At 39.3% G+C, this 72,089-nt stretch overlaps 1 long non-coding RNA gene across 1 annotated transcript; it reads right to left on the bottom strand.

Moving 5' to 3' along the window:
• Nucleotides 1-44,052: 44,052 nt before the first annotated feature.
• Nucleotides 44,053-48,797, bottom strand: LOC123329405. The gene is made up of 2 exons (XR_006544794.2): nucleotides 48,514-48,797; nucleotides 44,053-44,347 (listed from the first exon to the last, which is right to left on the bottom strand). It is a non-coding gene; the product is annotated as an uncharacterized LOC123329405 (long non-coding RNA).
• Nucleotides 48,798-72,089: the final 23,292 nt, after the last annotated feature.

Below are 72,089 nucleotides of genomic sequence, written 5' to 3'. Positions count from 1 at the left end.
CATGTTTTATATAGTTTTGCTTTGTATTTCAAAGAAGGCAATGGTAACCCACTCCAGTACTCTTGCCTGGAGAGTCCCATGGACGGAGGAGGCTGGTGGGCTGCAGTCCATGGCGTTGCAGAGTCGGACACAACTGAGCGATTTCACTTTCACTTTCACGCATTGGAGAAGGAAATGGCAACCCACTCCAGTGTTCTTGCCTGGAGAATCCCAGGGACGGCGGAGCCTGGTGGGCTGCCGTCTATGGGGTCGCCCAGAGTCAGACACGACTGAAGCCACTTAGCAGCAGCAGCAGCAGCTTTGTATTTTGTGTGTCCCTTAACTACTTATTGTGAAAATAAATGATTTTAACCTTTTTATTTATGGTCTTCAGCTTATCCTCATAGACGATAAATGGTCTGTAAAAAGTTTTTTTGATAGCAATTTTGCTGTGCCCATAGGACAAAATGAGCTGTGGGTCTTTCTACTCTGCCATCTTAGACATGCTGTGCTGTGCTGTGCTTAGTCACTCAGTGATGTCCAGCTTTTTGCAATTCCATGGACTATGGCCTGCCAGGCTCCTCTGTCCATGGGGATTCTTGAGGCAAGAATACTGGAGTGGGTTGCCATGCCCCTCTCCAGGGAATCTTCCCAACCCAGTTATTGAACCCAGGTCTCCTGCACTGCAGGTGGATTCTTTACTGTCTGAGCCACCGGGGAAGCCCAAGAATACTGGAGTGAGTAGCCTATCCCTTCTCCAGTGGAACTTCCCAACCCAGGGATCAATCCAGGGTCTTCTGCATTGCAGGAGGATTCTTTACCAGCTGAGCTATTTAGAAAGCCCATCTTGGACATACTGCCCAGAAAATCTCAACTGTATGATGACATATGTTACTATATTATCTCATGTATATTTAAAAATTTAATTTACAAAAAAAGACCCAAGACATATCCATTATCCCTGTTTTACAGCGATAATAACCAAGTCATGTATGTCCTTGCAGATTATTTAGCTAAGTGCTTCTCAATCAAGGTCCGTCACACTTAATAATGTGGTTTTGGGCATTTATCAAGCAAATCTAGGTAAAATGTTCATCATAAAGCTACAGAAGCTACTAGTTAAAGCTCTTTGACTGGCACATAGGAGCTGCAGAACACTGACTCTGAAACAAATAGAAACAAATATATAACATATATACATAGAAACATAGAAACAAATATATACTCTTACAATTTTTAAATGAGGAAAAGACTAGGAACTAACCTAATTTATAACTACCCCTGGGGAAGAGAAATTCAGATGCAAAGAGGAAAAATTATTTTTATGAGTGGCAGAATAAGGAGAGTAAGTTTATTCTGTAATCTAGGGATCACTGTCCTGGCGATTAATCTATGAAGGGATTTGCATCATGCTTTTGTTACAGCTGTACAATTTCCTCATTATTTATTTTCTTTGGCAAGTGTAGCTGCAGCCAGAGATCACAGGAGGAGTTGTGGTATATTCTCCTTGTGTACTACAGATTGTTTTTGGCTAATTTACTAGTAATTCATACAACACTTTAGACTTCTGAAGAAGTTAGCTGAGCTTGGGGAAAAGCTTGAAGATGACAAGTTTAATGCTGTTTTTAAAATGATATAATTCCAAAGATGACCTAGTGATTTTATTAACTCATATTTAAAAATATGGAGGTAGGAGTTAGAACCAGTGATGTCCACTTATTTTTAATTAGATTTCTGAAAGTTATGGGCCTCGATCACTGAATGGGCTGTTATCTGTAAGTCATGGTCTTAAATAAGGGGCTTTTAGTATCTCATTTTATATTATTAGAAGAAAGCTTGAAAATTTTTCTACAGCAGTAATTGCATAAATATATATTTTATCTGGCATTAAAAAGACATTATTGATGCAGAACTCTCTATTAAGGAGAATGGACTACTTTTAGATGAGAAGAAGTTCAAAGGTACCATCACATTCATCATCTAAATGTAATTAGTTATATAATGTAATATAATCTGAATTATATTAATGTAGTAAGACTGAAAAACACAAGTCTGAAAAAAATAGCTATGGGAAATTTTGGCTGATGCAATCTGAGTTACATATATATTAAACTCCAGAAGTTAAGAAAGGCCCAAAGAGTAGAGCAAAACCCAGTGGCATTTCTTCAACAAGCAATAAGGGCTCACTTGCTATGTTCTGGGTAATATGCTAGGCACAGATAATAAAACACAGACATGGTCTTTATTCTGAATTTACAAACTAGTACTGGAGACATGCAGCAATAAGACTATATCACATATATGTTGTCAAAGCAGGGGACTTGGCTATGGAAACTCCCCAACCGTTTCATTAAGAAATTACTACTAGAATGAATAAAGTGAAGTTGTTGTTTTCTCTATTTGCATCATTCCTCTCATAACTGAAATCCCTGTGATGCTAAGAGTAGCAATTTCCAATAATGACCCTGTGCTCACTCTGGATTGCTCGGACAACCTCATTCTCTCAGCCAGGGCACTGTGCTCAGGCAGTTTCCCTTAGCATGGTGTTTCCTCCTCGCTGCATAAAATCCTATTGGTCTCAAGACTTCCAGATACTGGGCATCAGCATCCACAGGCAATTCCTGTAGCTAGATTGTGGGGGTGTGCCTTCACTGATAAAGGTGCCGTCATATCTGCTTGTAAGGAGTGCTGCTGCGTTATAGGAAGTTGGGGGTCACTACTCCTTAAAGAAAGAAAACTCATACAGAATGTTCAGCAGATCAACCCAGTCCAAGCACACTTTGCAGATAAAACGGGACATTAGACGTGTCTTCTCTACTCATCTGACCCTTGTCATAGATAGATGTATCCCCAACAATTCTTTTCCATAACTTGCTGAGTGGAAGTTGCATTCCAGGGCTGAATTCAGGGCTATATTCTATTTATATAGAACCCAAGAGGTGAAGAATGGTGTCGTAAATTTCATAGGTATTTAAAAAAGTTATTCATTTAATTCATTCATTTGCATGAATTAACTGCAAAAAATCAAAATGAGTGAGTGATCAAATAAATGCTATCAAATAAATACTTGCCTTCCTATAAGATGGGCTTCCCTGGTAGCTCAGCTGGTAAAGAATCCACCTGCAATGCAGGAGACCCCAGTTTGATTCCTGGGTTGGGAAGATCCCATGGAGAAGGGAATGGCTACTCAGGCCAGTATTCTGGCCTGGAGAATTCCACGGACTGTATGGAATGTAGTCCATGGGGTCCCAAAGAGTTGGACACGATGGAGTGATTTTCACTTTCACTTTCCTATAAGACAGGCAGAGGGACAGACAGAGATATCGTATCCTACTCTGAAGCCAGATTTTGGACTGAAGAAATCAGAGACCAGAAGACTACATATGTGGAGTCTGAAATGAGGAAGAAAGAGGGCAGTGGGAGACAATGTGGGTTATAAAATGAGCCCTGAGTGAATTCTTAAGTACTCCAAAAAAAACTTTGAAAAATGGAGAATCAAATTCCTCAAGAATCAGATGGGACCACAGATAAAGGTATCCTTTTCAACCAGGGAACTCTGGAAAATTGATTCTTGATTTTGAAAATAAAGCAATTTTTATTTGATTCAAAGGTATCTTCAGAGGGCAAGAGAAGTTTAATGTGTATATAGTGTATCTGAAGACTTGTCTAGGGTCCAAGAAACTCCCCTTTGGGTACCATAAACTGGTTTATTATCCATTATCTATAACACAAAAATAATGAAAGTGGTACAATTCTCTGTTCAGAAAGCCCACAGGAATACCAGAATTTGACAGCCATGATATATCTCAGTTAGTTTTTCCTGTGTAAAACCATCACAAATCATAGAGCAGACAGTGTGTTGGTTAAAGAGACTACACATTGAGATGATGAAGTTATTCATTTATCTTCATTGAAAGAACTCAGACTGCACTATGGCTGATAACATAAATCTCATCCTATACGAGATCCTCTCCCCTAATAACTTCTCTTAGCAGTTTGATTAAAATTGCTTTTGTTTTCCTGTACATAACAGTGATCCAAGTTTCCTGACTAGTCACTGAAACTTGCAACCCAATTTGTGGTGCTAAAATCTGGTGAATGATTAGATTTTAATAAAATGAAGAGTTTAAAAATGGCCTTGTAAAAGGGATTTGGTGATTAAAATATGTAAGCATAAAAAATTTAAGTCCACTTGTAATTCACCTTCCTGGTTCTGATACTTCATTCAAGTGACATATCATTTCTTTAGAAACTATTTCTACATGCACAGATACTCTGATGGATTTGATAACTTAATGTTAGTTAGCAGAAAAAAAGTCAAACGGTGAAGAGAGAGAAATGTGCACAGTAAGATCAAAAACATGATCACAGTTTTTAAAAATGTAATTATGGTACAAACCATCAAAATATTGAAAATGTAACTATAATATAAATATTTTTGAGTATAGATACAGGAAGAGATGATGAAAAAAAGTGAATTTAGAAAAAGAATGTGGGAAGGAAGGAAGGGAAATGGAGTGAAGATGAGTAGAAGAAAGAAAAAAAAGAAAGAGAAGAAAATAAATTAGCTCCCTAACATTATGTATTTAATTCATTCTTTAATATCCAGGGTCTTTCATGTACATTAGACCAGATACAGCTCCAGAAAATTAGAAACTGAAAATAAAGTTTTTTCCCTCTACACACTCAGATTAAAAGGTGTATCAGAGACAGGGTAACTGCAATTATCATTTCCCTTCAAAAATGAGAACAGGGGCACAGTAGACCAGTCAGGAGAAAGTTCAAAATCCACACTGGCAAATGATAGAAAGCTGTCTGTTTCGGGGGTGGAAAGTTATGTGACCCGGCCTTAATTACACATTCTATGTGCTTTCTGGTATGTTCCTCAAGATCTAGGACTCCACCTTCTGGAAAATCTTTCCTTATTTCTTGTCTTCCACATTCACTTTTCAAGGAGACACTGGAAATATGCTAACTGAGCAAACTCTAGCTTTTGCTTAGTTTTGTTTTGTTAGAACACTCCTTTTTTGGGTACTAATTTGATATCAATGAGCTATTTGCTATGTAACAAAGCACACTGAATTAAAATCTCTATCATTTCTCTTGAGACTATAGGCTGGCTGGGTGCTTCTGCTGATTAACCCCAAATTCAGCTGACCTCAGCTTGGCTATTCATGTATCTGCTGTTAAACAGGCTGTTCAGTTGGAGGCTGACTATTCTAGGGTAGCTTTGAATTATACAACTGGGCTTTCCTCCACATAACTATATTTTTCTACATAATGAATCATCCTAGAACTTATCAGCCTATAACAACATCCATCTATGTTACCCTGATTTTGTGGATCAGCAGTATGGGCTATGCTCAGCCAGTTTTATTCTAGTGCATGCAGTGTTTGAGCTAGGACCAGACAGTCTAAGATGGACTCATTCACATGTCCTGCAGTTGGTGCTGGCTGTAATGAGTCCTTCTCTCTCCCCAAATGTACTCTCAACTTCAGAGAAGCTGGTATGGGTTATATCAGACATAAGCCATTGCGTTCATTTCAAGAGAGTGAGAGTGAAAACTCTCAGGTCTCCTGAGGTCTAGATTCGGAAAGCTCAGATACTGCATTCTATCCATGAAAGCAAGTCACAAGACCCAGTCATAGTCAAGGGACAGCGAAACACACTCTATCTTTTGATTCGAGGAGCAACAAAGAAACGTGAAGTCATTTTGAATTTTTCCAGAACATGTCTTTCAAATCCCTTCTGAAGGATGGCAATTGCAGAGATGCAAAAGAGAGCAAACCCAATGATACAGGATGGAAGCAGAGATGCACTCATCTGTTTCAAGACTCTGCTTATGTCCCATTTGCTACCATCCCACTGGCAAAGTGACCTGATAGAGCCTTGCATCAGGACGGGAGAAGACTATAAGCTCACAGGGAGAACCACAGGGAAATAAGAAAACTATTAAATAGAACAATTAATACAGTCAACCAGCTAGTGACTGGTAGAGATAAAAATTAGATGTAGTCTTAACTTTACTACAAAGCTGAAATCATAGATTTACTTTAAATTATTTAAGAACGTTTGCCTTAAAAATAGCTTCTTTAATTTAAAATGCCCTCCATGGTTGGAAGAATTTAAACTATATATAGTTTTCTAAGACAGATAAAGATATAAAGAAGCAAATCCCAGATCTACAGTAACTGGTTGATCGTAGGTATGCTAATTTAACTCTCCTAAGACTCAGTTTTCTCATCTATAGGAAGTTTTATCAATACCAACCTCAATAATGTTAAAATTAAATATTGATGGATCATGAGATCAAACATTTTAATATCCTTTGTTTCAATATCCTACCCCAGGACCTAGGGGATTCTTGAAGCACTGTTGTTCCTATGCCACTTAGATAATTCTTCTCTAATTATCCTGCAGCCATATTGCTCTATAATACATTTACCTCATTAAATGTCTCAGGCTTTTTGCAAAGCCTCCCTTTGTCTCTCTCTCAAAGGACTGATTCTCTTACCCTTCTCAGTGCTCACTCTTAAGGGGCACATCAAAGTCCAGCTGAACCATTTTTCCTAGTTGAATCCATTCTTTCCGTTTCATTAGATTCCAGAGGTTTCTAGCACAACTCTTCTTAAACTGTGCAGTGCTTATTTATTCCTAACTTCTTTCCTCATCTAGACTCTGAATTTCACTAGGGTAGACACTGAGAGTCTCAGTGTAACCAGTTTTTTGAAGAGCTAAAACTTGGCAATATTCCATTATGAAATTATTTTATTTTAAGCTTTAAAAAGGTGCCTGCTTCTTGGAAGAAAAGCTATGACCAACCTAGACAGAATATTAAAAAGCAGAGGTATTACTTTGCTGGCAAAAGTCCATCTAGTCAAAGCTATGGTTTTTCCGGTAGTCATATATGGACGTAAGAGTTGGATCATAAAGAAAGCTGAGTGCCAAAGAACTGATGCTTTTGAACTGTGGTGTTGGAGAAGACTCTTGAGAGTCCCTTGGACTGCAAGGGGATCAAACTAGTCAATCCTCAAGGAAGTCAGTCCTGATTATTCACTGGAAGGACTGATGCTGAAGCTCCAATCCTTTGGCTACCTGATGTGAAGAACTGACTCATTGGAAAAGACCCTGATACTGGAAAGATTGAAAGCAGGAGAAGAAGGGGACGACAGAGGATGAGATGGTTGGATAGCATCACTGACTCAATGGACATGAGTTTGAGCAAGCTCCAGCAGTTGGTGATGGACAGGGAAGTCTGGTGTGCTGTGGTCCACGGGGTTGCAAAGAGTCGGACATGACTGAGCGACTGAACTGAACGGGACTGAACTAAAACTTGGCAATATTCCATTATGAAATTATCTTATTTTCAGCTACTACCTTCAACTATGCCCTTTAGAATTTCTCATTCCTATAACATTGCATTCTAGTCCAAGCCTGTTGGATGGTTTTCAGTAATTAATAAAATTCACCTGAGTTTTACTATTTTGGAGCTCTGAACTAAATTCCAGTTTCAATGTGTGGATATGAGTATGTGTGTGTGTGTGTGTGAGAGAGAGAGAGAGGTTTCCCTAAACCAACAAACAATTGTTGGAACATCTGCTGACTGTCATGTGTGTGTGTGTGTGTCTATAATTCAACTTAATTCTAACATTATCTACTCAAAGATAACAACAGATCCCACAGGTTACAGGTTCAGTCCTAGAAGACTGCACCCCAACCCCACTTCAAACGCCAGCTGAAAGCCTAGGTTGTTACCTGTATTTCTGTCCTCCCAGCTACAGACTGGAGGTTCCAACAACCTCCTTCAAGGGTTTGATTAATTTGCTAGAGCAGTTCACATAACTCAGAAAACCATTTTACTTACTGTCACCAGCTTATTATAAAAAGGGCATAACTCAGGAACAGCCAGAAGAAAGAGACACATAGGTATGGGGAAGAGTGAGAAGCTTCCCATGCTGTCTCCAGGGGCAACGCTCTCTCAGCGTCTCCACCTGTTCATCAACCTGCAAACTCTCCAAGCCTCATCCTTTTGGACTTTTATAGAGGCTCTGTCACACAGCCATGACTCCTTAAATCATTGGCCACTGCTGACTGAATTCCATCTCCAGCCCCTTTCCCCTCCCCCAGGGAGAAGCAAGGGGGGATGGGAGACTGAAAGTTTTAATCCTTTTCTTCATAAGATTGGTTCTGGGTTCTCCTGGCAACCAGCCCCTTCTTTAGGAAACTTCCAAAATCGCCTCATTAACATAACAAAAGGCACCATTTACCTCTTCAACAGTTAGGGAATCCCAAGTGTTTTAGGACCTGAGACCCAGGAACTTCTGTGGACAAAGACCAAATATACATGAGGAATAAATTTTGGTCATCCAAATGACTAACGTGCATTTTTCTTACAAATCACAATATTACAACCTTCCTATCCAACCCTCGGCTCCCTTCTTCCTTTTGCTGGGGCTGTTGGGAGTGCAGTAGGCCCCTTCCCTCTGGGTCCTGCTTCCTCCAGGGTGGAAGAGAACAGGACACAGGGTTCTCTGAAAGTGGTTCTCCCATGTGGGGAAGATGTGGTCATAAAACAATGAGGAAAGAGCCAGGAACTCCACCCAAGCAAAGAACTGTTCTCTGCCTCACCCTGATTGTGATGACAAGGGACTTCCGGGCAAGCAGAACATCAGAGGGCTGAACTGAAGCCAGACTAGGGAACATGTCCTTAGCTTTGGAGGTTATTATGTGATCACAGTCAATTGCTGGCTGTTTTAGGGTAACAGTTCTCAACTCTGCCAGCACGTTAGAATCATCTGGGGAATATTAAAAAGCACCCCAGATGTTGTTGTTCAGTCGCTCAGTCATGTCCAGCTCTTTTCAACCCCATGGACTGCAGCACAGCAGGTTTCCCTGTCCTTCACCATCTCCAGGAGCTTGCTCAAACTCATGTCCTTTCATACCCAGATTTAATTCATCTGTAGTGAAGCCTGGGCTTTAGGAGTTTTAAGCGTTTCTCATTTTACTCCAGGCGGAGAGATACTGGTGAGGAATGCAATGCCTGGCTTCACTTCTCTTTTGACTTGGTGTGCCCTTGCAGTCAATGGCGGGGAACACAGATGTTCGCCAACACATCCCATTATATATCTGTCCCCTAAATCTACCCCGTACCTGCCCCCAAGTAAAATCTTTCTTATTGAAGGAAGCTTCTACTACCTGTGAGTTTCAGAAAGAGCTTTTCTTGGTTGACTTGTTTAAATTCTGAATCTCCTATAGTACTCACTACGGGGGTTTGCACATAGAATGGACTTAATAAACATTTATAGAATTGAAACAAAATGTGGACATAGTTACTGCTTTTATTTCATCAGCACTATTCAAACTGGAGAAGAAAAAAAAATCACCTTGATCATTTATGTGGATAGCTCTTTACAATTTGCAAAGCTTTTTTCCATTTCAGTGTTTCTTCTGATCTTCACATCATTCTATGTGAGTTTTATTCTTCCTTTTAAAACATAAGAGGGAATTGAGGAGAAAAATTTAATGACTAGTCACCCGGTGGTTCAGAGTTAGAAGGTATAAAACATATACTTGAACCTTGACCTTTGGCTTCCATTACATGTAACTCTCAGGATGCTGAGCCATTAATTCCAGCAGCTTCTACAAATGTTAACTTATTTTTTCTTTCTTTCTTTTTTTTTTAACTAAAATTCCATAAAGGCTCCACAGGGAAATTTGATAAATAATACTAGAAGCACTCACTTCCTCTGCTGAGATTGTGTCCCGTTTTGCAAACAGAATGAGCAGAAACCAATATCTCACAAATAGAAATAATAATTTTAAAAAAAGACACTTATATGATAACTACCCACAAGGTGTTACTATCAAGCAAGTATGGTTAATATGGGCCCTTTGCAAATGTAACTTATTGTCTCATTAGAAAAGCCCAAAGGAAGAAAGAGGAAATCCATCCCAAATTAGATGTTAATTAGAAATGTATGATGAATTACATCTTGCAAATATATAGATATTAAAAAGGAAATGTAGATGTTACACAAGATATTGAGGAAAGTAAATGTCTTATATTTGGGAGAAGGAAGAAAAGAATTGCATTAATTATACCTCACTGAAGAGTTTATTGTCAATGAAAGCTAAAATAGGCACAACGCACAAGTTTATTCAAACCAGTTCTGTTCATCAAGCCAAGAAGCGATGAGTTGTGTTTTTTTTTGAAATGTGAAGTAACTAGTGAACTAGGCCCCAAGTTAATGTTTGTCAGTGGCCTTGGGAAGTCAGATTTACATCCTGCGCTGCGCCTGGTAAACTTACTGTGGGGTCAAGGACAAGGAACTCCTTTTCTGGGCGCTCAGAGGTCGCCCCTCACACACCAGGGCCAGGCATCAGATGACTCAGGAGAGTTCTTAGGCTCGTCGATCCCATTCAGCCTCGGCAGCCCCACCTGCTCAGCCCGGCCTGAGCATTCTTCATCGTGGAGACCACACGAAGGCTCTTGCCCACAGTCACCAGCCTCTTCTTTGCCTCCTAACTGACTGGGACACGTGCGTTGTGCCTCCTGTTGCCAGGAATCTGTAAGTGTAAAAATGCCTTCCTCCCGGACAGTCACTCCTGAGTCTGTGTGTCTTCTCTCTCCTGATTATAGCAAAGTCTCCACACATTTTAAAACAACCATATCACTATGAGAAAGCTAAAATTCTCTTAAAAAAGGTTAACTCAGAAAGAACATGTCTTATTATTCATTCAGAGAAGGATTGCATGTGTATTTATATTCTGAAGAAAAATGTGGGAGGCCTAACATCAGGCTTTGGCTCTATTATAGTCAGTGGGCTTTTATCAAGGCACACTTCTCTGTATCCACAATTTGGAGGAAGCATGACTCAAAGCAAGTGAACATTAAACATCATTAAACAAAGCACACCACCCATATAGAAAGTACAGAAAGATACGTCGTCTCCCACTTTTGTAGTTCTTAGCCCCTGGGGTCACTCTGCCTGGAATAATCATTCCCCTCTTTCTATGATTACGACTACCATCCACATCCATCCTTCATAGTTAAGTGTTGTCTGACTCCTCACTCCCATGTTAGATTCTCTTTCAATATGTTCTCTTAAAGTATGGGATTCATCCATCATTATCTTAACTGTGGCTGTTACAATTACATCCTAAGCAATATGTTTTTCACAAACATTAATGGAATTAAAAGCACTTTTATTCCCCTTCTCTGTTCCCTTAAAATTCATTCAGAGAGGAAAGCTTTTTGTCTTCATTTAATTGAAAAAAAATTAATGGACAGATTTATGATTCTTCTACTCACTCTCAGCTAATTGTCTTAAACTCACTTTAAAGATAAAACATTCCTATTCTAGTAATTAGAATGATCAACCTTTGTAAGAAACAAAACTTTAGGTTGGTTTTAAACAACAATATTCTCCACATCCCAGCTCTTGGTCTGACAGCCTTGCCCTGTACAGCTGACAGTGGGAGGTGGAGACCACCTTTCTTTCTTCTCTCTCTCTCGATCTCTCTCTCTCGCTCACTTCTCTAACTGATGCTTGTGAGGTTGAAGCATGGACAAAGGGAGGGAGAGACAGAGCAAGTTCTCTTCTGTAAATTCCTCTCCCTGTAAATTAGTCTTTGACATAAAGCTCCTTTGCCTTGGGTAGATGCATCACCAGCCCAAGGGGTCTTGCGTGAATCTCTCCAGAGCCTGTAGGAGACTGACACTGGCCTTTAACTTCTCTGATCTACTCAGCAGCTCCATTGGCAGGACACAGATGCCCCTGTTGGATCTCTAATGGATAGTCCGTGGTGAACCCCTGAAAGCCCATCAGGAACACACTCTGGGAATGAAGGTGCATCTCCAGACAGAGACAGCCCTGCTGGCTGATCCAACAAGGCAGTCGGTGCCTCTTCTGCACCGAACATTTCATAAGCTGTAGCTTTATTCCCATGCACTAAGCCTCCCAACTGCAGGATCAGATTTTTCTCTCTCTACAAAGTCCTTTTGAGCTTGAGGCGAGCAGCCGGGCCTCTCTAAAAGCTGGGAATTGGAACATTTGTTTGGCTCAGTCCACTGTTTTATCTGCACACTGCCTGTATATTTCGCATAATGCTGTGAAGACAGGTGAAGGGGGCTTCCCTGGTAGTTTAGCAGTAAAGAATCCACCTGCAATGCATTATACACAGGTGATATGGGTTCAATCACCGGCTCAGGAAGAGTCCCTGGAGGAGGGCAGGGCAACCCACTCCAGTATGTGTGCCTGGAGAATCCCATTGCCAGAGGAACCTGGCGGGGTACAGTCCATGGGGTTGCAAAGAGTCAGACACGACTGAAGCAACTTAGCACGCCTGCTCATGAAGACATTAGTTCAGACTCCACAGCTTTCCTACTCATTATAGAGGACTGGTGTGTCTATATGTCAACATGTACTGCGTAAATGTCTGCTACACTTTTTTTAATTAATTTATTTTTTAATTGAAGGATAATTGCTTTACAGGATTTTGTTGTTTTCTGTCAAACCTCAACATGAATCAGCCATAGGTACACGTATATCCCCTCCCTTGTGAACCTCCCTCCCATCTCCCTCCCCATCCCACCCCTCTAGGCCAGCTACACTTTTAAAAAATTTATTAACAAAACATTTTTGTTTCTGTAACAATTCATTAAAGCTTGATAACTATCCAAACAAATACAAATATGCATAAAAACAGTTTGACACAAAGCATCAAAGTCAGCTGCTTTTGCCTATCTAAAAACCTATAATTTATTTTTAGGGGTAAAAATTGGGTATTACAAAGATTTTACTTAGTTCAGTTATCAAGGTATCAGAAAGATCACTATGAAAATTAGATCAAAGAACATTAAAAAATTCAATCAATAAAGTACATGAAAGATTACACTTAAAGATTCAAGCTTCTGAGTGATCACACTAATTATTTCTATTAAAAAAAGAGTTGATTTTTGGACAATTATCTTAAGGCAGCACTGGTATTCTTTCTTAGTGAAAAAGTAGGCCCTACAGACTTGTCTGGAAACCGTATTAGCTAGATTAATAGCCTTCTATCTTTAGTTTCATAACTCTGTTTCTCAGAATCCAACCCAAAGAATTCAGTAAAAGCATTTTTAAAACAAAGATTGATGTATAAGTATCTTGATTGCAGCCTAATGCATAATAGATAGGATTGAAAAACAACAATCAAATATTATGCTGAATACAGACAATCAAATATTATACAAATTTTAAAAATGCTGACCTTACCAGCACTAGAATCCTGCTACTATTACTCCCAATTTATACTTTATTTTCATGTGTGCATGGATGTATGTTTATGTACGGTTTTAAGGGGCGTTTGATTATGGAAGGAGCCACTGACAGAGCCTACCCATGTATTATACGCTGGTGTTTTCTCCTTATTGTGTTGTATGGGACTATGTTATGTTTTGCCATGCTGTGCTGCATTTCATAATCATAACAATGTTCTATATGTCAGGTATTAAACTCATCATATAAAATAAAGAATCACATAACAATTAAGCTGTAGAAATCAGCCTATTACTTAAGTCTCAATTTCCAAGTAAATTTATCCATGCTATTATTCTATGAGTTGTAGAATCAAATTAATGCCTGCTGACTCCCACTTTTGCTAAGGTTCTAAGTAATTAATGGAGAAATAAAACACAGCCTCTGTACTCAGAAAGTTCTATTAAGGAACAAAGGTGTATGACCGATGATGGCAGTGGAGTGAATGGAAGAAAATATTAAACATATGCAATAAAGTAGAATGCTATATCAAAGAAAGAAGTCATAAAATATGTATGTCCTTCCCCTTAGAGCTGTAATAATTTGAGGCTAGTTGCTGAATGCTGTGAGTTTATGATTTTTCTTAAACTCAAATAATACCAACCTCATTAGACGTTATGATGATTAACAGTAGTCATTCCTGTAATTAAACCAGCATCAAGCATGATCATAAGTGGACAGTAAATGCAAGTCATTTCCCCCTTTGCCCTGGACTACAGATGCATCTACCAATCCTGGGACCCAGAAGACAGCTGAAGGATGTGAAGGAACAGAGGTCAAAATGAACCATATCAGTCAAAGAAAATGGCAGAAAGAATTACAAGATATTATTCCAGAGCAATTTAGTCTCCATTTATTTGACAGATTGACACCTTGTAAATATGTCACTTGTCGTAATTGGGCTGTCAGGAACACAACTTGGCCTCCCATAAATGGCTGCTCTAACATGGTTACCTGCTGGCACTTTCCTTCTGCATGGATATCTGTTGGCTTTGTATCCAATACTTTAGCATGCCCTCGTGGATATTGGGGGAGCCTGTGTAGTCCAGTAGAGAAGCTCCATTTCTTGGATTCACTTTGTACTGACTTTTCTGAACCTTCACTAGTTTGATAATGAGCTTTCATGTTAATGCAGAGAATGCCAAGTTTACATTTTGTAAAGCTCCTTTCACTTCCCAGGTAAGATGGCAATGAGCCCAGCTCTCTGTGTTTCCTTTTCCCATTCTAATTTCAATTATGATGGCATTAAAAAGGATATAAAGATAGGCATAAAGTGTGTGTGGGTGTGGTCACATCTCTATTTACATCTTGGGAAAGTTAACAAAGCAGTGAACTCTACCTCTGATTTCTAAAGGAAGCGACTGATCACATTGTTTGGGAGGAAGCTTTAACATTCCAACCTACTACCTTTTCTCAGAAACGACAGTATGCCAAAGAGGTAAGTGGAGGTGCCCTAGGACACACCATTCTACAACTCTCACTTAGAGGAAATGTGGGAGGTAAAACACTCTGAGAACAAATCTGCCCCTCCCTGCCCAGGGCAAGGTCCAGCCATCACCCTTGGTGTGCGGTGGGGGAGAGAGGAAGGAAATGGGATGAGACTGAAGAACAACAAATAGAAAACAAGGAAAGTGAGTACTCAGAAGAAAGCAGACTTTGTTTGACTCATCTTGGGCACAGATGACTCAGATCAGATCAGATCAGATCAGTCGCTCAGTCGTGTCCGACTCTTTGCGACCCCATGAATCGCAGCACACCAGGTCTCCCTGTCCATCACCAACTTCCGGAGTTCACTCAGACTCATGTCCATCGAGTCAGTGATGCCATCCAGCCATCTCATCCTCTGTTGTCCCCTTCTCCTCCTGCCCCCAATCCCTCCCAGCATCAGAGTCTTTTCCAATGAGTCAACTCTTTGCATGAGGTGGCCAAAGTACTCGAGTTTCAGCTTTAGCATCATTCCTTCCAAAGAAATCCCAGGGCTGATCTCCTTCAGAATGCACTGGTTGGATCTCCTTGCAGTCCAAGGGACTCTCAAGAGTCTTCTCCAACACCACAGTTCAAAAGCATCAATTCTTCAGCGCTCAGCCTTCTTCACAGTCCAACTCTCACATCCATACATGACCACAGGAAAAACCATAGCCTTGACTAGATGAACCTTTGTTGACAAAGTAATGTCTCTGCTTTTGAATATGCTATCTAGGTTGGTCATAACTTTCCTTCCAAGGAGTAAGCATCTTTTAATTTCATGGCTGCAGTCACCATCTGTAGTGATTTTGGAGCCCAGAAAAATAAAGCCTGACATTGTTTCCACTGTCTCCCCGTCTATTTCCCATGATGTGATGGGACCCGATGCCATGATCTTCATTTTCTGAATGTTGGGCTTTAAGCCAACTTTTCACTCTCCACTTTCACTTTCATCAAGAGGCTCTTTAGTTCTTCTTCACTTTCTGCCATAAGGGTGGTGTCATCTGCATATCTGAGGTTATTGATATTTCTCCCCGCAATCTTGATTCCAGCTTGTGTTTCTTCCAGTCCAATGTTTCTCATGATGTACTCTTCATAGAAGTTAAATAAGCAGGGTGGCAGTATTCAGCCTTGACGTACTCCTTTCCCTATTTGGAACCAGTCTATTGTTCCATGTCCAGTTCTAACTGTTGCTTCCTGACCTGCATACAAATTTCTCAGGAGGCAGATCAGGTGGTCTGGTATTTTCATCTCTTTCAGAATTTTCCACAGTTTCTTGTGATCCACATAGTCAAAGGCTTTGGCATAGTCAATAAAGCAGAAATAGATGTTTTTCTGGAACTCTCTTGTTTTTTCCATGATCCAGTGGATGTTGGCAATTTGATCTCTGGTTCCTCTGCCTTTTCTAAAACCAGCTTGAACATCAGGAAGTTCACAGTTCACATATTGCTGAAGCCTGGCTTGAAGAATTTTGAGCATTACTTTACTAGCGTGTGAGATGAGTGCAATTGTGCAGTAGTTTGAGCATTCTTTGGCATTGCCTTTCCTGGGGATTGGAATGAAAACTGACCTTTTCCAGTCCTGTGGCCACTGCTGAGTTTTCCAAATTTGCTGGCATATTGAGTGCAGCACTTTCACAGCATCATCTTCTAGGATTTGGAATAGCTCAACTGGAATTCCATCACCTCCACTAGCTTTGTTCGTAGTGATGCTTTCTAAGGCCCACTTGACTTCACATTCCAGGATGTCTGGCTCTAGGTCAGTGATCACACCATCGTGATTATCTAGGTCGTTAAGATCTTTTTTGTACAGTTCTTCTGTGTATTCTTGCCACCTCTTCTTAATATCTTCTGCTTCTGTTAGGTCCATACCATTTCTTTCCTTTATCGAGCCCATCTTTGCATGAAATGTTCCTTTGGTATCTCTGATTTTCTTGAAGAGATCCCTAGTCTTTCCCATTCTGTTGTTTTCCTCTATTTCTTTGCACTGATCGCTGAAGAAGGCTTTCTTATCTCTTCTTGCTATTCTCTGGAACTCTGCATTCAGATGTTTATATCTTTCCTTTTCTCCTTTGCTTTTTACTTCTCTTCTTTTCATAGCTATTTGTAAGGTCTCCCCAGACAGCCATTTTGCTTTTTTGCATTTCTTTTCCATGGGGATGGTCTTGATCCCTGTCTCCTGTACAATGTCACAAACCTCCATCCATAGTTCATCAGGTATTCTATCTATCAGATCTAGTCCCTTAAATCTATTTCTCACTTCCACTGTATAATCATAAGGGATTTAATTTAGGTCATACCTGAATGGGCTAGTGGTTTTCCCTACTTTCTTCAATTTCAGTCTGAATTTGGCAATAAGGAGTTCATGATCTGAGCCACAGTCAGCTCTTGGTCTTGTTTTTGCTGACTCTATAGAGCTTCTCCATCTTTGGCTGCAAAGAATATAATTAATCTGATTTCAGTGTTGACCAGCACAGATGACTGGACTTCCCATGTCTGGACTTCCCTAAATACAGCAAAGGAAAAGCAGAAGCATGGACTGAAGAGATTATCTGTGGCTCCAAGTATCTCTCAGCTTTCATCTGCTGATGCAATTCTAAACTTCTGTTTCATATGAACAACATGCCTATTCAATCATAAAAAGAATAGTGCCTAACCCCATATTAATAGTTGGAAAACCTACTTGAAAGGTTTCTAAGTACCAAATTTGGAAAATAAAGAAAAATCACCAAATCTAGGAAAATATACTTCTTTAGAACTTTAGTTGTGTAGAAGAGAAGCTCTTTGAAAAGTCAAAGTGTCGTTTTATCCCCCCAGAGATTCACATATATACAGAAACTGATTTCAAAAGCTAAGAGGAGTTCTCAATAGACAGGAGGAGGACATTGTTTTGATAAAAACACAGAAAACAGTTATTAAAATAAAATTATTTAACATCAGGAAAGACAAATAAGCTTCATAACCAGGTGAAACTTTATGAATTGTAAGACAGTGGTAGAAAAAATTGTATGCTGAAACCTATAGAAAACTTAACAAAATATGAAGTCAAACTTCATGGTTTTTTTCCTAACCATAAAAGTAAAAACTGCTAAAGAACTGAAATCTATATGAGATATTAATAAATAAAATCAGGATCTATTTTCATATGACATAAAGATAGTAAAAAACAAAAATGTTGACTGAAACTCTTAGAATACAACTTTACCAGGTTTTGATAGAGACTGTCTCTTCCACTGTAAACAGCTGTAAAACGGGAGGGAAATATATGAGGCAATAGTTTATAGGCACTGGAGGACAGCTGTGGCTTTTAAGAGTAGGAAATCTCATGAGGTGTTGCCATGACAGTCCAGCCCTCCCTCTACCTAGAATGACTTCTCAATCACGACACTACGAGCTTCCGTCCCAGAGAAGCATGAGAGCCCCCCCTGAGCTGAGGAGGCAGCAGCACAGCTGTGGTGGCTGGAACTTGCAAGGCAGGACACTTGAGGAAAAGGAGTTCTTGCAGAAAGACCAAAGTGCATGTTTGACTCCCCGTGAGTCTTTCTCGAGGGCTGGTTGAAGATACACTGGGCAAGAATACACAACCCCTCTAGAGAGAAGCGGTAGGGTTGAGAGCAGAGCAGTGACACTAAGGTTTAAGTGGAACTGGAAGATGTTCAGGTTCTGACGACACAGAGTCTAAGACCTCTTTAATGACTGCTGCTAAGTCACTTCAGTCGTGTCCGACTCTGTGTGACCCCATAGACGGCAGCTCGCCAGGCTCCCCCGTCCCTGGGATTCTCCAGGCAAGAACACTGGAGTGGGTTGCCATTTCCTTCTCCAATGCATGAAAGTGAAAAGTGAAAGTGAAGTCGCTCAGTCGTGTCCGACTCCTAACAACCCCATGGACTGCAGCCCACCAGGCTCTTCCGTCCATGGCATTTGTCAGGCAAGAGTACTGGAGTGGGGTGCCATTGCCTTCTCCATCTTTAATGACTACTGCTACCCTTAAACATTCAACTGAGATGCCAGAAATTCCATGCCTTAAAAGCAAAGGCAAGACTCTAAAGCCAAACATTCTCTCAATGTGTACTAATAGAGATGACAACTAAGCCATGAGAAGGTCTGTAGGAAAGACAGCATAAAGGTGAAGCTTCACTAAGTTGTACAGCTTGGGGAACTTCCACAGATCTGCGCTAACTAAACATCAAATTCAAGCTTCACAAGTGTGAGGGGGTCATTCAATAACTAAACTGCTCTTAGAACAAAATAGCAAATCCTGCAGAGCATAATAAAACTCCAGAGCACCTATAGTATAATAATCATTGTATCTTCATACAATCAAATATTGCTGAACAGCCAAAAACAAGTGAAAGTGTAACCATAAACTAGAAAAAGCATGGCATAGGAACGTCCAGGTGTTGAATTTAGCATAAACTTTAAAGAAGCTCTTCTGAATATGCTTGAAGAACAAAAAAATTACTCGTATTAGTTATATATTTGTGTGTAACAAATTAATCCCAAACTTAGAAGCTGAAAAATAAACTTTTATTGTGGAGCAGTTCTTTGGGCATAGTTGAACTTGTTCCTCTGCTCCAGGTAGTCTTGCAAAATTGCAAAGTACTGGCCAGGCTTAATCTCAAAACTCAGATGGGGAAAGACAGTCCTCCAAGATAAAAGTGTTATGGCTGCATTCATTTCTTTGTGGGCTTCCCAAATGACGCAGTGGTAAAGAATTCACCTGCCAATGCAGGAGCCACGGAAAACTCAGGTTCAATTCCTCGGTTGGGAAGATCCCCTGGAGAAGGAAATGGCAACCCAATCGAATATTCTTGCCTGGGAAATCCTATGGACAGAAGAGCCTGGCAGGCTACTGTCTATGGGGTGGCAAAGAGTTGGACATGACTGAGTGTGAGCACGAGTGAGCGAGTGAGCTCCTTGTGGGCTATGGGGCTGGGCTCCTGCTGGCCCCTAAGCCCTTTGGTGTGTGCATCCCTCCATCAAGGATGCTTGCTTCATCAGAGCCAGTACGAGAGAGTGTCTGCTAGCAAGATGTAAATCAGAAGCTTTTGTAACCTACTCTCAGAAATGGCCTCATAGTGCACTTACTATATTCTATCAATTAGAAACAAGTCATAAAGCAAGCCCACACTCGAAGGGAGGGCACTATAGCGAGGGCTTTAACGGTGACTAACAAGAGATGAGCATCTTTAGGTACCATCATAGAGGTCTGGATGTAACATTAGCCGCCATGGAATACAAATTAAAATCACAGTGAGATACCAGTTCACAACCACTGAATAAGTAAAACTAAAATGCCTGTAAACACCAAGAGTTGACGTTTTGTGGACCAGCTGTAACTCTCGTACATCGTTGGTGCGTGTGGGATACGGTGCCCTTTAGCAAAACAGTTTAGCAGTTTCTTATAAGGTCAAACAAACATTTATATCATCATCCAGCAACTGGACTTTATGTACTTAACTAAGATAACTGAATATGCATGTCCACACAAAGACTTGTGTGTAGATATGTATACTGGTTTTATTCATAATATTAGAAAGTGGAAACAATTCAAATGTCCATCAGTGAGCAAAGTACAAATATAGTACTGCTCATCAAAGTATTGATACATGCAATAGCATAAGTAAGCCACAGAGGACAAAGTATTGAGACAAGTGATAGCATAGGTAAGCCACAAAAGCAGTATGGTGAGTGAAAGAAGCCAGACATGAAAGAATGTGTATGTGATGATTTCATATGTATGAAGCTCAAGAAGAGAAAGTAAAGGAGCCAGATTTTTGTATAATTTGACTAGAAAAAGAATGACATGACTTTTGAACTCATGGAAATGTTTTGTAATTTAATTGCAGTGGTCTTAAATGGGTATTTATATCTGTTAAACTCAGAAAACTGTATATACTTAAGTGAATTATTTTTAACATAAATGTATAAATGATATCTCCATAAACTTAAAACTAGATATATGATTATAAAGCCCTAAAACTGAAAGAGTAAAAATATCTTAAACAAATGATCACAACCTTAAATATGATTACATAAAATGTTTGAATTAAAAATTAGTATCTCCCTAGAAATGATACACAGGTTAACAAAGGGGAGGACAAAACGGAGGCAGTGTGCCCGCCTTTAACGCTCAGCATCAGAAGACAATGAAGTACACCTGGAAATGTGTGAGTCTCCTAGACACGTCCTTAGGCGAGTAGCCATGCATGTGCCCATGAGATGTTTTCAAAAAGGGCTCTAGAATGCCCTACCAGTGTCTGCAGCTCACATCCCTAACTCTAGGCACAGCCAGTGATGCATGGATAGAACTCACAATCGGCCAACAGTACACACATCCACATGCCTTTCCTCAAAAGAAGCATGTTTGTGGTGTGTGTATTCAATGTAGACATATGTATTATATGCATACATGTGTATGTGTATATTCGTATATGCATATACATATTCTAGTTAGTAAAATGTTATATTCTTCACAAAAGGGGAAACAACCTATAAAAGCAGTATAAAATACGCAGCGAAATAATTTTACATAAACTTATTCGTCTATGGATATATATTGTATATTTTACTCATGCTGATATAGAAAATAGCTTTGAAACATAAATAAACCATAATGTAATAGAAAAACTTTATTAATAAAAACAAACAGCTGAAAAGCTTGGCTATTTAAAACAAAGCAAACAAAAAACCATGGAAGAAAGAAAAATTAATAAAAGTATAATTTTAGATAAATTCATTGTGTTACTCAAAACATTCTCTTTCTTTCTGAGACTAATAATCAGAAACCAGTGGATCAAATATATTAGAAAATATAAAGTCGATGTCAGTCAAATTAATATAATGGTGTATTTTACTTTTCAGTCATTAGGTCCAAAGCAAATAACACTTAAATGGTGAGGCAAAACCAATGATTATGAAAACAACAATAACAGTACAAAGGATTTAGAAAATAATTTGAAGGAAAAAACTCAGAATGAGAGTTATGGAAACAAATACAATAATTTAACTAATAAAAAGATTTATGCCAAAATTTAAATATATACATTGGTAATCATAGTCAACAAAAGAGTCCAAAATGCAGTACTTGGATGCAATCTCAAAAACGACAGAATGATCTCTGTTCATTTCCAAGGCAAACCATTCAATATCATGGTAATCCAAGTCTATACCCCGAACAGCAATGCTGAAGAAGCTGAAATTGAATCGGAGAAGGCAATGGCACCCCACTCCAATACTCTTGCCTGGAAGATCCCATGGACGGAGAAGCCTGGTGGGCTGCAGTCCATGGGGTCACTAAGAGTTGGACGCGACTAAGCGACTTCACTTCACTGTTCACTTTCATGCATCGGAGAAGGAAATGGCAACCCACTCCAGTGTTCTTGCCTGGAGAACCCCAGGGACGGGCGAGCCTGGTGGGCTGCCATTGCTGGGGTCGCACAGAGTCGGACACAACTGAAGCAACTTAGCAGCATAAAGACCTACAAGACCTTCGAGAACTAACCCAAAAAAGATGGCCTTTTCATTATAGGTGACTGGAATGCAAAAGTAGGAAATAAAAAACACCTGGAGTAACAGGCAAATTTGGCCTTGGAGTACAGAATGAAGCAGGGCAAAGGCTAATTGAGTTCTGCCAAGAGAATGCACTGGTCATAGCAAACACCCACTTCCAATAACATAAGAGAAGCCTCTACACATGGACATCAGATGGTGGACACTGAAATCAGATTGATTATATTCTTTGCAGCCAAAGATGGAGAACTCTACATAGTCAGCAAAAACAAGACTGGGAGCTGACTGTGGCTCAGATCATGAACTCCTTATTGCCAAATTCAGACTGAAATTGAAGAAAGTGGCGAAAACCACTAGACCATTCAGATATGACCTAAATCAAATCCCTTATGACTATACAGTAGAAGTGAGAAATAGCTTTAAGGGACTAGATCTGATAAACAGAGTGCCTGATGAACTATGGATGGAGGTTCAAGACATAGTACAGGAGACAGGAATTAAGACCATCCCCAAGAAAAAGAAATGCAAAAAAGCAAAATGGCTGTCTGACAATGCCTTACAAACAGCTGTGAAAAGAAGAGAAGTGAAAAGCAAAGGAGAAAAGGAAAGATATACCCATTTGAATGCAGAGTTCCAAAGAATAGCAAGGACAGATAAGAAATCCTTCCTCAGCGATCAATACAAATAGAGGAAACCAATAGAATGGGAAAGACTAGAGATCTCTTCAAGAAAATTAGAGATATCAAGGGAACATTTCATGCAAAGATGGGCTCAATAAAGGACAGAAATGTATGGACCTAACAGAAGCAGAAGATATTAAGAAGAGGTGGCAAGAATACACAGAAGAACTATACAAAAAAAGATCTTCATGACCCAGATAATCATGATGGTGTGATCGATCACCTAGAGCCAGACATCCTGGAATGTGAAGTTAAGTGGGCCTTAGGAAGCATCACTACAAACAAAGCTAGTGGAGGTGATGGAATTCCAGTTGAGCTATTCCAAATCCTAGAAGATGATGCTATGAAAGTGCTGTACTCAATATGTCAGCAAATTTGGAAAACTCAGCAGTGGCCACAGGACTGGAAAAGGTCAGTTTTCATTCCAATCCCCAGGAAAGGCAATGCCAAAGAATGCTCAAACTACCACACAACATCTCACACGCTAGTAAAGTAATGCTCAAAATTCTCCAAGCCAGGCTTCAGCAATACGTAAACTGTGAATGTCAAGATGTTCAAGCTGGTTTTAGAAAAGGCAGAGGAACCAGAAATCAAATGGCCAACATCCGCTGGATCATGGAAAAAGCAAGAGAGTTCCAGAAAAACATCTATTTCTGCTTTATTGACTATGCCAAAGCCTTTGACTGTGTGGATCACAGTAAACTGGAAAATTCTGAAAGAGATGGAAATATCACACCACCTGACGTGTCTCTTGAGAAACCTGTATGCAGCTCAGGAAGCAACAGTTAGGACTGGACATGGCTCAACAGACTGGTTCCAAATAGGGAAAGGAGCACATCAAGGCTGTCTATTGTCACCCTACTTATTTAACTTATATGCAGAGTACATGAGAAAAGCTGGGCTGGAGGAAGCACAAGCTGGTATCAAGATTGCCAGGAGAAAGATCAATAATCTCAGATATGCAGGTGACACCACCCTAATGGCAGAAAGTGAAGAAGAACTAAAGAGCCTCTTGATGAAAATGAAAGAAGAGAGTGAAAAAATTGGCTTACAGCTCAACATTCAGAAAACTAAGATCATGGCATCTGGTCCCATCACTCCATGACAAATAGATGGGGAAACAGTGGAAACAGTGGTTGACTTTATTTTTCTGGGCTCCAGAGTCACTGCAGATGGTAATTGCAGCCATGAAATTAAAAGACTCTTACTCCTTGGAAGGAAAGTTATGACCACCCTCAATTCAGTTCAGTTCAGTCGCTCAGTGGTGTGCGACTCTTCACGACCCCATGAATTGCAGCACGCCCGGCTTCCCTGTCCATCACCAACACCCGGAGTTCACTCAGACTCACGTCCATCAAGTCAGTGATGCCATCCAGCCATCTCCTCCTCTGTCGTCCCCTTCTCCTCCTGCCCCCAATCCCTCCCAGCATCAGAGTCTTTTCCAATGAGTCAACTCTTCACATGACGTGGCCAAAGTACTGGAGTTTCAGCTTTAGCCTCAGTCCTTCCAAAGAAATCCCAGGGCTGATCTCCTTCAGAATGGACTGGTTGGATCTCCTTGCAGTCCAAGGGACTCTCAAGAGTCTCCTCCAACACCACAGTTCAAAAGCATCAATTCTTCGGCACTCAGCTTTCTTCACAGTCCAACTCTCACATCCATACATGACCACTGGAAAAACCATTGCCTTCACTAGACGGACCTTTGATGGCAAAGTCATGTCTCTGCTTTTCAATATGCTATGTAACTTTCCTTCCAAGGAGTAAGCGTCTTTTAATTTGATGGCTGCAGTCACCATCTGCAGTGATATTGGAGGCCCCCAAAATAAAGTGTGACACTGTTTCTACTGTTTTCCCATCTATTTCCCATGAAGTGTTGTGACCAGATGCCATGATCTTAGTTTTCTGAATGTTGAGCTTTAAGCCAACTTTTTCACTCTCCACTTTCACTTTCATCAAGAGGCTTTTGAGTTCCTCTTCACTTTCTGCCATAAGGGTGGTGTCACCTGCATATCTGAGGTTATTGATATTTCTCCCAGCAATCTTGATTCCAATTTGTGTTTCTTCCAGTCCAGCGTTTCTCATTATGTACTCTGCATATAAGTTAAATAAACAGGGTGACAATATACAGCCTTGACGTACTCCTTTTCCTATTTGGAACCAGTCTGTTGTTCCATGTCCAGTCCTAACTGTTGTTGTTCCTGACCTGCATACAAATTTCTCAAGAGGCAGATCAGGTGGTCTGGTATTCCCATCTCTTTCAGAATTTTCCACAGTTTATTGTGATTCACACAGTCAAAGGCTTTGGCATAGTCAATAAAGCAAAAATAGATGTTTTTATGGAACTCTCTTGCTTTTTCCATGATCCAGCAGATGTTGGCAATTTGGTCTCTGGTTCGTCTGCCTTTTCTAAAACCAGCTTGAACATCTGGAAGTTCACGGTTCTAGACAGCATATTAATCAACAAAGGTCCATCTAGTCAAGGCTTATGTTTTTCCAGTGGTCATTTATGGATGTGAGAGTTGGACTATAAAGAAAGCTGAGCACTGAAGAATTGATGTTTTTGAACTGTGATGTTGGAGAAGACTCTTGAGAGTCCCTTGAACTGCAAGAAGATCCAACCAGTGCATCCTAAAGGAGATCAGTCCTGGGTGTTCATTGGAGGGTCTGATGTTGAAGATGAAACTCCAACACTTGGACACCTGATGTGAAGAGCTGACTCATTTGAAAAGACCCTGATGCTGGGAGGGATTGGGGGCAGGAGGAGAAGGGGACGACAGAGGATGAGATGGTTGGATGGCATCACCTGCTCAATGGACATGGGCTTGGGTGGACTCCAGGAGTTGGTGATGGACAGGGAGGCCTGGCATGCTGTGGTTCATGGGGTCGCAAAGAGTCGGACACGAACTGATATGAACTGAAACACTCCTGATAAATCATAAATGAAAACATAATGACAAATTTTTAGCATGTTTGTATACATGTGGAATTTTATTGATATGAAAATAAAATTTAAAATAAAAATATGGACAAGGACTTTAATATTTTGAAAAGATTTGTAATGCACAATGAATGCACAAATGCCCTAAACTGCAAAAACTCAATAAAGAGTATTGCAAAGTTGAAATATTTAAATTATGTCCGATGTTTCTAAAAGAGTCAGCAAGTCATAGCTGTCATATGAGATTTTAAGTCATTTTCATTGTAAGGAGCAAAGAATATTTAATTCTAAAAATATTATATTCAGAAAAGAACATAGATAAGTAGTTAAAAGACATTAACCATGTTTCTATTATTGGTAGTCAAACATAAATAATGAAAATATCCAAAATTATAGTGTGGTCTATAAAAATTATTAAGTTAGTATGTAAAATGCATTTAAGGAAAAACACATATGGCTTGCTTATAATAGTAAAAAAAAAAAAAATCAATTAAATTAAACTTCCCTGGTGGCTCGGAGGTTAAAGTGTCTGCAATGCAGGAGACCTGGGTTTGATCCCTGGGTTGGGAAGATCCCTTGGAGAAGGAAATGGCAACCCACTCCAGTACTCTTGCCTGGAGAATCCCATGGACAGAGGAGCCTGGTGGGCTACAGTCCACGGAGTCACAAAGAGTCGGATATGACTGAGCAACTTCACTCACTCATGGTAAAAAACATATACCTTGAAAAGCTTTTTTGATTTAGTGAGTCAAACAGAGTAGCTAATTGATTTCTTTGTACTTTTATAAGCACTGATAATGCATTTCTATGTAACATTGCCATTCCATTCATTCTTATATTTGATTCATCTGTTTTTATTTTTTGCCGGCTTTATACAATTATTAATTTATGAGTTACTATACATTGTTGTTAATGTTTATTTTTGGAATAAATTGAATACTCACATAAGGACTCTATTGATCTCAAAGTAATCATAAATACATGTAAAAAGAAAACCAAAGTAATACCATCATAAATCAATACCACCAGAAGCCAAAAGGAATTTTGGCATTATGTATAAAGACACTTTATTGAATTTCATGCTACATTACCCGAAGTTCCTCTTTTAAGAATTTATCTTAGGAAAAATCAGAAAAGTGGAATCAGATAGTACATGATCAATGGAAACTTCTTTACATAATTTTTAACATTATGGGAAATACTTGTGATACAATGGGAATAGACAAAGTGCAGGATGAAATAATAACCATAAAATATGAACTCCATTCAGTAAAGAGAATGTTTTGGAAGAAACTCTGAAAGTGAAATAGTTTCATTCATTGTCTCAATGATCTGATCATAGGTGATCGTGTGTCTCTTTTGTCAGTTTTGGTAATTTCTATACATGCTACGTATCAGTTTGACATACAACATAATAAAGTAAAATTGTTAAAACTTACTGAGAGTGATTTGGCTTGTAAATATACTATAACTTGAGATGCTTCTTAAATGACAACAAAAAATATGTGATTTTTAAGTAGGAACTTAAATGGAGCAAGAAGAGAAGTTCCTGTGTAGAGAAACTGCTTATTCCTCTGTGTAGTCACAGAGTTATTATGAGTTACTACCTTCTTGGGGAGGAGAAATCAAATGCAACCTAGATAGTGATGTTTAATTACAAGCTTTCCAGATAACTATCTGGTTATCACTGCGGAACATGTACTGTGAGCTCAATAAAAACCCTGCTGTGAGGTCCATACAGTGGGAAGAAGGCTCAGGGGAAGAGTTTTTCTAAAAGTGGATCTCGTCCTGGTTGAACAGCTAACCCGTAGTCAGGATTTGGGTACGACATGAGCAGGGTCTCTTAAAGTTAATACTGCCTTCTAAAAAGAATACATTTGAATCAGTTCTAATGAGGTGGATGAAACTGGAGCCTATTATACAGAGTGAAGTAAGCCAGAAAGAAAAACACCAATACAGTATACTAACGCATATATATGGAATTTAGAAAGATGGTAACAATAACCCTGTGTACGAGACAGCAAAAGAGACACTGATGTATAGAACAGTCTTATGGACTCTGTGAGAGGGGGAGAGGGTGGGAAGATTTGGGAGAATGGCATTGAAACATGTGTAATATCATGTATGAAACGAGTTGCCAGTCCAGGTTCGATGCACGATACTGGATGCTTGGGGCTGGTGCACTGGGACGACCCAGAGGGATGGAATGGGGAGGGAGGAGGGAGGAGGGTTCAGGATGGGGAACACATGTATACCTGTGGTGGATTCATTTTGATATTTGGCAAAACTAATACAATTATGTAAAGTTTAAAAATAAAATTAAATTAAATTAAAAAAAAAATACTGCCTTCGGATGGCTGACTTCTTCGGCTTAGTACATACCACATCAGTACTGTTCAAAAGCCACAACTGCCTGGCTTGTGTAGGTCGAGTCCTCAGTGTTCTCTTTACCCCAAGCTGCTCTGACAGACCCCTCCTTTCCTACTTCTGTACAACACACTTTAGGCTTAGAACCTTCAGAGTTCCCACCGTTTCCTAAAAACACCCCACATCTTCCCATTATCTTCCTTTGCTAGTTCCTGCTATCAAAATCATTTAAAAAGAAATTAAACAGGGTCTGATTCAATTCCCATTTTCTCCATGTGTACTTTTCAAATTCTTTCCAGCTGCATTTAATATTTCCTTTCAGTGTGCTATTGTATAACTTTACTTTTATCAGAGCAGTAATCACAGAGAGTGTCATACTAGGATTCATTTTAGGTAAGCAATTTTGTTTCTAACTATAAGCTGTTGGAAGAAAGAAGCTCTCTCATTAATTTTCGCATCCCTTGCAATGCCTAAATCTAATGCCTTGAACATCAAAAATGCTCAATAATGAGTTTTTGGATTTCAAGTTCAAAAAAATCTGTGTAAAAATATTCCATTCAGGCGTTTTTTATATTTAATTCAATAAACATCTGTTGTGTCCAATTATATGTCAAACTCTGCTTTGGATATAAAACATATAAAGATAAATTAGGAGAGAAGTTACATTTAAAGAGCTTAATAACTATTTATCATTTTGTAGGAAAGCAGAAACACAGTCTCCTTTACTGATTAATAGGCAAAAATATTTCTTTAATTTTAGAAGTTTTTTGGTGCAACATGGATCTTGGTTGCCAATGATGCAATTAAACTTGACCATTCCTGAACTTCAGAAAGAGTCAGGAAGATCCGACTTTGAATGGTTTATCTTGAGAGACTCTTTGAGCTCTTTGTCCTCCAATCAGAAAAAAAAAGAAAATAACATATGTGGTTCCCTGTCTTGTGAACACGTTGTTACAGAGAAGGTCAGAAGGGAAGAAATCAATAGAATTTTGTCATCTCTAAACCAGAAGGGATTATTTCTCAGACTATCTCCCTTGTGTGTAAGTATGTGTATTTTGTTAGATTGTATCACTTGTGACAAGGGCATCTGTTGAACAGGCACTCAGTTTAGATGCAAGTCAATGGAAAGAAAAGGAGAGACGAACACACCATCAATTATTAAGCATCAGTTTTCAGGAACAGTGTTAGACATGCTCACATTTTAAGTTTTATCAATGACATTTTGCAAAGAAACTACAGCTCAGAAAAATAAAGTAAGTGTGTCACTAATTTTAAATCATTTGACAACTATTCATTTATGGAGCTTCTTAACAGATCTTTTTCCTTCACTCTCCTCTCATTCTTCTCTCCAATGTCTTACCAAATGATTACTAATAAGAATCACTGCAGCAGTTAGATAGCTGTTCTATATTAAAATATATGAAAATATTCCACCTTGCTCAGGTAACCTGAAACTTACTTCTCTGACCCTCCCATCACTTCCTGATCACAGGAAAACATATTGCAGTAGGAAAAAAAAAACAAACAACTTTACATCTCCTTTTCCTAGTAGCAGATTATCATCTTTCATGGTATTTTACAGATGGCACAGAAGGCTTTCCACAGTCCAGCACTTGGAAGGCTTCTACATTCAACTGATTCTACACCCATAGAAAACACCACATGCTCTCCTATCTAAACTACACAACAACCCAATAATTGGGGCTTATCATCTATCCATCTTTAAGTTCAGAACCCTGAGGCAAGGTGAGGCATATGCTCAGTCATGTCTGACTCTTTGCGACTGTATGGACTATATCCCTCCAGGCTACTCTGTCTATGGAATCTTCCAGGCAAGAATACTGGAATGGGTTGCCATTTCCTCCTCCAGGGGATCTTCCCAACCCAGGGATTGAACCCAAGTCTCCTGCATGGCAGGTAAATTCTTTACCACTGGTGCTACCTGAGTCTCAGGGTAATTAGTAAGCTTGAGCTTTATCAGTTTTTTAACAATTATTCACTGTGTATCTAATATCTAGTGAGCTGCCATAAATTAACATTTATTACAGGGAGCAGATGGAAAATGGGTGAGTGTTTGAAAATTCTCACCATGTGATTTTAAATTATGATTTAATCGTACATTTGGGGTGTCAAGGATTATTTAGTTCATGTATTTCACATTTAAATGAAGAAACTGAGAATAATCATTTATTCCATTCATGCATTCAGTGATTCAACTGATAAAAATATTGATACAAATAACATTAATGGCTGACATTTACTTATTTTAAGTGTGTTGGGCACTGGTCTTGGAATTTTATAGACATTAATTCATTGAAATATTTATTGAATCCTATCAGGTGCTCATATCCTGAAGATAAAATGGTTAATACAGAGATGACCCTCTGTTCACAGAGCTGGCATTTTAGTGGAACAGACAACAAACATGCAAGCAGTAAGATCATTTGAGTTTTTCCAAGTGTAATTAATGGCAGAAGTAAATGGTTAGAATTTAGAAACTAATGGAGGTTGGCTACTTTAACTAGGGTTGTCAATACAGTCCCATCTGAGCTGCCATATGTTAATAAATTAGTCATTTCTATGCAAAGAGACTTGAGGGCAGCCCTGAGATAAGCTGTGAGGGGCCAGATCATTCATCCTTATTGTCCATTGTTCTACATTTGAGTTTTAGTCCAGATTTAATTCGGAGATATTGATGAGTTTTAAGCAGGAGAATACAATCTGCATTTTAAATGACCACTGTTACCACTCTGTGGAGAATGGTCTGGGGAGAAAAAAGTGTGAATTCCAAAGAGGCTAACTGAAGGTATATAATGATCTGGGCTAAGGATCTGCCTTGGGCCAGGGTAAAAGCTGTGAAGAGAAAAATAAACAATGGATGGACAATATTTTGAAGCTGAATTATTGGATTTGGAAACAAAATGTCTGGGGGTGATAAGGAGGAAAAGAAACATTAAGATGACTCCTAAGATTTTTGTTTAGGAAACTGAATAGCTGATGCTGAAACTTATACAAGCAGGTAAGACTAGGAGAAAATCAGGTATAATGAATGGGCAATCAAGAGCTCTCTTTTGAATATGTTCATTCTGAAGTCCCTTTAGTTATGCAAATAGAAAAACTGAATAAGAATATAGATCCCTGGGCTGGGGATTCAGGGAAGAGTAGGAAGTCTAACCTAATGGTCTGAAGGCCTTAATGCATTGAGGACAAGACCATGGGGTTGATGAAGTCACCTAATGAAAGAATACAGCAAAGGGGGAAAGTGGGGTAGGCTCCAGGACAAAATCCAAAGACATATCAACACTTAGAGGTCAGGTTGAAAGGACGCCTGAGTAAAGAGACCAAGGAGCGATCAGCAAGGAGAAAACACCCTTCCAAGGTTAGAGTGAGGCTGCAGAATCCCTGCTGGGAGAGATTCTCAAGGATAGAGTGGTCAAGGGTAGAAGGCAGAGAAGTGACTGCTAGGCTTAGAAGCATGATATGTTTATCATGAAAAACTGGAGGAGTTTTGGATTTAAAAACAGATTGGAATTGATTGGAAAGAGAACTGGAGTTGAGAAAGTATACATAGGGCATATAAAAACTCATTGGAGAGATTTTATTGTAAAAGGAAATAGAGAGACAGAGTCAGATATGGGGTAACATAATATATAAGCATGCATTATATATTTATGTATATGTGTGTGTTAGTTGCTCAGTTGCATTCAACTCTTTGCGGCCCCATGGACTGTGGCCTACCAGACTCCCACTGTCCATGGGATTCTCCAGGGAAGAATACTGGAGTGAGCTGCCATTTCCTTCTCCATATCGTCCCTACCCTGGGATTGAACTCTGATCTCCTGCACTGCAGGTGGAGTCTTTACCATCTGAGCCACCAGAAAGTAAAAGCGAAAGTCGCTCAGTCATGTCTGACTCTTTGTGACCCCATGGACTATACAGTCCATGCGATTCTCCAGGCCAGAACACTGGAGTGGGTAGCCTTTCCCTTCTCCAGGGGATCTTCCTGACCCAGGGATCAAACCCAGGTCTCCTGCATTGCAGGCAGATTCTTTACCAGCTGAGCCACAAGGATAGCCCATTTATGTATACATACAAAGCATTGTCACTTCCCAGGTGGCACAGTGGTAAAGAACCCACCTGTCAGTGCAGGAGACACAGGAGTTGTGGGTTCGATCCTTGGATCAGGAAGACCCCTTGGAGAAGGAAATGGCAACCCACTCCAGTATTTTTGCCTAGAAAATTCCATGGATGGAGGAGCCTGGTGCCCTACAGTCCACGGGTTTGCAAAGAGTCAGACATCACTGAATGACTAACACACACACATGCCACTTTATGCATTTGTCAAATCTCCCAGAACTGTATGATCAAAAGTGTCAAATATCATAGAACTCTACAATAAAAGGGTAAAGTTTATAGCACGTAAATTACACCTACTGAGCGACTAAACACACACACACAAAGCATTATTGTTGTCATTACTTATATATAATAGACTTGAACATGTTCACACAGGGTTGGGATGTGTTAATTGTTTAGAAACTGGGAGACCTGTGCTATGAATGAGAGAGGAGTTAAATAACGTAGCATAAATAAAGTAGCACCTTCTTGAAAGAGCAACAGAGGACTTAGGAATGAGAGTATGTGTTTCAAGTTATAAAGCTAAAGAGGGAATATAAGTGAGACAAGAGTATAAGCTTCTTGATTTGTAGGAGAAAATATACTGGAAAGAACATGAGCCTTGAGGTCAGTTAAAGCCTTCCTTGCCATTTACTGTCTCTGACACTCAGGAAGTTATTTGATTTCTCTTAGTGTCCATTTCATTAGTGTACAAGAGAGGGTAATAATGTGACCTAATAGTCAAAAAAGGAAAGGCTTTCATTTCACAACCCTTTTCTTCCTCTGCATATGGCCAACTTCCTGATCACAGTATCATTTTGAAATGCATATCTCTAAATACTTCATACATTCTGTGGTCCCTCTTTATCTCGCACAGTGCCTATCCCAGCAAAGAGTCAAAATTCTTAAAATTATGCCAAACTTGGTAAATATTATATTGCATATTTTCTCTTTTCCCTTTTTTGATCTTGCTTACTGTACAAATACTTCTTATAAAAAATGACATTTTAAAATAAAATTTGCAGTTATTTCAGACAATGATTTCCTATATCAAAACTCCTGGATGACCTTTTTTTTTTTTTATTTCTGTGTCTGATAGCACACAGAATTTATAATTAATAAATTAAAAAATAAAAATAAAAAGAGATTCTGATTATGTCATGCCACTTGTTTAGGCACTGAATAGATTTTTTATTAATTTCAAAGACTTTAAAAATAATCCATGAATCTTATTATATTTGAGTATGGAACAAGATAACCTAGGAAAATTCTCTAGATTGAGGCGAATTCTCTACATGCAAGAAGACTGTTTATGAACATAAGAGCTGGAGTTGAGGGTGGGAGTAGGTGATGGGATAACCACAAAAAAGAGTGAGGGGGCTGAGAAAATTATCTAAATCTTGATTTTGGTTGTGGTTATTCAACTTTGATGGCTCAGACAGTAAAGAACATGCCTGTAATGCAGAAGATCCAGGTTTGATTCCTGGGTTGGGAAGATACCCTGGAGAAGGAAATGGCTACCACAACCAGAATTCTTGTCTGGAGAATCCCATGGACAGAGGAGGCTGGTGGGCTACAGTCCATGGGGTCGCAAAGAGTTGGACATGATTGACTTACTAACACACACACATGCAACTCTATGCATGTGTGAAATCTCCCAGAACTGTACAATAAAAAGTGTCATATATCATAGAACTCTACAATAAAAGGGTAGAGTTTATAGTATGTAAATTACACCTCTTTATAGAAAGAATAAATCTTTCTATAAAAACGCCATCTGTGAAGTTCTTAGGTGGTGTGGAAATTACAAAGTTGCTCTCTGCATTCCAACTTTTCAGGACAGAGAAATAGTTTCAAAAATCCTTGGTATCTTTTCTCCCAGGTCTGCATTCTGACCTGGGCTTTCTAAGTGGTCGCATTCCACTAATATGAGAGAAGAGAGAGAAAGGAGGATGTCTTCTTTCCCTGCATGTCTCACTTAACCTTCCTAGACTGGTCACAAATGCAGAACCTTTCCCAAGAGCAGACAGTCTAGGTCTCTGAGGGATGCAAAGGACAGGGAGGGAGGAAAGCCAGGAGGGGAGAAGTTAAAAGTAATTTGGTTAATTATAAATTGCTCATTGAATAAACATATGTATCTTCCCTCTCCCCCCAAATAGATGTTGTTGTTCAGTTGCTAAGCTCTGTCCTACTCTTTGAGACCCCCTGGACTGTAGCACCCAGACTTCCCTGTCCTTAACCATCTCCTGGAGCTTGCTCAAATTCATGTCCATTGAAGCGGTGATGCCATCCAACCATCTCATCCCCTGTCATTCCCTTCTCCTCCTGCCCTCAATCTTTCTCAACATCAGGGTCTTTTCCAATGAATCGGTTCTTTACATCAGGTGGTCAAAGGATTGGAGTTTCAGCTTTGGCATCAGTCCTTCCAATAAATATTCGAGGTTGATTTCCTTTACGATTAAGTGACTTCATCTCCTTGCTGTCCAAGGGACTCGCAAGGGTCTTCCCCAGCACCACAGTTAGAAGGCATCTATTCTTTGGCACTCAGCCTTCTTTAGGGTCCAACTCCCATATCTGTACATGACTATTGGAAAAATCATAGCTCACTAAATACCGTAACCAAAATTATATTAAAAGAAAGAAGTTTGGCCTTTGAGAACAAAAAGAGTGCAAAAATGACATAGAAGAAAAAAGATAGACATTTCTATATAAGGCAACTATAAAGAAACTACAATTCTTCATCTAGGAAAGCTATCATTAGAAGACTAGAATGAAAAGAGATTCTCAAATTTCCTGCCCTTTCGCCCATTGTTAAGAGTGTCCTCCACCAAAATGAAAAATTAAAACAAGACAGACAATGGTGTGGGGTCCTATAGAGGCTTAAAGAAAAACAGAAGTAAAAGGATTTTCTACAAATGATGAAAGAAAAACCCCAGGAGAGATATGAGGCAATTACTAACTCTAGAAAAAAAAAAAGAAAAAAAGAAAGTTGTACAGAAAGGACATGTAAATAAATATCACATGCCAATGCTGAGTAGCATAATTATTTAATTATAACAACAGAGGAATTAAAACATAAAGACATAACAAAATAAGCTAAAAATATGGCAAGCAATCTTAGAGTTAACAAACAGTCCTTTGTACTGAAAGTGGTTCCTCTGTGAAACAAGATTTAAGGATGAAGTAGAGAGTCCTTAGGTCTGCTGTTGTATTTCCCATCATTCAGGTAGTTTGACTTTTGAAACTATGTACATTTATTGCATGCTAGTAAAAAAAAATATATTAAAAAGCAGTATGGGTGAATATACAAATGAAGTATATACAAATATACAATATATAAAAATATACAAATGAAGAATATACAAATGAAGTAGTAACTAGAGAGTCCTAACACTTAACCACCATGTGTGTGCTAAGTCGCTTCAGTGGTGTCCAACTCTTTGCAACCTTACGGACTGTAGCCCCCCACCCCTCCCCAGCCCCAGGCTTCTCTGTCCATGGCATTCTCCAAGCATGGATACTGGAGTGGATTGTCATGCCCTCCTCCAAGGGATCTTTCCAATCCAGGGATTGAACCCACATCTCCCGAGGCTCCTACATTGCAGGTGGAATGTTTACCCTAAGCCACCTGGGAAGCCCAACCACCCGGAAGTGCTTGTCAATTTATTTCTCCACTTCTCCTTCTGGGAGCTCTTTAAGGAAAGTACGTGTCATTTTGGTGCTGGCATGATCTGCACACAACAAACACAGCATATGATGCTCAGATGAGTCCTTTTGTTTTTTAAACAAATTACGTATGAAAGAATGAATGCCTTGTAGCTATTGAGAATTCACAAAATAGCAATGAATACATAAAATCAAGACCAGTAATTGAGGGGACTGGGTACAGGCTCGAATCTTCTCACTAAACTATAGCTTTCGGCATTTCCTGGGTTGAGGGCATAAGGTTCCACATCCAGATCTTTCTAAATTCACAAGGGTCCACCTCTCTGTCAAAAAACAAATGGCTTCTTTCTGTTTTCTCTAGATGTGCTGACAAGCTCTAGAAGTCATCCACAAATTATTCACCTTCTTTTGTCCTCTATAATTTCATTGATGGAAACATCACACACCTAGTGACGGTCCACCCCCTGTTGTTCATAGTTCTTGTCCCTAGCTTTCTATTTATACATTGATTAGAAGTTATATTGCAGTACTGTGATTCTAAGATGTCCTGTTTATAAGATTTTAAGATGATTTAGATGTATGTGCAGTAGCAAGAAATAATACAGAGAGAGCCACATGCCCTCCACCGCGTGTCCCGCAACCATGCCTCCTTGCTCGGCTAACACAATACAACTAGTGCCATATAACAAACAAGAAACTGGCGCTGATTCAATCCACTGACCTTGTGCAGATTTCACAGTTTCACAAGTACACATCTGTGTGTCTCCAGATTCCTTTTTTCTGACAGTAGCTTGATTCTTTGCATGAAAACGTGTCCGATTGTGCCATATGTATCCCCACATGAGGGTCTCACCAGATCACTGGTCTTGGGAACATGTCCTCATTCAAAACTCTGTATTTGAGCAAAATGTGGACAAATTGTTGCTATGTTCCAGACCCACTGCCCTGAATAACTTATCTTTCTTCCTATTATTATTCCAAACAACCATATAAAAGTTGAAAATTGTTACCTTGCTGATCAGAATGCTGAAATTTGGCAAGATGTATGTAGTGTGTGCACAGTGCTGTGTGTTATTAAAAGGCATTTTTAGTATTTAGAATCATTAAAAAACAAAACAGCAGGCCCCGAATGGACTCATTTATGCTAAGCCCCATGTCACCAAGCCCTGACTTAACTTACTTATAGTTTTGGCTCCCTCAGATGTGGAATCTTGAATCAATCAACTGGGAACCATCTGATCAGCACTAGTTAGGTAAACTGTCCAATAGACCGTGGGCAATTCCCAAAGGAAAGTTCAGTTCAGCTCAGTCGTATCTGACTCTCTGCAACCCCGTGAATTGCAGCACGCCAGGCCTCCCTGTCCATCACCAACTCCCGGAGTTCACTCAAACTCATGTCCATTGAGTCAGTGATGCTATCCAGCCATCTCATCCTCTGTCGTCCCCTTCTCCTCCTGCCCCAATCCCTCCCAGCATCAGTCTTTTCCAATGAGTCAACTCTTCGAATAAGGTGGACAAAGGATTGGAGTTTCAGCTTTAGCATCAGTCCTTCCAATGAACACCCATGACTGATCTCCTTTAGAATGGACTGGTTGGATCTCTTTGCAGTGCAAGGGACTCTCAAGAGTCTTCTCCAACACCAGTTCAAAGGCATCAATTCTTCAGCGCTCAGCTTTCTTCACAGTCCAACTCTCACATCCATATATGACTACTGGAAAAACCATAGCCTTGACTAGACGGACCTTAGTTGGCAAAGTAATGTCTCTGCTTTTGAATATGCTATGTACTGCTGCTGCTGCTAAGTCGCTTCAGTCGTGTCCGACTCTGTGCGACCCCAGAGACGGCAGCCCACCAGGCCCCACTGTCCCTGGGATTCTCCAGGCAAGAACACTGGAGTGGGTTGCCATTTCCTTCTCCAATGCATGAAAGTGAAAAGTGAAAGTGAAGTCACTCAGTCGTGTCTGACTCTTAGCGACCCCATGGACTTCAGCCTACCAGGATCCTCCATCCATGGGATTTTCCAGGCAAAAGTAGTGGAGTGGGTTGCCATTGCCTTCTCCAGAATATGCTATCTAGGTTGGTCATAACTTTCCTTCCAAGGAGTAAGCGTCTTTTAATTTCATGGCTGCACTCACCATCTGCAGTGATTTTGGAGCCCCCAAAAATAAAGTCTGACACTGTTTCCACTGTTTCCCCATCTATTTGCCATGAAGTGATGGGACCAGATGCTATGATCTTAGTTTTCTGAATGTTGAGTTTTTTTTTTTGTTTGTTTTTTTTTTTTTTTTTTTTTAATTTTATTTTATTTTTAAACTTTACATAACTGAATTAGATTTGCCAAATATCAAAATGAATCCGCCACAGGTATACATGTGTTCCCCATCCTGAACCCTCCTCCCTCCTCCCTCCCCATTCCATCCCTCTGGGTCGTCCCAGTGCACCAGCCCCAAGCATCCAGTATCGTGCATCGAACCTGGACTGGCAACTCATTTCATACATGATATTTACATGTTTCAATGCCATTCTCCCAAATCTTCCCACCCTCTCCCTCTCCCACAGAGTCCATAAGACTGTTCTATACATCAGTGTCTCTTTTGCTGTCTCGTACACAGGGTTATTGTTACCATCTTTCTAAATTCCATATATATGCGTTAGTATACTGTATTGGTGTTTTTCTTTCTGGCTTACTTCACTCTGTATAATAGGCTCCAGTTTCATCCACCTCATTAGAACTGATTCAAATGTATTCTTTTTAATGGCTGAATAATACTCCATTGTGTATATGTACCACAGCTTTCTTATCCATTCATCTGCTGATGGACATCTAGGTTGCTTCCATGTCCTGGCTATTATAAACAGTGCTGCGATGAACATTGGGGTACTCGTGTCTCTTTCCCTTCTGGTTTTCTCAGTGTGTATGCCCAGCAGTGGGATTGCTGGATCATAAGGCATGTCTATTTCCAGTTTTTTAAGGAATCTCCACACTGTTCTCCATAGTGGCTGCACTAGTTTGCATTCCCACCAACAGTGGAAGAGGGTTCCCTTTTCTCCACACCCTCTCCAGCATTTATTACTTGTAGACTTTTGGATTGCAGCCATTCTGACTGGTGTGAAATGGTACCTCATAGTGGTTTTGATTTGCATTTCTCTGATAATGAGTGATGTTGAGCATCTTTTCATGTGTTTGTTAGCCATCTTTATGTCTTCTTTGGAGAAATGTCTATTTAGTTCTTTGGCCCATTTTTTGATTGGGTCATTTATTTTTCTGGAGTTGAGCTGTAGGAGTTGCTTGTATATTCTCGAGATTAGTTGTTTGTCAGTTGCTTCATTTGCTATTATCTTCTCCCATTCTGAAGGCTGTCTTTTCACCTTGCTAATAGTTTCCTTTGATGTGCAGAAGCTTTTAAGGTTAATTAGGTCCCATTTGTTTATTTTTGCTTTTATTTCCAATATTCTGGGAGGTGGGTCATAGAGGATCCTGCTGTGATGTATGTCAGAGAGTGTTTTGCCTATGTTCTCCTCTAGGAGTTTTATAGTTTCTGGTCTTACGTTGAGATCTTTAATCCATTTTGAGTTTATTTTTGTGTATGGTGTTAGAAAGTGTTCTAGTTTCATTCTTTTACAAGTGGTTGACCAGAGTTCCCAGCACCACTTGTTAAAGAGATTGTCTTTAATCCATTGTATATTCTTGCCTCCTTTGTCGAAGATAAGGTGTCCATATGTGCGTGGATTTATCTCTGGGCTTTCTATTTTGTTCCATTGATCTATATTTCTGTCTTTGTGCCAGTACCATACTGTCTTGATAACTGTGGCTTTGTAGTAGAGCCTGAAGTCAGGTAGGTTGATTCCTCCAGTTCCATTCTTCTTTCTCAAGATCGCTTTGGCTATTCGAGGTTTTTTGTTTTTCCATACAAATTGTGAAATTATTTGTTCTAGCTCTGTGAAGAATGCTGTTGGTAGCTTGATAGGGATTGCATTGAATCTATAGATTGCTTTGGGTAGTATACTCATTTTCACTTGAATGTTGAGTTTTAAGCCAACTTTTTCACTCTCCTCTTTCACTTTCATCAAGAGGCTTTTTAGTTCCTCTTCACTCTCTGCCATAAAGAGTGGTGTCATCTGCATATCCGAGGTTATTGATATTTCTCCCAGCAATCTTGACTCCAGCTTGTGCTTCATCCAGCCCAGCGTTTCTCATGATGCACTCTGCATATAAGTTAAATAACCAGGGTGACAATATACAGCCTTGATGTACTCCTTTTCCTATTTGGAACCAGTCTGTTTTTCCATGTTCAGTTCTAACTGTTGCTTCCTGATCTGCATATAGGTTTCTCAAGAGGCAGGTCAGGTGGTCTGGTATGCCCATCTCTTTCAGAATTTTCCACAGTTTATTGTGATCCACACAGTCAAAGGTTTTGGAATAGTCAATAAAGCAGAAATAGATGCTTTTCTGGAACTCTCTTGCTTTTTCCATGATCCAACAGATGTTGGCAATTTGATCTCTGGTTCCTCTGCCTTTTATAAAACCAGCTTGAACATCTGGAAGTTCACCGTTCATGTATTGCTGAAGCCTGGCTTGGAGAATTTTGAGCATTACTTTACTAGCATGTGAGATGAGTGCAATTGTGCAGTAGTTTGAGCATTCTTTGGAATTGCTTTCCTTGGGATTGGAATGAAAACTGACCTTTTCCAGTCCTGTGGCCACTGCTGAGTTTTCCAAATTTGCTGGCATATTGAATGCAGCACTTTCACAGCATCATCTTTCAGGATTTGAAATAGCTCCACTGGAATCCTGTCATAACCCACTTGCTTTTTAGCTTAATAGGTCTTTCTGTTTCTGCCTCTTTCTGTGCATAAAGGTCTTTCACTTTGTACAGATCCTCGGAGCTCTTTTCTATCTGCTATATTGAGGCTGCCTGATTAGAATGGATTTTTGCTCAAATGAGCTCTTAAAACATTTAATAGGTTTCAGTTTATCTTTTAACACATTTTATCTCAAAGGTTGATTTTTTTCTTCAGTCTGAGGAAAATTCTTAACAGTTATGTCCTTTTTAATAACACCTTGTGAAATGTCTAAACAGAGGGAGAAACAGGTAGAAACGGATTGTGCACTGCTGATTTTCAACTAGTATATACCCCCTAGCCTCTCTCCATCCACCAATGTTGGGCAAGTCTCCTCTGACAGGCATTTTTAACTCCAGCATGTATCTCAAAAAAACTTGAGGTATGACCTTCAAACGAACCGAAGCTCCACTCTGGTATATCATGATTTTCATTATGACTTTTACTAGACTAAAAAAAGAAATCCTGATATTAAAAAAAAAAAAAGCACTTAGGGTCATTGAAACTCTCCTATTATGATTAGCTATAAAATATGCCCATTTCAAACATACCCTGAAATAGTAACAGAATCAGCATGTAGTTCAATTCCAAGAATTCCAAGGGTGTTTTTCCACTTTCATTAAAATGCACTGCAATGAAGAAATTATGTGAACACCATTTAAAGCTTTACAAGGAAACTCTTTAAAATTGATAGTTATAAGTGTTTACAATACAAATTCAAAGTGATTACATGATGATTAGCACTTGCTTACATGTCTCTTAAGAAACCACACAATCTGATTCCAAACAGCAATCTCTTTGAATACTTGACCTTGATGAGCTTGATGCGGATTTTGGTGATAGGACTTTTTAAATTAAGATTTTATTATCATAAAGTGACAGGTGGTGGCTTGTCATTTTCCAGTATTTTTGCATTGGGGCAACAATAGAGTACCTATCTACTAGTAGCCTAATTTTGGTTCCAGGTAGCAAGTTAGTGATTTCAGGGGTAACAACAACAATAATACCTGATATTTTTGAATGTTTAGTGTGTGCAAGAAAATGTTATAAGTAGTTTTCTTGGAATTAATTCTATTCAATTCTGCACTTTTTTTAACAGACCCAATTGTTGTGTTCTTTGAAGGAAACCTAGGATTAAATTCTAGCTTGTTGATCCTAACTAATGGTGACGCCTTAATTTCTGCACAGTTCCCTATATGTAAGTTCTTCACTCCAGCCTCTAGATGGAGCTCAAGGCTGCTTCACCTGAAGGCATGAGTTGGCTATGAGCCCACTAGTCTACATAACTGAAGATGTTCTGGTACGGGCCATCATAATGCAAATGTCGCCTGCTTAGATAAATGAGGGCTTTCTCAAAGGCTCAGCCGGGAAAGAATCCACCTGTGATGCAGGAGACAGGGTTCAGGATTCGATCCCTGGAGGAGGGCATATCAACCCATTCCAGTGTTCCTGCCAGGAAAATCTCCTGGACAGAGAAGCCTGGTGGTCTTTCTGGATACTCAAAATGCTCAAAGATAAATTATAATGATCCTTAAAGGAAAAAAAAATACAGGAAACAGCAGGTGGAGAGATGGTTACAATTACACGATTTTAACACTTCCTGTAAACTGACAGAAAGAATTCCCTATAGAGTTTACTGCAAAGTAACAGCCTTATTTTTCTTTCCTGTAAGACCATTAAAACAGGTATGACATGTTCTTTTCTATGATGACTCTTAAAGAATCTTTCTAGAATCATAAGGCTACTGATTGATACTAGTGGAATATGCTACTTTCTAGGATAAAAATCTGTAACATTTTGGAACACAATCTAGATATTTCAATTTGATATTTTCTGGAACAAAATTTAAGGATGATACTGGATAATTTTTGGACAACTTTTACTGGTCCCTCTTCAGAAGCCCAAGATAACTACAGGATTACATTTCCTTGAAGAAATACATTTATTCAAGGAAATATATATATATATATATATATATATATTTATACATATAAAAGTATATAAGTAATTTCTCTTAGAAATGTATATATACATTTCTAAGAGAAATTATATATATATATACACATTTCTAAGACATAGAGAAAGAAGTAACTCTAGAGACCATTGGCATAGCTGCTTGGAACTGAAAGCAGCTTACTGACTTAAAGAGTTAACAGATGATTAGAATATGAAATATACACCAAGTCTGTGTGGAGAAATAGATACTGTCTTTCAGGAGTACTGTATGTCCAAAGTTCAACCAAACTGTTGACAGAGTTTGCTAAAAATGTTGAGATGCTGGGCATGAAGCTTCTATCCCACTGGAGTGGATGGCCATTTCCTCCTCCAGGGGATCTTCCTGACCCAGGGATCGAACCTGTGTCACTGGCTTTTCCTGCATCCCACTGAGGCGAACCTCAGCACAGGCAGCCTCGCTGTAGCCCCACCATCAATAGCAGCAGACTCAGTCTGTGGTGTGGATGTGGATTCTAAGCAAGCGGTTACAACAGCAGCCGCCCAACCTGGCAGATCGTCAGATCCTAGGAGATCTCTCAGTAGCCCTGTCCTCAAGCGTAGCTTGGGGAGCTATTTCTAAAGGATAAATCTAGAATCCATTTTTCTTTTTTTTAAGATTAGAAATGACATTGTAATCCATTTAATACCCTAAAATAAGTCCCCGTATGCCTTAAACAGCCAGAGTAGATTTATTCTCTGCAAATCATATTATTAACATCATCACTATTCTCATTAGAAAACACGATAAGCACTAGGAACAATTCTATTTTCTAAAATTCTAGGTTTCACGTGAACACTGAAATCTTTGACCACAGATACTGATAGCTGTTTCCTTGAAGTCAGTCATTCATTCCTTTCATTTTCAAGAAAATGGCTGTCAATACTGAAGTCTGATAACCATAGTTTCCATTGCGTGTCTGTGTGTGTGTGTGTGCGCACACTCAGTCGTGCCCGACTCTTTGTGACCCTATGGACTGTAGCCCACCAGGTTCCTGTGTCCATGGCATTTTCTTGGCAAGATTATTGGAGTGCATCACCATTGCCTCCTCCAGGGCATCTCCCCAAACCAGGGATCCAAATCACATCTCTTGCATCTCCTGCACTGGCAGGAAGATTCTTTACATGGAGTCACCTGGGAAGCCCCAGTTTAAATTAGTTATTATGTAAAATTAGTATTCCAAATAAGACCAAAACAAAACAGTAAAACCCAAAACAGCTGGTGTAGCTTTTAATGCAAACAACCTCTCAAGTGTTCCCCCCTCCTCTCGGAGACAACCATCAGATATCAGAAGTGCTTTATGTACACTTTCTATTAATATTTTGTCACACAGACTATCATAAAGCTGTATATTCATGACTTGAGGTTTAATTGAATTAACACTTTTATTGCTACTGCTTCATCAAGTATAATGACTGCCAGGACATTTTGGTGTCTTGATTCACGCTGAGGCACCAGTTGCTTTACCGTCATTGCTCTTGTGTGATCATCACTGCAAATGTCAACAGAGTGAAAAGCAATTAACATCTTAATATTATTATGAAAGGAGTTTTTACCTGATGGACCCCCTGGAAGAATGTTGAGGACATTCAGAGGTTCACAGGCCATACTGTGAGTACAGCTAGTCTACTTCTAGGTACAACTGCGCCCACACTTGGGATTGTGTACAATTCTGGCAATTTTTTGCAGAACTCAAACAATTCCAATATTTGTTTATGATGCATAGTTACTTTCAATTATATCTTTATTTATGTTCAATCTTGTGATATCTGATTTCATCCTACCAAATGAAGAATCACTAAAGCTGTTCAACAAGATGCCCCTGAAAAGTCAGTGTGGTTAATTCACAAAGGGAGATGTTGGAAGAGATGCTAGCTGGGGAGATGCTAGCTGGGAGAGCTATTGCATCAGGCTTTTTCTAATAGATATATTTTATATAAAAGTTGCCCAAAATTATAATTTTGATTGTAATTATTAAACAGATTTTATCATGTGTTGTTTTTATTTTTAAATTACACAGTAAAAATGGAACCCAAATTATCACAATTCCTAACAGCAAGAAGAGGCAATAAATTAAAATAGAAAAACTGTACCAAACATTTTTTTCCCCTAAAATCATGAGTCTTTCTTCACCTTACTTGTAGCTTAGCTTCCACTCTGCCATTTATTAGATGCCTAAGGGAACTCCTTTCTAAAAAGAAGGAGGCTTTGGACTTTTACTCCATTGATATCATTAAAGAAAAGATATTTTGAAGAGTAAATTCTAAGACTACAATTAATAGAAAATGGAACTTTAAATTCTATGCTTACTAAATCAGAAATCCCAGCCCAAAGAGTTCATAAGTTTCTTTGCTTTTCTTTCAATCTCTGTTATAATCTTTTGTTTGTTTGTTTTTCTTTTCTCAGACAGGATGAAAGAGGCCTGGAGTCCTTTAGAGGATTTTTCTATTAACAAAATTTTTTTTTCCTGTTTTGTATATAAGGAAACTAAGATGCTTAAATGCTAAATGACTTCCGCAATCAAGAAGTTTCCTTTAGTAAGGGATAGAACTATTAGTAAGTTTTTGATACATTTTCAAAAATTTTGTATCTGGATCTTTAAAAATACCTGGCTAAAGAGACAAAGGAATAAATAAATGAAAGAAAGTATGTACAATCCAGTTACTTTTTGGTAGAAATCAAGTCACCATTTTTTTTTTCTAATACATAGACAAATTATTTCAGGCCAAATATCATCTTTATTCCATTTCAATCTTTTGACACCTAGTTTTTTTCACCCTCACTGGAAGGGTCACTCAAACTTTACTCCTCAAGCACCTACAGAAAGAGCAAATGTTGTTAATCCTCAAAGTTAAATTTAGTTTAACCAGAGGAGCAGTTACCAAAGTCTTTTTGTAATTGATGTGTTTCACATAAAAGCAGCATTTCCTCCATTCAGGGGCTTTTAACATAAAAGGAATTGCATTTGTATGAAGACTACAATTTGCTGGTAATTTTTCATCACAACTGGAGTCCTTTATCTTCTGTCAATCAACATTGGGAAGCAGAGAAGGGTTTTATGGAGGCTACTGTAAGTAACAGAGCAGGTCCAGAGCAGCCCTTAGAAAGACAACACAGTAAGTGTTCATGCCTTCCCTTATGTGTGCTGTCTAAGCTGAAATGTTTTTCCCAATATTAGACCATCTTGTATTGTTGTAAACAGATTTTAAATCACAGAGCATGAGTTATCAAAATCTAGAAACCGGACTTTAATTGTACACAATTATTCTCTCAGTCTAAATTTCATGGTAGAATATAATGGAGATTTAATTACTTATCAATAGCCTTTGCCTGCTGTATATATTCTTTCCCCAACAACATTCATGAAAAAAACATGTGTATAGTTCTTTATTTTCCTTATCCTAAAAAATGTATTGTGAGAGCTCTTAAGAATCATGAAACACAATGCCCACACGATAAGAAGGAAAACTAATCTCTGACCATCACATCTTCAGTTGTACGGAATGGCATTTCTGTGCTTCAGAATTAATTTATGTTTGTTGAGCATGTGATGAGATCAAAATGAGCCATTCAGTTCTCATTAAAGCTTAGGACTGTTACAAAGAAAGAAGGTTACCATTCCTTGCATTGAAAACACTGTTTTATAGATAAGGAGACTGAAATACAGACAGGTTAGGTAACTTTTTCAATTCTTCTTAGTACTATAAAAGAAAAGCAGAAAACAGGATGTTATCAAAAAGATCACTCATTCTTTCTGCCATACCACATTCTAAATCAATTCAATTTACAGAGTCTTATTATTTCCTTCCATAATCTTTAAGATAAGCAGGAATTGATCCAGAAGAGAGGGATAAGAACCAATAAATCAGATGTGAGAGTATACGCAGATCGACTGGAGCATAAAACAACGCAGCATACTGAAACACATCGGGGCTCCTCAGCAGGCAGAGGAGCAGCAGAAGAGGGTGCTGGACTGGGGTCCGGAGGACTGTGTTCTGGAGCCGCCACTTTACCCTGAAAGAAGCTACATGTATAGCAAGATACTTGCAGATTTTAAGCAAGAAAGTGACACATAATCATAGATGGTCCATATGCTGTGTGTATACTTTTTAAATTTTTCCTGAGAACATCATGGCAAGTGTGTGAAGGTGGATTTTGGAGTGACAGGATAATGACAAGAGTTGTTATAAGAACCTTGAGGAACATATGGAGTCAAATCAGTATCTTTGTGTGATATCTAAAGAGGAGCATTAGAGTGGCACGTATAGAATGTCACAGGAGGAAGAGAGGATTTAGAAAGAATCCATAATTTCTCACTTGAACAATTTGGTTATATTATCATTACCTAGGATGACCTGTAATATATGTGTTAATTTTTTTTTTCAGTAAAGATTATTTATTCAATTTTGAGCATGCCAAATGTGTGGAATATTTAGAGGACAATGTCAACCACATGGAAAGTATTAAACATATTTGTTTAGTGAATCATAGCCATAGAGTCTGGGATAAAAATATAAATTTTTAAAAATATATGTTGGAATAAACAAGTTAGTAATGAGATTCTCTTAGAGAGATTGCATAAAATCAGAAGGAAAGATAATACATATCCCCTAAAAAATTATAACTTTAAAGGAACAAAAGTTTCAAGATTAAGACTGGGGGGTCACAGAAATTAAGGAGAGAGACTTCTGGAAGGAGTCCAGGTCACATAGAGAGAGAATGGCAGAGCCAGAGACAGAACCCATGTCTCTTGACGCTTGGACTGCGTACTTTCCTTCACGACACAGGACCTTTTACTTCTACCAGAATTTTAATGTACTTCTCAGAAATATAATTTGTTCACTCATTCATCCATTCTTTTATCCAACAAACATTTATCTCATGTACCTAATACTTCTTAAGGCTGAAGTCATAAGCATGATAAAAATTCTAGGAGCTTTTATTAGCAAATACGCCTGACAAACCACTGGATTTGTAAAATGAATATAAAGCTTAATGCCACTAGTACTTATTTCTCTTTGTCATCAAGTAATGTTAGTTTGGAAACCTGAATCGGTCCACACCCAGGTTTCCTCACCTCTCATGAGAGATTTACACACAAAAAAAGATCTTCTTAGGTCAAAAATATTCCTTTCACTCTATAAAAAAGCTAAAGTAGGAACATCTGATACTCTCTTGCTTAGCTGGATGCATCTTACATTTTGTGTCTGTGTATTATTGATTTAGTTCATAGGTTCATTCATCTGTTTTCTCTTCCAGCATGCTGCTGCTGCTAAGTCGCTTCAGTCGTGTCCGACTCTGTGCTACCCCATAGACGGCAGCCCACCAGGATCCACCATCCCTGGGATTCTCCAGGCAAGAACACTGGAGTGCGTTGCCATTGCCTTCTCCAATGCATGAAAGTGAAAAGTGAAAGTGAAGTCGCTCAGTCATGTCCGACTCTTCACGACCCCATGGACTGCCGCCTACCAGGCTCCTGTGTCCATGGGATTTTCCAGGCAAGAGTACTGGAGTGGGGTGCCATTGCCTTCTCCCTCTTCCAGCATACACATACTAAATATCTCCTGTGTGGCCTTGACTGAGCTTGTCTCTAGAATCATCCTGACGGCCTAAAGAAGGACAAGAAACTCTTGGGAGAAAGCAATGTTTGATGTTTACCTTTCAGCAGGAGCAAGAAGAAATCAGACTGAAGAAAGAGGCCGGCTGGGCAGGATACAAATCCGTGCAAAAAAGAAGAGGCCCGATATGGAGACTGTGGGAAACTGAAGCTTTTCTTTATGTACTTGAGGGAAGATGAAGTACCAAGTAAGCTAAAAAATAAAAACAACACGGAGCATGATTAAGCCTTCGTGCTAAATTAAGGAGGTAGCACTTTTTATTATGAATCCGCAGAGTGCTCTTAGGGGAGTCTGAGCCCGGAGGGACAGTTCAGTTGGCATCTTAGCTTCTTCTGTGCGGCATCTGAGGCGATGCTGGCCCAGAGGCAACACAGACCGGAGGCAGAGGGAGCAGTTGGGATGACACAATTCCGTTACCTCGTCATTTATCCGGAGGGTAAATTACTTTGAATCAGCGTCATCAACATCTTTGTGAGTTTCAGCAATGACATTCCAATCAATTATGGCTAAGGACATGACTGTTATTTTGGGTTCCTGGGAGATCTCTCTTAATACCTTGAACTTACATCTTTCAGCAGACGCAAGAATCACAGCAGTTCAGACATTCTCTGGGCAGGGAATAAGACACACAAATGATAGGATAAGAGGAAAGAGGCATTAGCTGATGGCTCCAGGGGCAGGGCTAGGATATATCACTCTGTTGACATCAGTGTAGTTTAGAGAACAATGCCTTTACATGCTGATAGCGACAGTGACAGAATTAATTAACTCTCCTCCAAATCTAAAGAACATGCGGTATCATGTAGATATTATGTAGAAAATAGATTTTGAAGGATGCCTCTTCAAACAGCTTACTGGGTCATCTATCTGCATTGGAGGTCCAGAGTTAACAACTGACTCGTATATTTCACTCTTACCAACTGGTTCCTTCAGGGGCTGAACTGTCACAGTTTTGCATTTGTTTCCCCCAGTTTATTCCTAATGGTAAATTGCTAAAGTGTTAAACATCACGCTAATACCTGCTTTGTTAAATACAGCCTGGTGACGCTAGCAGCTGTCTTGACTTCATCAGACCTGCCCTTTTTTCTAGCCTTTCGACAACCCTAACTTTGCACGAGTCTAACTTCTCAGTGTTACATTCACACTGTCACACTTTTTCAGCGTCTACGTGTCATCGTCGCTTCGCGTGAGTCTGTAACTTGCTCCTGATTACTTCCTTCGGTTCTCACTGTAGACAACGCAGTTACCCATGCCGGTTGTAATGGGCTTGCTGTTTTACCACCAGACTGTTTCAAGTCAAACCTACCAGGGATTATGTGCAACTTTATGATTTCACAGAAAGTTCTGTGTGCTATCTTACCAGATCCTTCGCATAATCCCATAAAGAAGGTCTTATTATAACTTTTACATAAATAAGGAGTGACTGACTCCAAAAAGTGAGGCAACTCATTTTAAGACGGACTGGGGAGAGGACAGGGTTCAAATCCTTAAACTTCTGAGACCTAGAGTAATTCTTCCCTGAGACTCACTTCTCTCATTTCTTTGAGACTCTCAAAACTTTATAAATTCAGTAATACTAAGTCATCACTTCTTTTCCTATAATATTAGGTTAAATATGAGTTTATGTCATATGGTGACCCCTTTCCTTTGTCTTAAGGAAATATAAGTGGATTTAAATTTCCAAGCTATTTTTAACAACTTAAGAGGCAAGAGAAATCTGAGCACCAAAGGACCAATGCTTTCAAACTGCGGTGCTGGAGAAGACTCTTGAGAGTCCCTTGGACTGCAAGGAGATCAAACCAGTCAATCCTAAAGGAAATCAACCTTGAATATTCATTGAAAGGACTGATGCTGAGGCTCCAATACTTTATCCACCTGATGTGAAGAGCTGACTCATTGGAAAAGACCCTGATGCTGGGAAAGACTGAGGCCAGGAGGTTAAGGGGGTGACAGAGGATAAGATAGATCATCACCAACTCAGTGAACATGAATCTAAGCAAAATCAGAGAGATAATGAAGGACAGGGAAGCCTGGTATGCTACAGTCAATGGGATTTCAAAGAATCAGACACTACTGGGTAACTGAACAACAGCAACAAAGAGGCAAGAGAGAATCAGAAACTACGATATTATACAAGAATTATTTTCTCACATTAGGACTTTTTTTGAGGCAATTGAAGGAACTGATAATTAACTATAGGTAAACCTTCATGCCTCATATTTTTTCTTAATTCAAAACAACCAAAGAACCAACTAAACACAATCTTAATAGAAACACAATTTTTTTTCTTGCAAAATCCTGTTGGTGGCTGATATTCAATTTATATAGTTGAAAATTCTGGAATTGGGACTTCCCTGGTGGCTCAGATGATGAAGAATTTGCCTGTAATGCAGGAGACCTGGGTTCAATCCCTGGGTCAGGAATGTCCCCTGCAGAAGGTACAGGCAACCCACTCTAGTATCCTTTCCTGGAGAGTTCCATGCCCAGAGGAGCCTGGTGGGCTATAGTCCGTGTGTTGCAAAGAGTAGGACATGACCCAGCAACTATTTGGGTTGAAGGAAGGTTTAAAGGACAATTTGGCACTCTGGCTGCCACATTCCTCTTGAGTAAGACAGCAGGAAATACTTTAAAAATGCAAATTCTGGGAACAGACTACCTGCATTTGAATTCTGGCTCTTACTTATTAACTGCATAAATGTGCATTGCCAATCAGGCATGATAGAGAATCCCCCATGCCTTGGTTTCTTCATCTATAAAATGGGATGATCAAGTGGTATCTTATTTTAGACTCCTTGTAAGAGTTATAAGCAGCCAGCAGGGTGACTGCTAAGTATTCAACTCTCCATTTGTGTTTAGCACTTACACAGCACTTTGTGGGTTCTGAGTAAAGTACATATATATCCAGGTGGGACTTCAGACTTGAAGGTGATATTCTAAGGAATTGAGACTTCTGGATGCTAGAATGGTGTGAGATATTCTACATGTGAGATGGACACAAATTTGTGGGGATCATAAAGCAGACTGTAGTGGACGGAAAGGTGGCCCCTAAAATTATGCCCACCTCTCAGAAACTATGAATGTGACTTTCTTTTTAAGTGTCTGCAGATTTAATCAAGTTATGGATCTTCAGATGAGATTATCCTGCATTATCTGAAAGTGAAAGTTAAGTCGCTCAGTCGTGTCCGACTCTGCGACCCCGTGGACTGTAGCCCACCAGGCTCCTCCATCCATGGGAATCTCCAAGCAAGAATACTGGAGTGGGTTGCCATTTCCTTCTCCAGGGGATCTTCCCGACCCAGGAATCGAACCCAGGTTTCCCGCATTAGAGGCAGATGCTTTAACATCTGAACCACCAGGGAATATGCATTATCTGGGTGGGCACTAAATCAAATGACATTCATCCTTCTATGAGAAAGGCAAAGATAGATGTGAAAAGAGAGATGAGAAGGCCATGTGTTGTGGAGGCAGAGAGTGCAGTTGTCCAGCCATGAGCAAAGGAATGCCTGGAGCCCCTCAAAACAGGAAGGAGCAAAATGTATTCTTTGAAACTCCACAGGAAGAACATCCCTGCTGATGCTGCTTTCAGACTTGCAGCATCCAGAACTACTAAAGAATAAATGTCTATTATTTAAAGCCACCTTGTTTATGGAGGCTTCCCTGGTGACTCAGACGGTAAAGCATCTGCCTGCAATGTGGGAAACCTGGGTTCGATCCCTGGGTGAGGAAGATCCCCTGGAGAAGGAAATAGCAACCCACTTCAGTATTCTTGCCTGGAAAATTCAATGGACAGAGAAGCTTGGTGGGCTACAGTCCATGGGGCCGCCAAGAGTCGGACATGACTGAGCAACTTCACACACTTGTTTATGGCAATTTGTTTTGGCAGCCACAGGATAATAGTACAGGTAATTAGAAATATGTGCCTGGAATCCAGCTGAGAAATCAGAGCTGGAGATACAGCTTCACTGGTCACCACTGAAGAGACTATATAATATGGGCTTCCCTGATGGCTCAGATGGTAAAGTATCTGCCTACAACGCAAGAGACCTTGGTTCGATCCCTGGGTTGAGAATATCCCCTGGAGAAGGGAATGGCTATCCACTCCAGTATTTTTGCCTGGAGAATTCCATGGATAGAGGAGCCTGGCAGTCTGTAGTCCATGGCATTGCAAAGGATCCATGGGATCGCAAAGAGTGGGACATGAATGAGCGATTAACACTTTCACAAAGACATAAAACTAGATAGACTTCCACAAGGAAAAAAAATGTGAAGAGAGAAGAGATAAGATCATAAGACTGAGCTCTGAGGTAATGCAATGCTTTAAGAAGTGAGGAAACTGAGAAAGATTCAGAAAAAGATACTGAAAATAAGTATGAAAAGTAGAAGAATCTAAAGGGAAGAACTCCAAAGAGGAAAGGTTTAGCAATAGGTCAAATACTACCAAGTGTCAAGTAGTATGGTGGCTAAGAATTTAATACTGGATTTACCAAGTAGCAGTATCAGATAAAATAAATAATGATAGTTTTAAATACAAAGACCCAGTTGGCTTAGGCTCAAGAGAGATTATGGATTGTTATGAAACTGCAAAGATAAAAAATCATGCAAAAAGTTTACCCCATGTTTCACACTACAATTGCACAATTTCTCTGCACTTATGTAAGAGGAAGTCTTTAAAATATGTCTAGATTTGCAGTAATGATCAATGCATGGAAATAGAGGAAAACAATAGAATGGGAAAGACTAGAGCTCTCTTCAAAAAAATTAGAGATACCAAGGGAATATTTCATGCAAAGATGGGCACAATAAAGGACAGAAATTGTATGGACCTAACACAAGCTGAATGAATATTAAGAATGGCAAGAATAGACAGAAGAACTATATAAAAAGATCTTCATGACTCAGATAACCATGATGGTATGATCATTCACCTAGAGCCACACATCCTGGAATGTGAAGTTGAATGGGCCTTAGGAAGCATCACTATGAACAAAGCTAGTGAAGGTGAAGGAATTCCAGTTGAGCTATTTCAAATCCTAAAAGATGATGCTGTGAAAGTGCTGCACTCAATATGCCAGCAAATTTGGAAAACTCAGCAGTGGCCACAGGACTGAAACGGTCAGTTTTTATTCCAATCTCAAAGAAAGCAATGTCAAAGAATGTTCAAACTACCACACAATTGCATTCATCTCACATGCTAGTAAAGTGATGCTCAAAATTCTCCAAGCCAGGCTTCAACAGTACTTGAACTGTAAAATTCCAGATGTTCAAGTTGGCTTTAGAAAAGGCAGAGAAACCAGAAATCAAATGGCCAACATCTGTTGGTTCATCAAAAACCCAAGAGAGTTCCATCTACTTTTTCTTTATTGACTATGCCAAAGCCTTTGACTGTGTGGATAACAACAAACTGTGGAAAATTTTTAAAGAGATGGAAATACCAGCCCACCTTACCTGCCTCCTGAGACATCTGTATGCAGGTCAAGAAGTAACAGTTAGAACTGGACATGGAACAACAGACTGGTTCCAAATTGGGAAAGGGTTCGTCAAGGCTGTATATTGTCACTTTGCTTATTTAACTTATATGCAGAGTACATCGTGCAAAATGCCAGGCTGAATGAAGCACAAGCTGGAATCGAGATTGCCAGGAGAAACATCAATAACCTCAGATATGCAGATGACACCACACTAATGGCAGAAAGCAAAGAAGAAACAAAGAGCCTCTTGAAGAAAGTGAAAGAGGAGAGTCAAAAAGTTGACTTAAAACTCAACATTCAGAAAACTAAGATCATGGTATCTGGTCCCATCACTTCATGGCAAATAGATGGGAAAACAATGGAAACAGTGAGAGACTATGAAGTCTCTTTGGGGGGGCACCAAAATCACTGCAGATGGTGACTGCAGCCATGAAATTAAAATATGCCTTCTCCTTGGCAGAAAAACAATCATCAACCTAGACAGCATATTAAAAAGCAGAGACATTACTTTGCCAACAAAGGTCCATCTAGTCAAAGCTATGGCTTTTCTAGTAGTCATGTATGGATGTGAGAGTTGGATTATAAAGAAAGCTGAGCACTGAAGAATTGATGCTTTTGAACTGTGGTTTGGAGAAGACTCTTGAGAGCCCCTTGAACTGCAAAGAGATCAAACCAGGCAATCCTCAAGGAAATCAGTCCTGAATATTCTTTGGAAGGACTGATGTTGAAGCTGAAACTTCAATACTTTGGCCACCTGATGCAAAGAACTGACTCATTGGAGAAGACCCTGATGCTGAGACAGATTGAAGGTGGGAGGGGAAGGGGACAACAGAGGATGGGATGATTGGATGGCATCACCAACTTGATGGACATGAGTTTGAGTAAGCTCCGGGTGTTGATGATGGACAGGGAGCCCTGGCATGCTGCATGGGGTGAAAGAGTTGGACACAACTGAGCAACTGAACTGGATGAAGAGGAAAAAACCTCACACTTTCATGTGCTATTAAGAAAGAGAAAATAAAGCAAATAGATGAGACAAGAGAGAACACAATTAACTGTCTTGTAATATGCAGCCTGAAGGAGATGGAACTCTGCGCAAGTGTGAAGGTTCACGTATGGGAAAGGCAAAGTCCTTAAACTGCATTTTCTTCTGTGAGTTACTAGGGTATTTATTTATATAAATATAAATATATTTATAATATTATATATAATATTATAAATATAAAATATATCAATTTATATTATAAATATTTATAATTTAAAAATTATAAATATTTATAATATTTTATATAAATGTATTTATATAAATATATATTTGTAATTTAAATATATTTGTTTATATAAATATAAATGTTTATATAATACAAACATCTGGAGTCTTTGAAAGAAGAAATCAACTTCCAGGTTGAGTAAACACTAACAATGTTTTCTTCAAAGTTCTAACCTTATAAATGCTTAAAATGTTAATATCACTGTTTGACTTTCTAACAATTATCATACCAACTATTGGACATGATGTAATTCTTAAATTAAAAAAAAAAACAAACCAGCTTTTTTTCCCAAATAGAACCCAGCCATACCACTAGGTAAAAAATGTGAATCAAGCTACTTAGCATCTTAATTTGTCATGTATAAACAATGATAGCTGTCTCACCCATTGCAGAGGGTTATCATTGATACTGAAACACAGTGTCTGATTTTTGAGCAGGGAAAATAGTTTTGTATGAGCTGATCTGGAGACAAATGACTGATTCAAATTTTACTCCTATATCTTACTACCCATGAGACTGGATTCAGGCATATAAATTCTTCAGACTTCAGTTTCCTCATTTGAATATGAACATAATTATTTCAATCTCAAATGGTTGCTGTGAACAATGTGAATAAGGTAATGAATTCAAATTGTGTGACATATATTGTATTATAAACATGAACTACCATCATTCAAAATTTGTCACTTTATTATTTTGACTGCTGTCCTCATTCCTGACTTCAAGTAGTTCAGAGTCTAGTGGGAGAGAATTTTGGTTAAAAACTAAGCAAATAAGATAGAGTTCTGGAAGTGAATGGGGATAATAGCTGTACAACAATATGAATGTATTCAATGCCCCTGAACTGTACACTTAAAAGGATTAAGATGCTAAATTCGATCACAATTTAAGAAATTAAAAGTATAAAATAATTCTCTAAAAAACACACACAAAAAAACTAAGCAAATATGTGGCAGCACAGAATAAGAACTTTAATGGTAGAAGCTCAATGTTCAAATAGGCACCAGGCTTAACCGGCTGTGCCACTTGGTTAGTGCTCGATTAAACACACTCATGGCCTCATATTTGGAACTGTGTTAAGTTTGTGCGAGAGCACAGAATGATTTATGGAGCAATGCTCTGCTGGTCCTACAGGACTTCATTTGCATGAGAAAAGGACAATTTGATCCTCCGTTGTGTAATTTTCAGAAAACTGCTTTCCTTGGGACTTATTCTTGGTTTGCTTTCACTTAAGGAGAAATTTGTCATTTTAGAAGCACATTTTGTAGCCACATGACAATCCACAGGAGGGAAAAGTGGGAGAAAACAGTTTCTGGCCTTGCATCACTTTGTTTTTGGTAAGAAGATTAAGTTGCTGGTGCCATTTAAATAGGTGTGTCTGAATAAGAGTCTCCCACACAAACTCTACTCACTCAATACATTCACATAGCCTAACTAGAGTTTCTAAGATCCGAAAGCTTATACCAGAGAGAGTAGTGTATGCAGGTGGTTCGGTGTATTCAGACTTGCTGGGAAGGGCACCGAATGGGCACCTTTGACCCGGACGATTTCCTCTGTGTCATGACAGTGCCAGAGTCCACACTGTATTACCATATCCCAGTCAACCTTAATCCGTCCTCACCTCATTTGATCCATTCTTCATGCTATGTAGGACTATATTGCTGATTTATTTATAATGTTTAGGTGGTCACCCACTGGCCTCAATATACTTAACATACAGGTCCTCCATCACATATCTCCTCATCTCTGGGTAAGCACTCCAGAGTGCTTTTCATTTTTATTTACATCCTGGTTAAAAGGAAGTGCTTGTAGCTCACCACAGACATGGTGCTGGATCAACGCCTTTGCTTTAGCTGCTCCCTTCAAGTAATTTTCCTCCTCCCTGTCTGATTTCCTCCTGGTTAGGAAGGTGCCAACTCTTGTATATGACCTTTTCCTGTTCCCAGGTTTAAAGTTTCTCCAGGTACCTCTCTGCTCTCAAGGTGTTCTGTTCTCATAGCTAAGTCAATCATTCTCAACAGTTAGTGAGTCACAAATATCTCTACCTATCTGTTGAGATTTATAGAGGTTCATTCCAAAAAAAAAAAAAAAAAAAGCAACTTCACAGATATACATGTTGCATCCAGCTTCAGAGTGTTCTGGGATTCTCCTGATACTTCTCTCTGAATGTATTTGGGGAAATTGCTCACTCTGGATTATGAGTTCTTTGGGTCAGGTACAGTGATACAATATTCTGGTATAGCTCAAAATCCTTCAAGCTAGGTTTCATCAGTACATGAATGGAGAATTTCCAGATGTACAAGCTGGGTTTAGAAAAGGCAGTGGAACCAGAGATCAAATTGCCAATAAATGCTGGATCATAGAAAAAGCAAGAGAATTCCAGAAAAACGTCTACTTCTGCTTTATCAACTATGATAAAGCCTTTGACTGTGTGGATCACAACAAAGTGTGGAAAATTCTTAAAGAGATGGAAACACCAGACCACCTTACCCGCATCCTGAGAAACTTGTATGCAGGTCAAGAAGCAACAGTTAAAAACAGATATGGAAAAACTGACTGGTTCAAAATTGGGAAAGAAGTATATCAAGGCTGTATATTGTCACCCTGTTTATTTAACTTATATGCAGAATACATCACGTGAAATGTTGGGCTGGATGAATCACAAGCTGGAACCAAGACTGTGGGGAGAAATATCAATAACCTCAGATATGCAGATGATACCACCCTATGGTTTTTTCAGTAGTCATGTATCGATGTGAGAGTTGGACCATAAAGAAGGCTGAGTGCCAAAGAATTGATCCTTCCGAACTATAGTGCTGGAGAAAACTTGAGAGTCCCTTGGACTGCAAGGAGATGAAACCAGTCCAGCCTAAAGGAAATCAACCCTGAATATTCATTGGAAGGACTGATGCTAAAGTTTAAGCTCTGATAATTTGGCCACCTGATGTGAAGAGCTGCCTCACTGGAAAAGACCCTGCTGCTGGAAAAGATTAATGGTGAAGGAGAAGCAGATGACAGAAGATGAGATGGTTGGATGGTATCACTGACTTGATGGACATCAATTTGAGCAAACTCTAGGGGACAATAAAGGACAGGGAAGCCTGGCGTGCTGCAGTCCACGGGGTTACAAAGAATAGGACTTGACTTAGCTATGGAATAATAACAACAATATAATAAATAACTAATGAGACCCTACTGTATAGTACAGGGAATTCTACTCAATGCTCCATGATGACCTAAATGTGAAGGAAATCCAAAAAAGAGAGAATATATGTATACAAATACCTGATTCGTTCTGCCGTATAGTAGAAACTAACCCAACATTATAAAGTAACTATACTCCAATAAAAATTTTAAAATAAATAAAACCAATAAATAAATAAAAGAGCTGCAAACAGACTCAGAAAGTGTAATTCATTGACTCTAAGTCGAACAGCCAGTAAGATACAGAATGGGCACTGAATCAGGAGAGTTCAACTCCTCCTGAGGCTGAAATTCTACTGCTAAACTTCCCCAGCAGTAATATGAATTTGATAGTGTGTCTCCTTCATTCATTGAACAGCTCAAGAGTTCATGGTACTTCCCACAAAACTTCTTGAGTCTTAGTGGTTCTATCATTTAAACCTTGTGAAAACTTGGTTTAGTAGTGAAGTCCTGCTATTGAAAGCTTACCCCATCCACACCACTGATCACTTCCAGCTTTGCTTGTATTAGGCAGTAACCAGGAGCCGCTGACATCTTTCAGGAAAAACCTATGTTAAGATATATCTCTGAGTCCCCAACAGCATAGGTTGCACAAAGCAAGGGCTCAATTCACATGGAATGAAGGAATTAAATAACTGAGAAATTACCTGGTCATCCAGTGGTTAGGCCTTGACACTTTCACTGCTGAGGCCCAGGTTCAATCTCTGGTTGGGCGACCTAAGATTCTGCAAGCCTAAAAAAAAAAAAAAAAAAAAAAAAAAAAAAAATTTCTGCAAGTCTCACGGTGAGTCAGAAAAACAAAAACAAAAACAGAGAGAGAGAGAAAAAAAGAAGAAAGAAAAGCACTGCAGCTAGGTTTTAATACCTCTATAATTTACTACCGGTACACTTTTTAACTTCTTAATTGCTGTGAACTTCCATTTTTCCAACTGATGTAATGCTACTGAACCAGGTTCATTTTGCTGAACACAGAGAAAGCCAAACTGCTGGAGGCATGGAGGTTTGCGGCAAAGAGAAGGTTTTTCCCCAAGGCAGCCAATCAAGGAGACAGAAGGACTAGTCTCAGATCTACTTCGCAGAAGGCAAGGCACTTGGGGTATTTATGGGATAAGAAATAATGCAGCAAGGTAGTCCAAGGTGTGGAGAGCATGCACCTTTAATAAACGGAGGCCCTTAACTTGATCTGAGGTCCACTGCTATCAAAAGGTCAAGGAGCTGAGTCTTGCACATGCCCGGTCTTAACCAGCTAAGTCTGAACTAGACACAGCTGATTCCCAAGTTCCTGGAAAACTCAGGCAAACAACTTATTATTTAGAAACAGCTGATTTTATTTTCCTGGGCTCCAAAATCTCTGCAGGTGTTGACTGCAGCCACAAAATTAAAAGAAGCTTGCTCCTTGGAAGAAAAGCTATGACCAACTTAGACAGTGTATTAAAAAGCCAACTATAAGGTCATTATAGTCAAAGCTATGGTTTTTCCAGTAGTCATGTACAGATGGTGAGAGTTGGACCATAAAGAATGCTGAGTGCTGAAGAACTGATGATTTTGAATTGTGGTGCTGGAGAAGACTCTTGAGAGTCCTTTGGACTGCAAGGAGATCCAACCAGTCAAACCTAAAGGAAATCAACCCTGAATATTCATTGGAAGGACTGATGCTGAAGCTTAAGCTTCAATACTTTGGCCACCTGATACAAAGAACTGACTCACTGGAAAAGACTCTGATGCTGGCAATGACTGAAAGCAGGAGGAGAAGCGGGTGACAGAAGATGAGATGGTTGGATCACATCATCAACTCAACGGACATGAGTTTGAGCAAATTCAGGCAGATAGTGAAAGACAAAGAAGCCTGGTGTGCTTCAGTTCATGGGGTCACAGTCGGACATGACTTAGTGACTGAACAACAATGAATTATGGTATAGCAGTTCTGTACCTATAACAACACACCCACAATATGCGCTGAAATGAACCAGGTTAATAAGCTAAGCAATAATGACTAGGTTCCTAACATATACGCAGTCACTGAGTGCCAAGGAATCACAGCTAGCATGCGTGTGTGCATGGTAAGTCACTTCAGTCGTGTCCAACTCTTTGCGACCCTATGGACTGTAGCCCACCAGACTCCTCTGTCCATGGGATTCTCCAGGCAAGAATCCTAGGATGAGTTGCCATGCCTTCTCCAGGGGATCTTCCCGACCCAGGGATCAAACCCACATCTCCTGCGGCTCCTGCACTGCAGGCAGATTCTTTACCACTGAGCCACTGGGGAACCCCCAGAACCTGAATACTTGGATACAAAGCTCTGTTCTTCTGTTCTGCTGAGTTATGTTTCATGATTACAGTTGAGTATGAAGCTATATGTGGGACAGCTTTGTGCTATGGAGAAGGAATGGGCAGCCTAGTCCCTAATTAGGCCCTCTTCTCTTCCTCTTACATTATAGGTTCACCCTGACCTATCATAAATGGGATGATTCAATTCCTTACGTCAATGGCACTTGCATTTCCATCCTTGCTGCTCATTGCTCCTCTTAGCTCCTGATCACCTAAAATGTTCCCTTAGATGCTTGCTTGAAAGGCACCTCAAATTAGCATGGACAAAATAAAAGGCATGATCATTTCCATCAAGTCTGGTTTTCCAAAAGTTCTGCTATTCCCATGGTTGGCTATACAACCTATATAATGTAAAAATCAAGGTTCATTTTTGTTATCTCCTTCTGCTGCATCTTTAACCTTTAAATGTATGTGTTCATATATCTAGCTATGAATGTACATAAAACCTAATCACTTCCTACCATATAAAGTCAGTTTATTTAGAGTCCATTTTTCTTATATTGACTTCCCTGGAGGCTCAGATGGTAAAGCGTCTGCCTACAATGTGGGAGACCTGGGTTCGATCCCTGGGTCCGGAAGATCCTCTGGAGAAGGAAATGGCAACCCACTCCAGTATTCTTGCCTGGAAAATCCCATGGACAGAGGAGCATGGTTGGCTACAGTCCATGGGATTGTAAAGAATTGGACACGACTGAGCGACTTCACTCACATTTTTTATATTATCAGGGCTTAACATATTACCTGAAACTGGAACCCAGGTACACACCGTAAATAAACACACACATTTACTGTTGGTGCCTTTCCTGCCTTCTGTACTTATGTTCATTGGAATCCAGATTTGGTGGTTAGGTTGGGATAGTCATTTGGGCCTGGGAGCTGGAAGCTGTGATAGAGGATAAAGAATCAGTAATATAGACCCTTATTACTGGTTTACGGTCTGTTCTAATTCTTCATTTCTGTCTTGGCTTCTGTTCTTTAGATATTATTTACAGCCTGTTTCTTTGGCTGCTGCTACCTCAGTTTCCTCATCAACATTTTGCCTGCAGGCATGCATGCCAAGTCGCTTCAGTCATGTCCAACTCCTTGTGACCCTATGGACTGCAGTCTGGCAGGCTTCTCTGTCCATGGGATTCTCCAGGAAAGAACACTGGCATGGGTTGCCAGGCCTTCCTTTAGGGGATCTTCCCAACCAAAGGATCAAACATGAGTCTCTGGAATAGCCTGCATTGGCAGGCAGATTTTTTACCACCAGTGCCAACTGGGAAGCCTACATTTTGCCTAGTTCTTTACTATTTCTCTATCTACTTTTGTTTTCCTATGCTAATTTGGCTTCTAGGATACAACTACTTAGCAAATACTGATTTGTTAAGTCCTCATGAGAATAAGACTGGACAAAAAAATGAATCAACAGTGACACAGCAAAAATTGCACTGGAAAAATTTAAACAGTCAAGAAAGACTATTCAAGACTATTGTAATAGGAGAGAGAGAGACTAGAACTAAGTCTGAACTCACATCTGCTGAGACAAAGGGTAGGAGGGTTTTTAAAGGCTGGAGTGAGCTAACTAAAAAGTACTGGAGAAATTCAGGGGGAGGTTAATCACTAGGATGTGCTGAACACATTGTGTTATTTCCTTACTTTGCAGATATTTTAATCAGCAATTAGACCATCTGTGTTTGCTAATTGGCACCCACCAGTGTGACAGCTACCCTCTAGCAGAAACTACAGGATGGGGTAATATCCTCTTTGATGATTGCATTTCAAAAGGACTGCTCCCAGGTCTTCAAGAAAGACATGCCTGGTTTGTAAAACTGGCAGTTCAGTTCAGTCGCTCAGTCATGTCCAGCTTTTTGCAACCCCATGGACTGCAGCACACCAGGTTTCCCTGTCCATCATCAATTCCTGGAGCCTGCTCAAACTCATGTCCATGGAGTCGGTGATGATATCGAACCATCTCATCCTCTGTTGTCCTCATCTCCTCCTGCCTTCAATCTTTCCCAGCATCAGGGTCTTTTCCAATGAGTCAGTTCTTCGCAGTTCTTCGCATCCAAAGGATTGGAGCTTCAGCTTCAGCATCAGTCCTTCCACTGAATATTCAGGACTGATTTTGTTTAGGACAGACTGGTTTGATCTCCTTACAGTCCAAGGGACTCTCAAGAGTCTTCTCCAACACCACAGTTCAAAAGCATCAATTCTTTGGCGCTCAGTTTTCTTTATAGTCCAACTTTCATATCCATATATAACTACTGGAAAAACCATAGCTTTGACTAGACAGACCTTTGTTGACACAGAAATGTCTCTGCTTTGTAATATGCAGTCTAGATTGGGCATAGCTTTTCTTCCAAGGAGCAAGAAGCTTTTAAAAAGATTCACCTATATCTCAAAGGGGCAGAGAAAGAATTTACAGTTGTAAGTATTTGAGCAAAAGGGAAGACAGCACCTCCAGTCCGGAAGAAGCCTATCTAAAGTTCTGTCATACTCAGGGAAATGTTAAGATAAGTGTAAACAGATAACTGCATAAAGCAGCATTTCCCATTCTTGTACAAGGTTCTTTGCTTATTTGTTTCTGTTTTTCTCCCCAGTTACACTATTCCCTATGTCTTTTGGTTATTAGTAGGTCTTACAGTGAACCTAGGTAGCATATTGAAAAGCAGAGACATTACTTTGCCAACAAAGGTCCATCTAGTCAAGGCTATGGTTTTTCCAGTGGTCATGTATGGATGTGAGAGTTGGACTGTGAAGAAAGCTGAGCACCGAAGAATTGATGCTTTCGAACTGTGGTGTTGGAGAAGACTCTTGAGAGTCCCTTGACAGCAAGGAGATCCAACTAGTCCATCCTAAAGGAGATCAGTCCTGGGTGTTCATTGGAAGGACCGATGCTAAAGTTGAAACTCCAATACTTTGGCCACCTCATGCTAAGAGTTGACTCATTGGAAAAGACTCTGATGCTGGGAGGGATTGGGGCAGGAGGAAAGGAGGATGACAGAGGATGAGATGGCTGGATGGCATCACCGACTGGATGGACATGTGTTTGAGTGAACTCCAGGAGTTGGTGATGGACAGGGAGGCCAGGAGTGCTGCGATTCATGGAGTCACAGAGAGTCGGACACGACTGAGCGACTGAACTGAACTGAACACTGACAAAATGACAAACACAGATTTAATGATGAAATATATTTTGGAAATATATGTTATTTTTGGAAAACTTCTCAGAGTCTCACTTATCCTGATGTAAATTATGAATCTTACAAAGATTATATTGTGTAGTGATTATAGTGAATTGTTTTTAACAGAAATATCTTCAGGTTTAATTTTATACAGAGTCAGATATTTGAATTACTCTAGAACATACTGTTTTCTAGACTAAGTTTTGGTAAGTTACATCATTTCTCTGTCAGGATAGGAGGCTAGAAATACTGGAGAAAGTAGACCAAAGTTTCAAATTTCCTTACTGAAAGCTTTATTTGCTGAAACAATAATTATTTGACTAACTCATATCTGCCTTCATTTGTCATAAGTCCTGTAATAATTATTCTACTTAGAATACAAAACACCAAAACCAAAAGTGCATAAATAACCAAAGAAATATGTCATTATTTTTCAATTTTTCTTCTTTTCAGAAAAATTTTATTTTACCCTATCTACATTTATCAATACAAGATTTTAAAAATTATGGTTTATCCTTTGACTCTTCAGACTTGGATCTCAGCTAGATCAACTGAATCAAAATCAACTTCTACTTTAATAGCTAACATTAGACAAATAATCAGAAAATACAGTCTGTGCTATTTTACCTTCACTATATGGTCTAGATAATTCCCATCTATGTTTCACCCATCTCTCTGATGTAAGGATATATTGGAATTACTTGATTCTGAAGAGTAGAGTTCTAGTTACCCTTCAGATAATCATCCTGTAGAAAGACTGAACTTAAAATTTAAAATGGTGTCCACAGAAAATTTGCAAAATGACTTATCGATGTGCAGTTGAAACTGGAAAGAGAGACAACAAATAGTCCATTCTGAGAAGCCTTGGTCACTCTGTGCCTGAAACTCCCCTCCCCCAACTAGAGACACCTTGCAGTTCAGTTTGGGAAAATTTTCCCTAAAAGCAGAACCATTCGGAACTAACAGAATGCCTGGAAGCACCAGTTTTGTTTTTTTTTTTTTTTAAAGGTCACTTTGGCAATATAAGAGGTCTAAAAATCTCTGAAACCACAACCCAGAAAATTAGACTATGCCCTGCATGGTATATGATCCCATCAATTGATGTAGAGAAAGCATTTGACAAAATCCAACACCCATTAATGGTACATTTAACAAAATCCAACACTTACTCATGGTATAAACTCTCAACAAGTCAGAAATAGGGGGGGATTACTTTTTGCCACTACAAAAAGTCTACAACTAACATCAACTTTAATGATTAAAGACTGAATATTTTTTCCCTAAGATCAAGAATCTGGCAAGGATGTCCACTCTTACTAATCTTATTCAGTATAGCACTGAAGATCTAGCCAGAAAAAAATAAAAAGAAAGAAAGAAAAAGTATAAAGGTGGGAAAGGAAGAAATAAAATGGTTTTATTTTCAAGTGACATAACTGGTTACATGGAAAATCTAAAGGAATTTATAAAAAGTTTTGTAATTAATAAGCACATTTAGCAAACCACAGGATACAAGATCAGTAAACAAAATTTAATCACAATTCTAAATGCCAACACACATGAAGAAGCTAAAATTCAGCACAGTGTGATTTACAGTTGATTCAGGGAAGATATACATTTGTTGAATATTATAAAATTCTGATGAAAGAAGTTAATGAAAATCCAAATAAGCAGAGAAAAATGCTGTTTCTGGTTCAGAATATTCAACATAATAAACACATTTTTTTTCCTCCCCAAATTTATCTTCTGGTTGAATGCAATACATAACAAAATCCCAGAAGAATTTTTATTTGGGGGGGGGGTGCAGAAATAGACAAAACTGTTATAAAATTTCTATTAAAAGGTATTCAAAACAATAGAATACTCAAACTCATTTAGAATACCCAAAACAAACTCGACAAAGAAGAACAAAATGGGAGATATCACTCTATACAATATTGAGATTTACTATGTAGCTATTATAATCAAGACAGTGTGGAAGTGGTGAGGACATGAACACATAGATCATGGAACAAAACAATAGGCCACGGGAATAGAATCGTATAAATACGTTGAACTGATTTCTGCCAGAGGAGCAAAACCGATTCAATGGAAGACCATTTTCAGCCAATGATGCTGTAACAATTTGACATCCACAGCAGGTGATAAATGGACTTCATTCTAAACCTCATGCTTTATACAAAACTGACCTCAAAATGGATCACAGATTTAAATGTAAAACCTAAAATTCAACTTTTCTTGTAGAAAAAACAAAAGAAAGAAATCTTCAGGGTTGATGGATAAACAATGGGTTCTTTGTCTTGACACCAAAAGTACAATCTACAAAAGAAAAAAATGGATAATATAAAAAGTAATTTTAAAAAATTTGTGCAATAGGGGGGAGATTCAGAAGGGAGGGGACACATGTATGCCCATGGCCAATTCACACTGGTGTACGGCAAAGGCCATCACGGTACTGTAAAGGAAGTATTCTCCAATTAAAATAAATAAATATGTTATAAATTTGCACAAAAGTACACATGCAACAGATGAAAAGAAAAGTTACAGAATGGTGTATAAGAGGGTAAAATAAGACATACTTAATGGTGGTGGATCATCGAAAAACCAAGAGAGTTCCAGAAAAACATCTATTTCTGCTTTATTGACTATACCAAAGCCTTTGACTATGTGGATCACAACAAACTGTGGAAAATTCTGAAAGAGATGGGAATACCAGACCACCTGACCCACCTCTTGAGAAATCTGTATGCAGGTCAAGAAGCAACAGTTAGAACTGGACATGGAACAATAGACTGGTTCCAAATAGGAAAAGGAGTATGTCAAGTCTGTATATTGTCACCCTGCTTATTTAACTTATATGCAAAGTACATCATGAGAAATGCTGGGCTGGGTGAAGCACAAGCTGGAATCAAGATTGCCGGGAGAAATATCAATAACCTCAGACCTGCAAATGGCACCACCCTTATGGCAGAAAGTGAAGAAGAACTAAAGAGCCTCTTGATGAAAGTGAAAGAAGAGAGTGAAAAAATTGGCTTACAGCTCAACATTCAGAAAACTAAGATCATGGCATCTGGTCCCATCACTTCATGGCAAATAGATGGGGAAACAGTAGAAACAGTGTCAGACTTTATTTTTGGGGGCTCCAAAATCACTGCAGATGGTGACTGCAGCCATGAAATTAATAGATGCTTACTCCTTGGAAGGAAAGTTATGACCAATCTAGACAGCATATTAAAAAGCAAAGACATTACTTTGCCAACAAAGGTCCGTCTAGTCAAGGCTATGATTTTTCCAGTAGCCATGTATGAATGTGAGAGTTTGACTATAAAGAGAGCTGAGTGCCAAAGAATTGATGCTTTTGAACTGTGGTATTGGAGAAGACTCTTGAGAGTCCATTGGACTGCAAGGAGATCCAACCAGTCCATCTTAAAGGAGATCAGTCCTGAATGTTCACTGGAAGGACTGATGTTGAAGCTGAAACTTCAATACTTTGGCCACCTAATGTGAAGAACCGACTCATTTGAAAAGACCCTGATACTAGGAAAGATTGAAAAAAAAAAAAGGAAAGATTGAAGGCAGGAGGAGAAGGGGATGACAGAGGATGAGATCGTTGGATGGCATCACCAACTCAATGGACATGAGTTTGAGTAAACTCCAGGAGTTGGTGATAGACAGAGAGGCCTGGTGGGCTGCAGTCCATGGGGTGGCAAAGAGTCAGACATGACTGATTGACTGAACTTGACTGAACTGAACGATGATGTAACTGTTAACTCTGAGCATGGATACACAAACCACATATATGGTAAAATTGTAGAGCATTCAGTATCTGCATAACATACAAATGAGCATAAGTAATACCGTGGAAATCTAAGTAATATTAGTGTGTTGTATCAAGTGTTTGAATTGATACAGTATTGGTCATTATCAGTATCCCATTCTTCACAGAAGAAGAGCCTAAGATTTCAGTAATTAGTAGGTGGCAGAGTCTAGATGTGAATGCAGGCATTCTGGCTACAAATCCTGTTCTTATCCAGCCTACGTACCTCCCCTTACTGTGGGTGGAGACAGATGTGTGGGGAGCCCATCTGGAAATAAGGCACAGCCTGGATTTCTATTCTCGTCACTAAGTCTCTGAATGACCTGTACAAGTTATCATTTCTTCTCTAGGTGGCATTTTTCATATCGAGTTAGAAATACAGCTTCTGTGATTAGATAGACCTGAGTTTAAATTCTATCTTTGTGATTCTGGGCAAAGATCTTATCCTTTATGATATTCCTAACCTCTCAAGTATATTCTCCTTAGGAAACGTTAGATGTACTAGGTGAGATCACAACTGAAAAGTGCTTTGTTCATCACTTGGAACATAGAAAATATGCAATATAGTATGTTCTTTATTTACCACAAAATAGAATAAAGGAACTACAAATGAACACTTTATCTTTGAAATTTTAGTAGATATATATATAAAACTTCATATGTAGATCACTTCCAAGGTCCTTACCATTGCAAAGATTTTATGAAACTTATGTGATTGTGATTTGCTGGTAAATGTGTCTGGGGGAATCACTAATTACCTTCTAGTAATGTTATTTTAATTTAAAAAGCATTTAGTGAGGGCCTAATATGAGCCAGACATTTGAAAAGAAGTAAATGAGCCCATCAATCCTAGAGAACGTTCTGTTCTGGTAGAAGCCGTGTCTGCAGTACGAATTCTCTCTAGAGCAGCAGGCCTGGTGGAGCTCTGCAATGGTGAAATGTTTTATATCTGCTGTCCCACCAGTACCACAGTCTCTAGCCACATGAAGCTATTGATCGTCTGACATGCAGCTACTACAACAGGGCAATTGATTTTGAATTTTATGTAGTTAATCTACATTAAGTAGTCACAGGTGGCTGGGATCCTCTGTGGAACAGTATAGGTCTTGGGGAAGGAAATGTACAATAAGTAAGTAATCTTTAAATTTAAGAAGGCAAAGCAAGAAGCAGGTGGAAAAGCAGAATAGTGAAGCCTATTTACTTTTTTTTTTGGTTGTTGATGGCACATATGCTAAAATAAGGTACATATACCTTCACATTTTCAGATTACATTATAAAACATTTATTTGGGGTTAAGTACTTGCAAAGGATACATTAAGCATGGCTCTTTAAAATCAAATTGTTCTTTTATTTTAGAAATGAGTCAAATGAAAGTTGAAGACCAAAATAATTCAAAATCCATCAAAATTCATTTAGAGCAACCAAAAATAAGTTCCTTTTAATGGTCTAGAATATTATAATATTAGCATTTCTCCTGGAATGTACATTTCTATTCAAACTGTATTTCAGAATTTCATTGTAATAAATATTTTATGTTTAACATATTTCATCAATCAATAATACCTGTAATTCTTTGCAACAAGTTTTTAAAAATCTTTGTTGATGTTATCTTAAATGCTAACAAATTTTTTAAAATTATTGATTGTATTTATCACTATCATTATGAGAATTAACAGGCTATTAATGAGACAAATGTACTCCCACATTCACTGCAGCATTATGCACAATAGCCAAGATATAAACGCAACCTAGGTGCCATTAATGGAAAAATGGATAAAGAAGATTGTGTGTGTGTGTGTGTATTTCACTGTGAGTGTGTATATACACACACACAATGAAACAGTTTTCATACATTGGAAATAAAGACATTCTGTCATTTGCAACAACAGGGATGGTCACTGAGTGCAGTATGCTAAGTGGGATAAGTTAGAGAAAGTCAAGCAGTCAAGTACTTCATGATTGCATGATGTATCACCTATCTATAGACTACAATGGCCAAACTCAAAAAAATCCCAAAGAACAGAGAGCAGAATTGTGGTTGTGTCCCCATACCAAGGCCTGGGGGACAGGGAAATGGGAAGATATTGGTCATAGGGTGAAAAGTTTCAATTTGAAGACAAAGGAGGTTTGAGGCTAATGTATAGCATCATAATTATAGTTAATGTACAGTTAAATCTTTGAAAGTTGCTGATAAAGTAGATCTTAAATGTTCTCGCCACAAAAAAAAAAAAAAAAGATAATTATCTGAGGTGATGGAGGTGTTAGCTAATGCTGCAGTGGAAAGCATCCTGCAGCATATCAGTATCTCAAATCAACACTTTGCTCACCTTAAACTTAACACAACATTCTATGTCAATTATATCTCAATAAAGCTGAAGGTAAAGAAAATGAATAAATAAAAAAGAAGCACATCAAATGTGTTAAAATTATCCAGCCAATAATCTGCAAGACCAAGCTGACAACAAAGTCTGTTCGAGGACTCTATCTCAACTGATTCAGTATGCTCTGGAGGTGCCTACACACCAGGACAATACATTATATTTTGCTTCTGGGTAGGTGAGGGACAGGCTCTTCAGCAAAGTGGAAGAAGGACAATTGGGAAAGGGGCAGTGGGGAAGGCAAGCCTTCATAGGCCCTTGACTAGGTGGATCAACATTGAGAAAGAGGAAATTAGAAAGATCTTGCAATCAACTCCTTTAAAACTATTGAGGGTCATCCTGCAGATGCACCTGCCCTGAGCAGATGCCCACCAGGAATTTCTGGAGGCTGTCCGCGGTGACCCGGGCAGAATGTGCGAGAAATGAAAACCTGAGGCCAGACTTCGACAGCGTCATCCATAGGATGACAGCCACAGCCTCTACCCACATTGCTGACACACCCACTCATACGTGTATGCATATATGCCTAGAGAAGGTCTTTTGTTCACATGTGTGCCAGGCACACAGCTAAACCAGTAGTTCTTAATCTTGAAGGTGAATCAAAGACACAAATGCGGATTTATAGAATTGGATAACTGAATCAGATTCTCCTAGGTTTTTATTTATATATTTTAAATGTATAAGGAAAAATCTGACATGCAGACAGGAGGCACACAAACTGTGTATAAAAGTGTAATGGGAAGACAGTTAGCAGCCAGTCCCAGACAAGAGGATCTCACGAGCAAGGGGGAAGAGAAAGGAGGAGAAAGAGAGACATCATTTTAGCAAAACTGCAGAGCAGCCACGTGAGGGTTTTACCCATGCACATGCTGTGCTCCGCCTAAAGAGTGGCACTTTCTGCCCCATCCCGTTTTCTCCCAGCCTCTCCAGGACCTCGCTTATGACATGGGGAGTGGCAGAGTAGGCAGAGACGGGGTTTATTTAATGAAAAGATGTAAATACGTATTTTCATAATGCTGCGGCAGCTTGGTACAGTTCAATTGAATCTCAGCAAGATTACTCCTGCCCCAAATTGCTTTAGATACAGTTATATTTATTGTGTATTACCATATTCTAAATTACTTTTCCTATTTTATCTGCCTTTGTCCTTAATCACCAGGCACCTCACCCAAGTCAGCAGCAATTTCAAGGAAGATTTTCCGTTCTGCGTATGGGTATTAAATTGAGATTCTTTTAGGGTCTGATCTTCAGCAGATGCATGGATTCATTTATTTTTTCATCACTCACTCATTCAATACACTCCCCCTGTGACCCTGAGCTGGATGGCGCACTGAGGTGGGAGCCAAGGAACAAGCAGAAGACGACAGAACCCCTTCTATTGTAAGAAATCTGAGGTCTAGGCTGTGTGGAGACTTTACCGAAGTTACACTGCTCGGTGATGGCTAAATAATGATACAATATTTTACAGGCTTTTCTATGTTTTGTCTCTTTACCATGTATTTGTGTTTGGTCTAAGTGTGCCTATGCATGAGGAAGAAGACAACTGATGACAGAGATCCATGCATTTGCTCACATCTGGAACGATGGGCTTCCCAGGTGGCACAGTGGTAAAGAATCCATCTGCCAATGCAGGAGACACAAGAGATGCAGGTTCGATTCCTGGGTCTTGACGATCCCCTGGAGGAGGAAGTGGCAACCTGCTTCAGTATTTTTGCCTGGAAAATTCCGGGACAGAGGAGTTTGGAGGGTTACAATGGGGCCACAAAGAGTCAGACACAATTGAGCGCGCGCGCATACACACACACACACACACACACACACACACACATACACTGGAACTATGAGTTGCCAGATTTCTATCTCAGAATGACCATGCCTTTTTATTGCTTGAAAAGCATGCACAGCTTTTGAAATGCACACAGGGTAGTTTTCATTACTTGCTTCATAAAGAATTGTGTGACAATCACACCCTAACCTTCTTTAGCA

The sequence above is a fragment of the Bubalus bubalis genome, chromosome 15, assembly GCF_019923935.1.
Source record: "Bubalus bubalis isolate 160015118507 breed Murrah chromosome 15, NDDB_SH_1, whole genome shotgun sequence".
In the NCBI taxonomy this organism is placed as follows: domain Eukaryota; kingdom Metazoa; phylum Chordata; class Mammalia; order Artiodactyla; family Bovidae; genus Bubalus; species Bubalus bubalis.
The sequence above is the reverse complement of the archived record's forward strand: the minus strand, read 5'-3'. Positions and strand labels throughout refer to the sequence as shown.